Source organism: Nicotiana tabacum, chromosome 19 (genome assembly GCF_000715075.1).
Source record: "Nicotiana tabacum cultivar K326 chromosome 19, ASM71507v2, whole genome shotgun sequence".
NCBI lineage: Eukaryota > Viridiplantae > Streptophyta > Magnoliopsida > Solanales > Solanaceae > Nicotiana > Nicotiana tabacum.
The window spans coordinates 307,276-378,126 of NC_134098.1; the positions used below are offsets into that span (position 1 = coordinate 307,276).

The 70,851-nt window shown below is 38.5% G+C and overlaps 3 protein-coding genes across 3 annotated transcripts; all 3 read left to right on the forward strand.

Annotated features, from left to right (window-relative positions):
• Positions 1 to 22,870: 22,870 nt before the first annotated feature.
• LOC107780855 (indole-3-pyruvate monooxygenase YUCCA6-like) lies at positions 22,871 to 26,125 on the forward strand. The gene is made up of 4 exons (XM_016601458.2): positions 22,871 to 23,869; positions 24,765 to 25,013; positions 25,483 to 25,605; positions 25,700 to 26,125. Exons 1-4 carry the CDS (start codon positions 23,195 to 23,197, stop codon positions 25,916 to 25,918), a joined length of 1,266 nt encoding a protein of 421 aa, XP_016456944.1. The 5' UTR covers positions 22,871 to 23,194; the 3' UTR covers positions 25,919 to 26,125.
• Positions 26,126 to 29,691: 3,566 nt separating this feature from the next.
• Positions 29,692 to 30,216, forward strand: LOC142173299 (uncharacterized). The gene has a single exon (XM_075238604.1). It carries the CDS (start codon positions 29,692 to 29,694, stop codon positions 30,214 to 30,216), a length of 525 nt encoding a protein of 174 aa, XP_075094705.1.
• A 28,683-nt stretch (positions 30,217 to 58,899) lies between these two features.
• LOC107790617 (uncharacterized) lies at positions 58,900 to 59,277 on the forward strand. The gene has a single exon (XM_016612571.1). The coding sequence runs from the start codon at positions 58,900 to 58,902 to the stop codon at positions 59,275 to 59,277; it is 378 nt and encodes a 125-aa protein (XP_016468057.1).
• The last annotated feature ends 11,574 nt before the right edge of the window (positions 59,278 to 70,851 follow it).

Below are 70,851 nucleotides of genomic sequence, written 5' to 3' on the forward strand. Positions count from 1 at the left end.
ATTGACCGAACCACGTTAAATATTTGTGTTTCTTTTAGTATATTTCTTATTTGTAGTCTGATTTATCGTCGTTCAAAGTTAATTTTATTAACTTCCGCATGACACCTGATTGTTCTCCATCCTAACAAGAAGTTAAAGAACATGAGGTATTTAGCTCAGATGAATAGATTAGAGCAGCTTTAATTCTTTGACATGAAACTCAAAGATTATTTACCAAACCTGGAAAATTATTTTGTTTACTCAAAGATCATGTGTCTTCGATTAAACGAGCACAACTTCCCTATGCATACAAATAAAACATAAATATAACATGTCGTTCTTCCATCGCGAATGCTGAGAAACATTTTTCACAACAATAGCGAAAAACATTTTTCAGCATCAAATGTAGGAAGATTTTTAGGAAGAACATCATTTTAGTTTGAAATTGAAATGGATTAATTCAACTATAGTAATGCGATAATGTATTCGGTCGCTACCTTGAAAGTGACAAACTGAAAGATCGAGAGATCACATTTACAAGTAAAAGTAAAGAAGTAGTATCAGAAGTCCTAGCAGGGGCGGGTGTACCGTTATAGGTACGGGTTATATATTGGATAAAATATGGTATGTTACGTGGCCGTTTGAGAAGGGGACACATGGAGTCAAAATCGGGAGGGATGTAAAACTGGGCACAATCACCTCGTGTCTTACCGAAAAGGGGCAAGTCCATAGAGGGATTAAGCATGCTACGCCCGATAACATTTAATGAAGAATATTCCACAACATTAAAGAGTAACGACTCATTAATGAGATCTGAGCATTTATGTTTACCGTTAGGTTTTCATTATCACACTCCAATAATTGTCATTAGTGGTGGGCCCGGCCATTATGCCCACTGTACTATAAATAATATGCTCAACCATCATTGTAAGGGACAACTTTTCTGGAATACATTCGATACATTCTATACAGCAATCTGATATCTTTTTTCTCTCTCGCTTGTTAATCTTATCATCATTGTGCCCGAAAACCTTGTTCTCGGGCTCTTTGAATCTATCATCTTATCTACATATTGAGCTAAGTATCTTACATATCAATCGATTAATTCATTATCTTTGGGATCAAATTGACTCATCTGTCTAGAAACCACGAGCAAATTTAGCTGTACCGATTTACGAAAAAACAGTTTGGTGCCCACCGTGGGGCTTAGACAGTCGTATGGTTAAGCTGATCCTTATCTATTTCACTCAAGAGCTCTGATCATTCTTGTCTTAGCAAAATCTCAAAAATGGCAATCAACACTGTCAATAACGCTCGTAATCTTGAGGTTCAAGGGGAACATCCCCATTTTGAGGACTCAATCAGCGACACTCGCAATGAGGGGGAAGATGTCATGCCGGTATATGACGAACCGTACCCCAGACAAGTACGGGAGGTGACTCCAGATGATGCTGACCAAGGGCACGTAACAGATGCAGTAAGGATCCTGCAAAAACAACATGCAATCATTCTAGGCCACCTCACGCGGCATGATCAGGTTATGACGGAGTTAAAACATGCGCTATCAGGTGCTTCAAATAATACAAACGGGCGAGATCCAGTCCTCTTGCTGTTCCTATAAACCAAACAACGTAGAGAATGGACAACAACACTCCCATAGGCGAAGATGGCTCCAATAGGACTGGGGGGAGTAGATCTGGCCTCAACAATAATGACGATCCGTTCAAGGAGGAACTCTTGCGGTTCATGAAAGAAGTAAACGTCCGCATGGACCAAATCCCGGGCGCTCACCCAGTGTTGAAAAGCCCAAGCTCGAAGAGGTATATCCAATTACCGCACAAGCCAAATGCAGCCCCAGAACTGATACCAAAACGATTTAGAATTCTTGAAGTGCCAAAGTACGATGGGACCTCAGATCCACATGAGCACATCATCACCTACACAACAACAGTAAAATAAAATGATCTGGCTCCTCACGAAATCGAGTCCATACTATTGAAAACATTTGGCGAGACTCTCACGAGGGGAGCCTTGACATGGTACTCATTATTGCCCAAGCATTTCATAGATTCCTTCGAAATGCTCGCAGATTCATTCATCAGGGCCCATGCCGGTGCCAGGAAGGTACAAGCCCGAAAGGCCGACATATTCAGGATCGCGTAGGGAAAATCCGAATTATTACGAAGATTCGTCAGCCGGTTCCAAAAGGAAAGGATGTTGTTACCGGTTGTTCCAGATGAATGAGCGGCTGAAGCGTTCACAAATGGCTTAAATCCGAGAAGCTCAGATGCTTCCCAAAAGTTGAAGGAAAGTCTACTCGAGTTTCAAGCAATACCTTAGGCAGATGTCCATAACCGGTACGAGTCAAAGATAAGGATCGAAGACGATTAGGTCGACTTCCTGTCATCAGAAAAGGGACGAGAGAAGAACAAGAAAAATATGAAAGACGATGTCGACTCAAATAGACGAGGTTCAAGGGGGCGGTTCCTACCTTACGAGCAGGCGGAAGGTCGCGACAGGAGCTTCCGGTTGGTAGACAAGTTTATCAGCGACAGGTTAACTGATCGCGGGAGGAATAATAGTTCCTGCAGGATAGAGATACCCCCAGGCCACGAGGTCCTTCATATAAAAAGTTATCAGAATATAACTTCAATATTAGTGTGGTGGAGTTAGTGTCAACCATGAGAGATATCAAAGAGGCACGGTTCCCAAGACCAATGAGGTCCGATCCCGGCCAGAGGGACCCAAATTTATGGTGTGAATATCACGGCACTAATGGCCACAGCACCGGGGACTGCCGGCACCTCCGAGAAGAAGTGGCAATGCTATTAAAGAACGGTCACCTCAGGGAATTCTTAAGTGACCGGGCCAAAAACAATTATGGTCGGGATAGGGACGACACGCAAACTCCGAGAGCAAGATAGGAACCTCCACTCTAAATGATCAACATGATCTTCAGAGGGAATGAGATTAACGGGATAGCCTTCTCGGTCGAAAAGAAGACACGAGTATCGACAACCCATAGTAAGAGGCTCCGGGAGGACGATAACACGTTCAAGGATGAAGACGCGGACGGATTACTACTGCCACACAATAATGTAATGGTAATCTCTTTAAATGTGTTAAATTTCAAAATTAAGCGTGTTTTAGTGGATCCAGGAAGTTCCGTCAATATCGTACAATGGAGAGTTCTAGATCAAGCTAAACTCACAGGGAGCATTGTCCCGATAACAAAGCTCCTTGCTGGATTCAACCTCGCAAGCATGACGACCCGATGGGAGATTTCGGTGCTTACGGATACAGAGGGCGTAATGAAGACGGCTCTCTTCGAAGTAGTAGATGGGGACATGGGATATACTATCATCCTGGGAAGGCCATGGCTACACGAGATGAAAGTTATGCCTTCAACGTACCACCAATTGCTGAAATTTCCAACACCGGAGGGGATCAAGAAGATAAGAGGTAATCAACCAGAAAGCAAGGGAGATGAATGCAATCTCGGTCTTCCATATCAAGGGAAAAGAACCTGCGGCATAGCAGTGATCGGAACCGGCTTCCGACCCCGAATCAGAAGAAGTTTCCTCAGGAGCAGAACAGTCGGAGAAATATCATGTACCAAGGTATTTTCAGGTACCAGAAGAAACAGACGCAACGAAATCCACGGCATAAGATCTAGAGCAGGTTGCACTGTTAAAAAAATTCCCAGAAAGGAAATTCCATTTGGGAACAGGACTACACTCGGAACTCAGGTAAGATTTTATCGAATTCCTCAAAATTAGCGCCGATTGTTTTGCATGGTCGCACGAGGATATGACAGGAATCCCGAAAGAGATAGCCGTACACAAGTTAAGCTTGGACTCGAGCATACCTCCGGAAAGGCAAAATAAGCGCCCTATTGCATAAGCAAGGAATAAATTCGTCAAAGAAGAGATAACCCGCCTACTTAAGATTGGTTCAATCCGAGAGGTAAGAAATCCGGACTGGCTAGCTAATGTGGTAGTGGTTCCTAAGAAAAACAATAAATTTTGCATGTGCTTAGATTATAAAGATCTTAATAAGGCATGCCCGAAGGACTCGTTCCCATTACCAAATATCGATCAAATGATCGATGCTACGGTCGGGCATAAGTTAATGAGTTTCCTCGATGCTTATTCCTGGTACAGTCAGAATAAGATGAACCCGGAAGACCAGGAAAATACTTCATTTATTATAATTTTTGGTACTTACTGTTACAACGTAATGCCCTTCAGACTAAAAAATGCCGGAGCCACTTATCAACGGCTAGTAAATAAGATGTTCGAAAAATAAATAGGAAAAACTATGGAAGTATATATAGACGATACGCTCGTTAGGTCTATGGATGCAGGTAGCCACCTGAGACACCTACAAGAAACGTTTGACACACTGAGGGAGCATAATATGAACCTTAACCCCGAGAAGTGGGCGTTCGGGGTCGATTAAGGTAAATTATTAGGATTCCTAGTCTCACAAAGAGGAATTGAGATGAATCCCGAAAAAATCTAGGCCATAGAGGATATCCCGGATCAACTATTCAAAGTAAAGGAAGTACAAAGACTCACAGGCAGATTGGCAGCTTTGAGCAGATTCATTTCCCGATCGTCGAAAAAGTGTCACCGCTTCTTCGCATTGTTCAAAAAGAAGAATAACTTCGAGTGGACGCCGGAGTGTCGACAAGCCTTGAAGGAAATGAAGAAATACTTGTCAAGCCCTCCTTTGCTCTCGAAACCTAAAGAAGGAGAAACATTGTTGGTCTACCTAGCGGTCTCGGAAGTTGCGGTAAGCGCAGTTTTAGTCCGGGAGGAAAAAGGTACGCGATCCCCTACATATTACGTTAGCAAAATTTTGTCGGGAGCAGAAACTCGCTACCCACATCTGGAAAAATTGGCCTTAGCCCTCGTGGTAGCTACCGAAAGCTGATGCCCTACTTCCAGTGCCACCCGATAGCGGTGATGACTACTTTTCCTCTGAGGAATATCCTCCATAAACCCGAGCTCTTGGGTAGATTGGCCAAATGGGCCGTCCAAGTGAGCGAGTTTGATATAGAGTATAAGCCACAAACTGCGATTAAGTCGCAGGTCCTCGCTGACTTCATAGCCGATTTCAGCCCAGGGTTGATGCCCTGGCCTCCAAAGAGACAATAATGGTGTCAGAGCAGACATCGGGAGTCTGGACCTTATTTACGGACAGAGCTTCAAATATGAAAGAGTCCGGTCTCGGAATAGTCCTGGTTATACTTTGGGGGAAACCTTAAGGCAAGCCATCAGGACAGTTACCTTAACTAACAATGAAGCGGAATACGAAACTTTGATTGCAGGGCTCGAATTGGCTCGGGGTCTCGATTCCGAAGCAATCAACATCAAATGTGACTCGCAACTAGCGGTAAATCAGGTCTACGGAATTTTTGATACCAAAGATGAGCGAATGCAACAGTACATGGAAGCAATATCATGTACCAAGGTATTTTTAGGTGCCAGAAGAAACGGACGCAACGAAATCCACGGCAGAAGAGCTAGAGTAGGTTGCACTGTTCAAAAAATTCCAAGAAAGGAAATTCCATTGGGGAACAGGACTACACTCGGAACTGAGGTAAGATTTTATCGAATTCCTTAAAATTAACAACGATTGTTTTGCATGGTCTCACGAGGATATGACAGGAATCCCGACAGAGATAGCCTTACACAAGTTAAGCTTGGACTCGAGCATACCTCCGGAAAGGCAAAATAAGCGCCCTATTGCAGAAGCAAGGAATAAATTTGTCAGAGAAGAGGTAACCCGCCTACTTAAGATTAGTTCAATCCGAGAGGTAAGATATCCGGACTGGCTAGCTAATGTGGTAGTGGTTCCTAAAAAAAAAAAAATTTTGCATGTGCGTAGATTATAAAGATCTTAATAAGGCATGCCCTAAGGACTCGTTTCCATTATCAAATATCGATCAAATAATCGACGCTACGGTCGAGCACAGGTTAATTAGTTTCCTTAATGCCTATTCCCGGTACAATTAGATTAACATGAACCCGGAAGACCGGAAAAAGACTTAATTTATTACAAATTTTGGTACTTATTGTTACAACATAATGTCATTCGGACTAAAACATGCCGGAGCCACTTATCAACGACTCGTAAATAAGATGTTCGAAAAACAAATAGGAAAAATTATGGAAGTATATATAGACTATATGCTCATTAAGTCTCTGGATGTAGGTAGCCACCTGAGACACCTGCAAGAAACGTTTGACACACTGAGGGAGCATAATATGAAGCTTAACCCTGAGAAGTATGCGTTCGGGGTCGGTTCAGGTAAATTCTTAGGATTCCTAGTCTCACAAAGAGGAATCGAGGTGAATCCCGAATCCATCAAGGTCATAGAGGATATCCCAGATCAACTATTCAACGTAAAGGAAGTATAGAGACTCACATGCATATTGGCAGCTTTGAGCAGATTCATTTCACGATCATCGGAAAGGTGTCACTGCTTCTTCGCACTGCTCAAAAAGAAGAATAACTTCGAGTGGGCGCCGGAGTATCGATAAGCCTTGAAGGAAATGAAGAAATACTTGTCAAGCCCTTCTTTTCTCTTGAAAACTAAAGAAGGAGAAACATTGTTGGTCTACCTAGTGGCCTCGGAAGATGCGGTAAGCGCAGTTTTAGTCCGGGAGGAAAAAAGTATGCAATCCCATACGTATTACGTTAGCAAAATTTTATCGGGAGCAGAAACTCGCTACCTACATCTGAAAAAATTGGCCTTAGCCCTCGTGGTAGCCGCGCAGAAGGTGAGGCCCTACTTCCAGTGCCACCCGATAGCGGTGGTGACTGCTTTTCCTCTTAGTAATATCCTCCATAAACCCGAGTTCTCGGGTAGATTGGCCAAATGAGTCGTCCAAATGAGCGAGTTTGATAAAGAGTATGAGCCACAGACTGCGATTAAGTCGCAGGTCCTGGCTGACTTCGTAGTCGATTTCAGCCCATAGTTGATGCCCCTGGCCTCCAAAGAGGCAATAATGGTGTCGGAGCTGACATCGGGAGTCTGAAACTTATTTATATATGGAGCTTCAAATGTGAAAGAGTCCGGGCTTAGAATAGTCCTGGTCACGCCTTCGGGGGAAACCTTAAGGCAATCCATCAAGACGGTTACTTTAACTAACAATGAAGCGGAATACGAAGCATTGATGCAAGGCTCGAATTGGCCCGGGGTCTTAATTCCGAAGCAATCAACATCAAATGTGACTAGCAACTGGTGGTAAATCAGGTCTACAGAATTTTTGATACCAAAGATGAGCGAATGCAACAGTACGTGGTAAAGGTTCAGGACTTGTTGTCACGATTCCGGGAGTGGTCAATAACTCACATCCCAAGGGAAGAAAATGCAGAACCAGATGCGTTAGCAAATCTGGGCTCATCAAGAGAAATTTAGGGACCAGAATCGAGGGCAATAGTACAACTGATGAACTCAGCCTTAGACACGAAGGGCTACTATGAGGTAAATTCGACCAACCTGGTCTCGGACTGGAGAAACGAGATAATCGATTATCTCAGACACGGGAAACTACCTAAAGACCTCAAGGCATCGAGAGCACTGCACACTAAAGCCACACGATACAGCTTCGAGAAAGGGTAGTTATACTAAAAATCATTCCAAGGCCTACTGGCCCAATGTTTAGGAGCGTCTGAAGCCAGCTACGTCATGAGAGAAATCCATGAAGGAATATGTGGTAACCACTCGGGCGCAGATTCTTTAGTGCTGAAATTAGTCCGGGCGGGATATTATTGGCCCCGTATGGATTTAGATGCTAAGGACTTTGTACGAAAATGTGACAACTGCCAACGCCATGCACCTATGATACATCTACGAGTAGAACCATTACATTTAATTCTGTCCCTGTGGCCATTCATGAAATAGGGATGGACATCGTCAGACCTCGACCACCGACTCCGGGAAAGGTAAGATTTATTTTTATTTTGACTGACTATTTTTTATACCTGTTAATCAGACCGGGCTGACCTATTTACAATCCGGTTCAGCCCGGTTCAGCCCAGTACAGTAGCGTAGGGGGCGGGCTGGGATGGGTTAGGCGGGAAGCGGGTTTCAAATGAATAATTTTTTGATACCGGTGCACCAGAACTCGCTAAGCTTGTTAACCCGTTAACGGGTTGTTAACGGGCTACAACCCGGTTCAACCCGATTTGAGCAATAGTAGCAAGTATAGAAGAAAATTAGAGAGAGATTGTGATAGATTGATATTGATTTTGTAAGAAAATAAAAGAATAAGGGGGTATTTATAGTTAAAAATAGGGAAAAAGTGTAATAATAAAAAGTTTGGGGTTAAAAATAAGTTGGGAGGGTTAAATGGCTATTTTTTAAACCCCCAACCACTCCTTTTTTCAAAAGCCAAACGGCTAAAAACAATAACCATTGGGCCCATTTGGCCTGCTAAGATCCCGATCCGGTCCTCGGTCTCTTGGCGGGCCACACGGGCCCGGTCCTAACGGTTCCTAGCTAAGAACCAATTCACGAGACCGGCACGAACCCACCTCTAGCGGTCCTAACGGTCCCAGTCCACTTAGCCCGCGCCCCGACCCGGTCCACTTGCCATCCTTACTTTTTGTCACGACCTAAAATCTAACTAGTCATGATGGCACCTAACCCAACCCGTTAGGTAAGCCAATCACCAACTATCCAATTTCAATAATAATTATTAAAGCAATTTAAGTGAATAAATGTCTTTATCTTGTACAATCCCCAAGAACTGGTAGTACAAATCACGAGCTTCTAAGAATAGAGAATACAAAGCAGAAATGAAATAAATACATAGTCTATTTGAATAGTACATAAACAAAGCTTTTATAAATCTAAGGCTACCATGAACAAGGGGTAGCTACAATAGTATTGGGTAAAATATGGTATGTTACGTGGCCGTCTGAGAAGGGGACACATGGAGTCAAAACCGGGAGGGATGTAAAACCGGGCACAATCACCTCGTGTGTCACCGAAAAGAGGCAAGTCCATAAAGGGATTAAGCATGCTGCGCCCGGTAGCATTTAATGAAGAATATTCCACAGCATTAAAGAGTAATGGCTCATTAATGAGATCTGAGCATTTATGTTTACCGTTAGGTTTCCATTATCACACTCCAATAATTGTCATTAGTGGTGGGCCCGACCATTACACCCACTGAGCTATAAATAATAGACTTAACCATCATTGTAAGGGACAACTTTTTCTGGCATACATTCGATACATTCTATACAACAATCTGATATCTTTTTTCTCTCTCGCTTGTTAATCTTATCATCATTGCGCCCGAAAATCTTATCCCCGGCTCTTTGAATCTATCATCTCAGCTACATTTTGAGCTAAGTATCTTACATATCAATCGATTAATTCATTATCTTTGGGATCAAATTGACTCATTTGTTTATAAACCACGAACAAATTTAGCTGTACCGATTTACGAAAAAACAGGTTCAATTAAATCCATAACTTTCGATGCGAAGTATAAATTTATGTATAAAATTTTATTGAAATTGCAAAAAATAGTACCCCGATATGAACCCATAATTTTAAAAAGATAATAGGTTCAATGCTAAAACCTTAAAGTTTGAACTCATAGAGTTAAAATTCTGGATCCGCCTTTGAGTCCTTGTATATCTAAGCATCATTGTTTCAATATAAATTAAAGGATGACCACCTTAGGTAACCAAATATAGGCGGATCTAGGCTTCGGCGGTCGCGGGGGCACCATGATATTCAATATAAATTTATCATTGCTCATAAAGATTGGTACGAGAGCCTCCATTATTATCTGACTATTTCTTGATGACATTTACAACAAATAAAGTTTTGCTGAAATTTTTGGGTGCCAATGACCCTCTTCATATAATGTGTGTCCGCCTTTAACCGACTAGGATAACTACTCATAGTCTTATCTTATAGTGATTGATAATGTATAGATTTTGAAGTTAGGCTTGGCCGTCCCCAACTTCAGATTATTATCTGAATTTTCAAACTTTCCAACTTCAATATTGCGGGTCTGAAGTTGATTTTGAAATAATTAAACTTTAATTTGTTTTTATAAATTAAACTACTTTTTAAATAGTGATCCTAAATACAGCTATTTGCGCACTTGCCTCATGGAATGGCCAACCCCACCAATGCACCAATAACTGTCCAATGAGTTAGGGAAAATTGGTGGGGCTAAAACACATTAGCTGCTTTTAAACCTTCTTTAATTCCCTCTTCCAGTTTGAACCTAAGATGCTAGGCTAGGTTGGGTTCTCTATTTCCTACTTGAGAGGAACAAGCAACAGAAACCATTTACTACTTTTAGTAACTTCCCTTTTTTATTAAATCTAATAAGATTGAGTATGATAGGTATTCTAATTAACACGTATCGGATTGATAATACACATTCGATTTCTTACTAATTATATTTTGTCATGAACACAAGAAAGACACGACTCTACTGATTTTCTCTTCTTTTCTTCTTCTTATTTGATCCATTTTATGTGGTACTCTTTGCCTTTTAGTTTGTTCCAAAAAGAATGACATCTTTCTATATCTAAAAATAATTTAATTTTATAATTTTATTTCACCCTTAATGACATATTTTTATAGTCACAAAAATATTATACAAGTTTAAGACCTAAGTCCAAAAGTCTTCACTTCATTCTTTCTAAAAATCTGTTGACGTTGAGCATGTTTTTAAATGTTCTAATAATAATTTACTCTCATTTTTACTGTTCCCGGAATGTTTGTATTGATAATTATGTCCAACTAACTTAATTTCTCGGTATTTAAATATAGTTATTGTTATTCAATCTGTATTACTATAATGAATAAAGAAACAATAAACTTTTTGAAACAGAAAACAGAAACAGAAAGTTAGCAGCAACAAAATGTCAAAATAATATCTGAAAAAACTTTTCGGAATAAATCGAGCTCACTGAATGCACAGTGTGTCCTTAAGAAAATTATTCCCCTCAAGTACCTGAGGCGCTAGAATATTATCCTCCCATGATAGAACGATTTAACTCACCAGTGTATTGGTACCAAAAACTCTAATGAACTTCGAGCCACTCAATGGGTGTAAAACACACTGAAAAAACGGACCGGATCATGTCGTGTCGCGGGTCCTGGGCTATTCCAGGTTGAATTTTCTTTAATTAATTAAATTAATTAATTAAATAATTGAAAGAAATTTTGTCCAAAAAGATTAATCAATCAATCTTTAACCAAATCCGAATCCGAAGCCGAAGCCGAAGCCGGAGCCAAGCGAGCGACGACGACGGCGACGGCGTGAGGCTTACTTTCTTTCCAACCCATTTAACACCAAGAGAAGTGTTTTCTCAATACAAGCACATTCACTTTTCTTTCTACCACCAATAAGGGATACTTGCTCTTTCCAAAGCAAAAGGGAGCTCACTTTCCTTTTACTTTCTTCCCTCCATTTCTCATTCACCAATCTTTAATTCCAACAATCCCCCACATGAATGGGGAATGGCTATAAGACAAAGTAATGCACGGACGAGTGTGTGATTTACATGCAAGGATTAATTACATCTGGATAAGTAGGTTTTCCTTTGAACTTTTCGTAGTGAACTTATATCGGATATACTCGGTCAATTGGTAGAATTGATATCTTTGAACCGTCGAGCTTTGTCGTATACCTAGATAACATAAGTCACACAATCAACCCTTAACCATCTATGTTTCTCACGGTTGTGTTTGTTTCAGCCATGAACACCACCTGGTTTCATGAGTACTTAGAGAATGGGCATTTACTTTCATTCCCCTTGAAGCGGCTTACACTTCACACTCACATAGGTGATTTCTAAACGTGTAATTCTATAGAACACTGTCTAGTCATTTCCTTCCAAACTTAGAAAATCATTAAAAAGGCTTTAAGCTTTATTGACTCATCAAAAAGCCTTAATGCTTTACCCTGATTTCTGAACATTGTCTTCATCATGAGAATTGGTTGAGTTATTTGACAATATTGAACCGTCATTCATAACTTTATTTGATCTCTTTGAACCTAACTCTTGGGATCTCCAGTCTGCTAAGTAGAGTTACCGTCATGATGACTTGTCCTAGGCCTTAACCTCATTCCCTTCCTCTCTAGATAGGCCTTTTGTAAGTGGATCCGACACGTTATCTCTTGACTTTACGTAGTCAATTATGATAACACCATTAGAGAGTAGTTGTCTAACGGTATTGTGTCTCCGTCGTATATGACGAGATTTTTCGTTATACATAACGCTCTCTGCCCTACCTATTTTCGCTTGACTATCACAATGTATACATATAGGTGCTAAAGGTTTGGGCCAAAATGGAATATCTTCCAAGAAATTCCAGAGCTATTCAGCTTCTTCATCGGCCTTGTTTAAAGCTATGAATTGAGATTCCATTGTAGAATGGGCGATGCACGTTTGTTTGGATGATTTCCAAGACACTGCTCCACTCCCAATTATGAAAACATATTCATTTGTGGATTTCACTTCAGATGATCCGGTGATCCAATTTGCATCACTGTATCCCTCGATCACTGAGGGATATTTGTTATAATGCAAAGCATAATTTTGGATATGTTTGATATACCCTAAAACTCGTTTCATTGCCATCCAATATATTTGATTGGGATTACTTATAAACCAACTCAGGTTGCTAATAACACATGCTATATCTGGTCGCGTACAATTCATGATATACATCAAACTTTTCAATACTCTTGCATAGTCCAGTTGTGAGTCACTTTCACATTCATTCTTTTGAAGCGCATAACTCACGTCAATTGGAGTCTTGATAATCTTGAAATCCAAATACTTGAACTTGTCAAGTACTTTTTCAATGTAGTGAGACTGTGATAATGCTAGACATGGTGGAGTCGTGTGAATTCTGATTCCTAAGATCATATCAGCAACTCCTAAGTCCTTCATGTCGAATTTGCTAGCTAGCATACACTTAGTAGCATTTATATTTGCCATATTTTTGCTCATTATCAACATGTCATCAACATATAAATAAACAATGACTTCATGACCTAGAGTATTTTTAATGTAAACATATTTGTCACACTCGTTGATTTTAAACCCACTTGCCAACATTGCTTGGTCAAATTTGGCATGCCATTATTTTGGTACTTGTTTAAGTCTATAAAGCGACTTAACAAGTTTGCACACTTTCTTTTCTTTACCCGGAACCACAAAACCCTCAGGTTGTTCCATGTAAACTTCTTCCTCCGATTCTCCATTTAAGAAAGCTGCTTTAATATCTATTTAATGGATTTCAAGACCATACACGGCCGCCAGTGCCACTAATACCCTAATAGATGTTATCCTCATTACTGGCGAGTAAGTGTTAAAGTAATCAAGGCCTTCCTTTTATTTATAACCTTTGACAACAACTCTTGCCTTATATTTGTCAATAGTGCCACCAGCTTTCATTTTCCGTTTAAAGATCCATTTCGAACCTAAAGGCTTATTTCCTGGAGGAAGATCAACCAATTCCCATGTATGGTTATCCAAAATTAATTGAATCTCACTATTGACTGTCTCTTTCCAAAATGCGGAATCACAAGATGACATAGCTACTTCGAAAGTTTGAGGCACATTTTCAAGCAAAAATGTCACAAAATCTGGTCCAAAGGATGCAGATGTTCTTTGACATTTGCTACGCCTTGGATCCTTTTTACTTGGAGTATTTTCCTTTGGTTCTTCCCGTGGTCGTTTAGATTTTTCACTTAACGACTCACATTCAGTTTTATACGGATAGATGCTTTCAAAGAATTCAACATTATCTGATTCAATTACTGTATTAACATGAATTTCGGGATTATCAGATTTATGAACCAAAAACCGACATGCTTTATTATTTGTAGTATATCTAATGAAAACGCAATCCATAATTTTTGATCCGATTTTTACCCTTTGGGGTAAAGGTACTTGTACCTTTGCTAAACACCCCCACACTTTGAAATATTTCAAGTTGGGTTTTCTTCCTTTCCATTTTTCATATGGAATAGATTGTGTTTTGCTGTAGGGTACTCTATTGAGTATTCGGTTAGCTGTAAGGATAGCTTCCCCCCACAAACTCTGCGGTAATTCGGAACTTATTAATAAAGAATTCATCATTTGCTTTAATGTCCGATTTTTCCTTTTCACAATTCCATTGGATTGAGGTGTGTAGGAGGCAGTAGTTTGATGGATAATTCCATATTGCGAGCATATTTCTGCAAACGGAGATTCATATTCTCCACCCCTATCACTTCTAACCATTTTGTTCTTTTTATTCAATTGATTCTCCACTTCATTCTTGTATTACTTAAATGCTTCAATTGCTTCATCCTTACTATTAAGCAAATAAACATAACCATATAGAGTACAATTATCAATAAAAGTTATAAAATATGTTTTCCCACCTCGAGATGGTGTCGACTTCATATCACAAAAATCAGTATGAATTAAGTCTAAAGGATTTGAATTCCTTTCAACATACTTATAAGGATGTTTTACAAACTTAGATTCAACACATATTTGACATTTTGATTTATTACACTCAAATTTAGGCAATACTCTAAAATTAATTAACTTCCACAAGGTTTTATAATTGACATGTCCTAAACGAATATGCCATAAATCATTTGACTCCAATAAATAACAAGAAGCTGAAACTTTATTCATACTGTCAACAACCATTATATTGAGTTTGAAAAGGCCTTTTGTGAGGCAGCCCTTTCCAACATCTATTTCGTTCTTGCTTACAACAACTTTAACAGATACAAATATACATTTGAATCCATTCTTAACAAGTAAAGAAGTAGAAACTAAATTCTTCCTAATAGTAGGAATATGAAGAACGTTGTTGAGAGTTAACACCTTGCCGGAAGTTATCTTCAGGAATATCTTCCCCTAACCTTTAATATTAGCTGTTGTAGTATTTGCCATGGAAAGCTCTCCTTCGGGACCAACAATAGAGTAAGTCGCAAATGCATCTTTGACAGCACAGACATGTCAAGTGGTCTCCAGAGTCAATCCACCACTTCTTCAGATTTCCAACTAGGTTGCATTCTGAAAACATTGCACACAGATCATCAATGTCATCATTCTTCTCCACTATGTTGGCCTGTCCCTTTTTCTTATCCTTTTTCGGGAGACGACAATCAAGGGCTTTGTGACTAGCTTTTCCGCAATTGTAGCAGTTGCCCTTGTATTGTTTCTTGTTCTGCTTCTTAGTCTGTCCAGAAGACCTCTTCCTTTTCTTACTTTTCGGAGCAGTCTCCTCAATGATATTAACTCTCATAATTGTTGAATTTCCACGAGACTTCTTCTTGGTTGTTTTGTTGTCATCCTCAATCTTGAGACGAATTACAAGATCTTCCAACTTCATTTCTTTGTGCTTGTGCTTAAGATAGTTTTTGAAATCTCTCCACGAAGAAGGCAATTTTTCAATCATTGCAGCCACTTGAAATGCTTCATTCACTACCATACCTTCAGCAATAAGGCCGTGAAAAATAAGTTGAAACTCTTGAACTTGGGTTCCAACTGTTTTGTTGTCTATCATTTTATAGTCTAGAAACTTAGCAACCACAAACTTCTTCAAGCATGCATCTCTAGTCTTGTACTTCTTCTCAAGTGCGTCCCATAATTTTTTAGTTTTCATAGCACTGTAGACATTGTACAAGTCATCATCCAAAGCACTTAGGATGTAGCCTTTGTAAAGAAAGTCTGTCTGTTTTCACGCCTCAACAATCATAAACTTTTCATTGTCAAGCATGACGGGGCAGGTACTGGAGGGTCTTCACTGGTGAACTTCTGCATACCAAGTATGGTAAGCCAGAAAAATACCCTTTGCTGCCATCCTTTGAAGTTGGCTTTAGAAATTTTCCCAGTTTCTCGGCCGGTGGCACAACAGTTCGGCTTGACGAGGCTATCGTCGTTGCCACAACAGTCACAGAAGGATTTTCATTATCAATTGCCATGTCTCACTGTCAGCAACAAAAAGTTTAATTAATGGCAAATATTAGTACAGTAAACAATACCGTAATTAACGATAAATAATATGTTTAATAAATAAAAACCGAAGTTTTTATATACCGTTTCACAAAAAAACGATGACGTTTTTATATTCTTCAAATCGTTTCAGAATTTTAATATTCTGATGAAGTTTTTATATCTTCAAATCAGAATAGAAAAATTCAGAAGGAGCAGAAAACCACACAAATTTTAATCTCAAAAAACAGAATACATATTACAAATAAAAAATAATTTCCTTAAGATTGTTATTCAATCTGTATTATTATAATGAATAAAGAAAACAGTAAACTTTCTGAAACATAAATCAGAAACAGAAAGTTAGCAGCAACAGAATGTCGAAATAATATCTGAAAAATAATTTCGGAATAAATCGAGCCCACTGAATGCACAGTGTGTCCTTAAGGAAATTATTCCCCTCAAGTAACCGATGTGCTGGAATATTATTCTCTCAGGATAGAACGATTTAACTCATCAGTGTATTGGTATAAAAAACTCTGATGAACTTCGAGCCACTCAATGGTTGTAAAACACACTGAAAATTTTGTGCAGAAGAAGAAGAATATCAGAAAATTTTGTAAGGAAAGATTCTAGGATCAAGGCCTATTTATAGCCATTTTCTGGCACTGTTTCTGAAAAGGTTTACAACCTTTCAGAAACAGCCATGGTTGTTGGATCCGAGAAAGAAACAAACATTAAATTAATTAATTAAATAATTGAAAGAAATTTTGTCCAAAAGGATTAATCAATCAATCGTTGACCGAAGCCGAGCCGAGGGACGATGACGAAGGCGCGAGGCTTACTTTCTTTCCAACCTATTTAACACCAAGAGAAGTGTTTTCTCAATATAAACACATTTACTTTTCTTTCCACCACCAATAAGGGACACTTGCTCTTTCCAAAACAAAATGGAGCTCACTTTCCCTCCACTTTCTTCTCTCTATTTCTCATTCACCGATCTTTAATTCCAACCGTTATTTTGTGAAATAATTATAAGGAATGTAGATAGAACTGGAAAACTTTCGAAGAATTGTAGCCACTAGTGTATATGTTACATGACAGATCTTCAACTAGGAAACTTGAAGTATTTTTGGTCCCAAATCAGTGACATAAAGGACACTGATGATCAACTTAAATTATTGGGGGCCTAAAACTAGAAAAAAAATAGATATATACTTCTTCACTTTAGAAAACTAGAAATCCACAAAGGTATAATTCAGAGACCTAATAAACATGGCTTAAATACACTGAATCAAACAGTCCTCTTTTGTGTGTGGGTGGGTGAGTGGGGGGGTAAGATGTAAAATCAAACGTTACAAAATGTTGAGTTCTATTCCCCAGAAAGAAGAAGTAGTACATAATTTGTTTTTATAACTATACGAAAAGAAGCGCTACCACACTACAATAAAATGTATCTTCAGCTACCAAATCTAAGCTACAAATCTAAATGTTGTAGCTATTACTTAATAATAGTCACAAAAATTAGAATTTATGTGACTATCTATAGATTCTTAAAATTTCTTAGCCACAAAATTAAATTTACAAAGTTAATTCATTATTTTTGCTATAATTACTAATTTTCGTGGCAATAACTACCTAAACAGCTACAAACTTATTGCTATAGTAATTAAAATTTCATAGCTAATCATAAGTTTTTGCCACGGGTTAAAAGTTACTATAGCAATAGTATACTTTTAGCCACAATAGTTTTTTTGAAACAAATTGTTGTAGCTAAATAAATATTTTTGCTTCAAGTTATAAAATATTGTGGCAATAGTTGGCTTAATAGCTACGATTATTTGTCATGACAAAATATTATAGCCACAAATATTTTGATATGATAAACTTTCATAGCTAATCAATAGTTTTTGCCACAGGCTAAAACTTACTGTAGCAAAATATTTTTTTTACTGGCCATATGTCTCAGTTTCGAATCCTGAGAATATGAAAAAATTCTGGCAAGGAGTACTTTTCCTTTAATAGAGTCTGATGAGGTGCGAGTTTGAGTTAGTCGAATCTGTCAAGTTTCGAATATCATATGATTAATTAATCGAAAAAACAAAGATTTATGGGACATCAAAAGGTTGTAAGTTCGAGTCACCCCAAGTGCAAGGTGGGGAGTTCTTGGAGGGAATGATGCCGAGTTTCTATTGGAAACAGCCTCTCTACCTCATGGGAGGGGTAAGGTCTGCATACACACTACCCTCCCCAGATCCCACTAGTGGGATTATACTAGGTTATTGTTGAATAAATAGAGCAGATCATAGCTAGGGTACTTTAGGACATGGCTATGAACCAAACCTACTACTATACCCTAATGAAAAGATAAGCAATACTAACCAAACCACAATTAAGGTGAGTGTAAATCGGGATGGATTGCCTCATACAGACTTCACTTTCAATTGAGCTGTTGCTGATATTTTCCAATCATTAGTGGGGATATCCCCTCTTCTTCTTGTTTCCTTATTTGCGTTTCTTTTCTGGAAACCACACCTTCTTTTATTAAAGCTTAACCAGACTAATGTGCCATATCATATAGTTTGCATAAATCTAAATTTTAAGATCAACTCATATACATCATCTCAAAAGTTCCATAAACTTAGAATATTCACAAAGATGTCAAGACATAAAATAATGTCTTTTTCAAAGCCGAATAAAGTGATCCAGAGATTTTTTTTATGATCAACTCGAAATATAGTTGGATGCTTCTTGATTCTTGATAATCAAATTAAATACTTCGAGAAGATCCACACTGGAGAACAAATACATCTTAAGGAGGTCTGCATTACCCTACACTCGAGAAACATACTGATCTATCACTTGATCAAAGAAAACAATCCAAAAAAGAAGAATCAACAGAGCAAACCGAATTGTACTCACGGTTGCTTTCACAGTCGGACTATTATGTATATATGCTGTCAAAAGTTACTAATAATTGATTTCTAAAGTAACCTAATAGTGTAAAACTCTAAATTTATTAGGAGTATATACGTTCGTAGATTATCTTCATGTTAGATATATGTGTTACCTAACTTTGTTTTTTGGATGAAAGAATTGAAGCTCCTACCCATTGTATAAAAGAAATTTTTAGTTCACTAACATATGCCCTATGAACAAATTGGAAAGTAACGCTAATTAGCTTTACAATGACCTAAAAAAATGGAAAAGTTTCTTATTTAATAGTAAAGCGCCAAAATTGCCCTTAAACTAATAAAAATAGCTCAATTGTACCCTTTGTTAGCTTTTGGTACTAAATATATCCTTGCTGTCTATTTTTTGGACCACAATTGCCTCCAAACTAACGACCGATGACTGTTAGGTATTTGTCCTGATTTTCTTACCATATTTGATTTTTCTATCTCTTGAAAGAAGGGCAACATGTTTACCATAATTAGATTTTTCTTTTCCTAGAAGAAAATTATAAATCTCTCATATTTGACTAGTCATTTTTCTTGGAGGAAAATGATTTGTACTTCTATAAATTGATGATCATTCCTTCTCATTCAGTAGCATCCATAATATAGCCATATGGGGTTTGAGAATCTTGTTTAGAGGGAGAACTTTTGGGGACAAGTGTTAGTGTACCACTTGTGTTTGCCTCTTTGTGAGGTTGTTCTCTCGATATTTTATACTCTTTTTTGTATAGTGGATTGCTCATCTCCATCTATGGATGTAGGTTAATTAACCCAACCATGTTAAATATTTCTATCTCTTTTGGTATATTTCTCTTTTGTTGTCTGATTTATCGTTGTTCAAGGTTTGCTTTAGAGGGAGAACTTTTGGGGACAAGTGTTAGTGTGCCACTTGTGTTTGCCTCTTTGTCTGGTTGTTATCTCGATATTTTGTACTCTCTTTTATATAGTGAATTGTTCATCTCCATCTATGGAAACTTTTGGGGACAAGTGTTAGTGTGCCACTTGTGTTTGCCTCTTTGTGAGGTTGTTCTCTCGATATTTTGTACTCTCTTTTATATAGTGGATTGCTCATCTCCATCTATGTATGTAGGTTAATTGACCCAACCATGTTAAATATTTCTATTTCTTTTGGTATATTTCTCTTTTGTTGTCTGATTTATCGTTGTCTCCTTTAGAGGGAGAACTTTTGGGGACAAGTGTTAGTGTGCCACTTGTGTTTGCCTCTTTGTGAGGTTGTTCTCTCGATATTTTGTACTCTCTTTTATATAGTGGATTGCTCATTTCCATCTATGGATGTAGGTTAATTGATCCAACCATGTTAAATATTTCTAATTCTTTTGGTATATTTTTTCTTTGTTGTCTGATTTATCATTATTTAAGGTTTGCTTCACTAGCTTCTGCATGACACCTGATTATTTCGATCCTAACAAGTGGCATCAGAGCGGGGTTCAAGATAAGTTCATCTTGGCGGCTTTAGTTCTAGTCTCAACCTATTTGACAGTAATCATAATTTTTATTTGAGGAATTTGACCGGAATACTACTCACGTTGAGACAAACTTTATGGTGGAGATTTGGAGATGCGACCTGCTGAAGCCTATATGAAGAAGGTGAATCAAATTTATTTTGTAAGATAATTCAGGTCAAGAGGGAAAGTTGTTAGGTTTTTATCCTAATTTTCTTACCATATTTAGTTTTCCTATCTCTTGAAGGAAAGGGCAACATGTTTACCATAATTATATTTTTCTTTTTGTAGAAGAAAATTATAAATCTCCCATATTTGACTAGTCCTTTTTCTTGAAAGAAAAAGTTTTGTACTTCTATAAATTGAGGATCTTTCCTTCTCATTCAGTAGCATCCACAACGCGGCCATATGGGGTTTGAGAGTCTTGTTTAGGAGGAGAACTTTTCGGGACAAATGTTAGTGTGTCACTTGTGTTTGCCTCTTTGTGAGGTTGTTCTCTCGATATTTTGTACTCTCTTTTATATAGTGGATTGCTCATCTTCATCTATGGATGTAGGTCAATTGACCGAACCACGTTAAATATTTGTGTCTCTTTTGGTATATTTCTCTTTTATTGTCTGATTTATCATTGTTCAAAGTTTGCTTTACTAGCTTCCGCATGACACTGATTATTTCGATCTTATTAGCGACATGGGGCTCTTAGACCTATTTTAATCCTATAAACAAGATGCCATAAAAATCCTATATGGCAAAAAAAAAAAACTTTTGTCAATCTTGTCACCCTTCATTATTAGTCTCATATAAATTTCTTATTATAACAATTATGTGATGCATTTTGATTGAATATGAAATTTAAGGAAGACTTTTAAAATTGGTAATTTAAAACAAGTCATAAATATTTGTAATTATAAATTATTACATTAAGAATTAAATAAAAACTTTAAAGTTAAACTATTTTTAAATATAAAAAATATTTTTTTTGGATAAACTAAAAAAAATACATCACATCAATTAAAACAGAATGTATTACTTTCATATACTAAATCACTAATTTTACCACCAAAGTTGGGTACTACCTTGCACCCTTAAAGAAACACAAAATAGTACCTTATCATGTGACTCAATTTTGTAGCAATTTGTATTTTTTATTCCAAATAATTTGAATAAAATTTCAATGTCATGAGTTTGAACTAATAAAGGTTCAAATGCCATGAGTTTTTCCTACAGTTTGAACATGAATTTTCCCGGTGAACTACACATTTGGAACTCCGGAATTTTTTCGAACGCCAGCACAGTGTGTTGAAATTCTTTCATGTTTTAATTGCGAATATTTTTATCTAAATTTTATTTTTCGCTATAAGAATTGATTATATTTCAATTGTATTTTAAATGATAGTTAAATATTAACAAGCGATCCAAAGACGTGCGCCCTCTCATTTGCCACCACTCTAGCAACCTTCGGGCATCATGATATGAGTAACTAGATTTTGCTTTGTAAATAGTTATGATAGCAATTAAAAGAAGGAAATAAAACATACAAAAAAGAGTAAGTTGGTTTAAATTACCAAACATTTGATAGTGCCTTTAGGTTTAAAGAGAAAAAGGATTATGAGGGTTAAAAGTGGATGATAATTTTATTAATAAGTATACCTATTCTGGTTCCACCCGGCCCAATCTTGCATAGACCGACCCAGTGCCAACCATAACTACCACTTTTAATCAATGAAAACCACACCCAACTATATATTGATTATATTCCACTCTATAAAGTCCTAATAAAAATCAATTTTTTTCTATTAAAGATAACGGATATATTCTTTATCTTATCCCTATTTAAGATAATTATAGGAATTTGTTTAAAGTACCCAACTTGTTTAAGAATTTTATTATTAATCAAACACTATATGTACGTCCCCTCAGCTCTCTGTGTGATTTAATTAATATAGGGAAGTTTATTAAATTGAAACGTGACATCTATTTTTGCTTTTAAAATTTTATATTGCTACTTAAACAGAGAAAGAAAACTATTTTTTTTCTTGTCTGGCTTAATTAATCTATATACACTAAAGTATACTCTCTCTCGTTCACTTTAATTGATTTTTGGCCTTCTTTTATGGTCCATCATATTTGATTTTTTATATATATCAAGAAGAAACTACTTTTTTCTAAGTTACCATTGCAATAAAGAGTCATAGAGTATCTGTTATATTTTCAATGAACAAATTAAGGTTAATATGGTCTATTTTATTGCTAATTAATGTTAAAATGTGAATTTTTTAATGTGAAAATAGCCAAAAAAATTATTAATGTGCGAAAGTATTGATGTACGTACTATACACACAAAAACACTATATATATATCTTTGTGTCCCACTTCCATTAATTGCTATACTACTCAAACCTTCTTCTAGTGTGTGGTATATTAGTAGTTGAATTGTCTTGAATTGAATTCAGTCATTCAATTCAATTCAATTCAATTCTCTCTTCTTCTCGTGCCTCCTAGGGACAAAAAGAAAATATATTTCTACACAATTTCACAACTTAGGTTTTCATTAACTGAGGATTTATTCCAACCAAGTGGATAAGAATATAATCACACTTGATTCACTCCACTTCTTCTGGGATTCTTATATATAAGTCTCCTTCTTCTGGATAATATTTGAATAACTAACTATCCCCTAAACTCTCTCTTTCTCTTTCCACTCTCCATCTACCATTTAAGGATTCAACTAAACTTATTGCTTTCAGCTCGTACCGTTGCAGGTACGACGACGACGATATAGTAATATTCATGGACTACTTGAGAGAAATAGAAGGTAAAAGAGCTCATGATCGTTGTTATAATTTTCACGAGAAAAAAATAGAGAAATGTGTATATGTTCCGGGGCCGGTGATAGTGGGAGGAGGACCATCAGGTCTAGCAGTAGCCGCTTGTTTGAAATCAAAAGGAGTTCCGAGTGTTGTTCTAGAAAGATCCAATTGTATAGCTTCCTTGTGGCAACTCAAGACTTATGATCGTCTCCACCTTCATTTGCCAAAGCAATTTTGTGAACTTCCCCTTATGTCATTTCCTAATGATTTTCCAACGTACCCTACTAAGCAACAATTTATTAACTACTTGGAGAATTATGCCAAGACGTTTGATGTTAACCCCGTTTTTAATCAAACGGTGGTTAGTGCTGAGTATGATCGGAATCTTGGGTTTTGGCGGGTGAAGACGGCGGCAACGGAGTATGTATGCCGGTGGCTGGTGGCGGCGACGGGAGAGAATGCGGAGGCGGTGGTGCCGGGGATTGAAGGAATGGAGGAGTTCAGTGAGAGTATAATGCATACGTGTTTGTATAAAAGTGGTGAAATATTTAGAGGGAAAAAAGTGTTGGTAGTTGGCTGTGGGAATTCAGGAATGGAAGTGTGTTTGGATCTCTGTAATCATAATGCTACTCCTTCTATTGTGGTTAGACATGCTGTAAGTATATTTTTGCTACTCACTTTGCTTTCGGTGAAAAAAGTTAAAAATAAAAACAAGTTTAATTTCGTTTTAACCTTATTGGGACATTAAAGCAAATTATTTATGTAGCATAGTATAAAAATTATATTTATCTTTTTTTCTTTGTGCCTTCAACTTTTGAATGTTGATTTAAAATTAGGGGCAAAGGTTTTCCACTGATCCTAATTTTCTGTCAATTTCATGGGAGGAAAAGCAAAACCTAAATATGAGACTTTTCTCATTTTTTGCAAATATTTCAATGCAGTTATAAAATCTTGGGTACGTAGAAGATTCCAAATTCTGTGGAGAACTATGAAAAACCCTAGTTTAGGATTTCTAAACATTTACTGTACTTTAAATGTTTCAAAAAAAAGTTAATTTTAAAAATGTCCATGAGTTCAAGTGTCTACTCTAAGGGATATTTTGACATTTTTTGTGGTTCATAATATTTGATTTTTTCAAATATCAAAAAAGAATTAACTTCTTTTTTCGAAAGTTGCACTTGAAGTAAAGTGTTTAGGAGTATTTATTATATTTCAAATGAATAAATTACGGTTAATATGGTCAATTTTATTATTAATTAATACTATTTGGTAAATTTTTTAATATGCGTGAAAACAACAAAAAATGGACGATAGGAGGAAGTAAAACTACTGAAGTTGAGGAATTAAACAAAAAAGAATAGCTGAACCCACCTAGGAGTATTTTTCACTTTCTTGGAACTCCCAAGCATGCGCGAGATTGGTGGGATTTTAATTACTTTCATTATAAAATATAACTTTAAGTCCAGTGTAATTTTTACTGTAAAGAAAACCTTTTCCTTATTTAATTAAGTTAATGGTAATAAAATGCATTTTTTCTTGACATCTTTCAGGTGCACATCCTACCACAAGAGATGCTGGGGAAATCAACTTTTGGGATGTCCATGTGGTTACTAAAGTGGTTGCCCATGAGGCTTGTCGATGGATTTCTGCTAATGGTTTCCAGGCTAATGCTCGGGGATACGTCGCGGCTCGGCCTTGACCGGCCGCAAACCGGGCCTCTGGAGCTCAAAAACTTGTCCGGAAAGACACCGGTGCTCGACGTTGGCACACTTGCTAAGATTAAAAGTGGAGACATTAAGGTAACATACTTGTCTATGCAATTTTGCACCTTTCTTGTCATCTGTCTTTCATTTCGTTTCATACCATTTTTAGTGTTTGTCGTGGCTTTTTTCTTGACGCTGCGAATAACGGGAATTTAGAATACCGGGTTGTCTTTTTATTTTTCTTTCATCCTCATCATTGCAAATATTCCATAAACAGTATAACAAAATTTCCTTACTTCTGTCCCTACATTCACTATTCAAGCATTTACCTTTTCAATTTTCAAGAAAATGCATATATAATGCATTTACACCATTTTTCTACCGGAAACGGTCTTTATACCTTTTAAGGTAGGGGCAAGGTTTACTTGCACATTATCCCCAGACATCACTCGTGAGATTTTATTGGATTTTTGTTGTTTGTTGTTCTGACACTATTTTTCTGCACATATATAAATCTCTAAAATAGAAAAAAATATTGAGTAATAATATTTTTCATATTGTGCAGGTATGTCCTGGAATTAGGAGATTAAAGCATCACACGGTGGAATTTGTGAATGGGAAAGCAGAAAAATTTGATGCAATAATCTTAGCCACTGGTTACAAAAGCAATGTACCCTCTTGGCTAAAGGTACTCACTTTCATTGCCCTTCAATTATTAGTTTCTTGATGTTTAAGGAAGTGTTCAACAAAAGGAGATTTACCTGATATTTTTTCCTTTGCAGGAAAGAGAGATGTTTTCAGAGAAAGATGGGCTTCCAAAAAGGCCATTTCCTAATGGTTGGAAAGGGGAGAGTGGACTCTATGCAGTGGGATTCACAAAACGTGGATTGCTAGGAGCATCAATGGATGCCAAGAGAATTGCAGATGACATTCAAAGTTGTTGGCTTTCTGAATCTAAACATGTTACAGCCTTTGCTCGATCTCTATTATCACAATCATAGTTAATTACTAGGTATAGGTGATTTGTTCTTTCTATTCCTTGGGATGAAAGAAAAAATTGATTTGTTTTTTTGGCTGCTAGCTAGCACAAAAGGAAACATAGGTGTAACTTGAGATTTAGTTGGTCAATTTTTTTTTTGGTGGAAACATTGACACACAAAAAAGATGTATATAAGTTCGATAAGAAATTTGCCTAAGTCAAGAATAACAACAAGCATTCTGTTAGGCTGACAAGCTTTCGAAAAAGATTTTCATATATTACTTTAGAAAAATTTCATATTATAAAGGGCGAGGAAAGAGAAGTAATACGCGCTCTTTCGGGCTTTATGTGACATAACCACAAAGAACAAATAAGGAAACAATATTTTGCATGAGCTTCGACTATGACTATATTATGGATATATCTAAACCTCATTCATCCATTTATGTTTTATTAGTTTATTACTACTAGTAGTTTTTCCTTTCTATTTTCCCTTCGTGATTAGAATTGTGAAAGACAATTCTGAGGATGGTATTTCTCAAGTAGGATTTTTGGATTGAATGGAGATGACTTGATGATAGATACATATATATAGTGGGGAGTATATAACTAAATATGATGGCGAAATTTACGTACCAAAAATGCAAATAATCACTTGTGCTATTCAAAATCTTTATGAATTTCCTGCCAATTCTGCTGTGCTGAAATGATTTCATTGCAAGTAGTAGCTAGGACCACTTGACTTTATTAATAGATGGTTGTATCCACTGTTTTAAAAGGCTTTTTGGGACTCGCCTCGGGGCTCGCTCCTGGACGAGGCACTACTAAAACGCCCTGAGGCTCACGTGTGGGGCTTAGTTATGTGAGGCTTACGCCCCAAGCGTCCGACTAAGCACCCGAAATACACCCAATGCTCAGTGCTCGGGGCTCTCCTAACAGTTCCTAATATAAATCATGCGTCGTATTCCCTAATTAGCTTTGTCGACACTCAAAATTCCTTAACAAATAAACGACTAAAGTACTATTCATCAAATCTAAATATGAAGATTGAGAGTAATTCAAAATAAGGAGTCATAGTATTAAATATTTACATATAAGTAGGGTGAATATCAAATGAATATTTCTACTGAAAATAAATAGCCCAAATTTATATCTTCATTTTTGTAGCTCGTCATATCTTAGTTCTGTCTCTGAAAATTATCAAACTTTTATTATTTTACTATTTGTAAGCAATTTTATATTTATTCATAAGAAGTAATGATTTAAATTATAGTACTAATGAAGTTTCCTAATTATTAACTTTTAGGGTGATAAACTGTGTAGTTTGATAATATTTTTTATTGTGATTTTTTAATTGATTGAAAGATAAGATGTTATAGTTTATTTTTAACTCATAATAACTTGAACATTTGCATTTTTTATAATTATAAAAAAATGCTAGATATTTTATTTTTTATGAGTTATTCTAATCTTTTAAATTTTTTTAAACTTTTAATGTACTTTATATTATGCTATTTATTAATTTATAAATCAAAAAATTAAAGATCCATGGGGCTTACGCCCTATACCTCGGGGCTTACGCCTCGCCCCACATTAAGTAAAATGCCCCGCCTTTTAAAATACTGATTGTATCATCATGAGTCGAAACCACATTAATATTATTTTCTTGAATTTCCTAATCATTCTCTCAAGTCACATGAATGTTTTTTAAAAAATAATTATAATTGAGAAAATAACATCGTACAACCGCACTTTAAAAATAGTCGGACAATATATAATTTATATATATATATATATATATATATATATATATATACGTTATATACAAAAAAAAATATATATAACTTTTATAATTTTGAAGAATATATAGGATGTAAATTATCTTTACCTGTTATAATTAGTTACGGACGAATGCAATCCTCAAGTCAGACATCCAGATGGTCTTATTCATAAATGAAAACCTTTTTGAGAAGGAACGAAGAGAAAAAATATACATATCCATTCCTTATAAGTTGTCATCAAAATGTGTTTGTGAGTTCTGCTGATTGGTGAACAACTTTGATTTAGACTCAAACATATCAATTGATCCAGTTACAACCATTTTTCGAACTTACTTTTATTGCATTTTTTCTTTGTCCTTTCTTTTGGAATAGTTTTTTTTTTCTTTTTTCAAATCTCAATGTTACTTTAGATATGATATAATGTAATACTCCATGTAAATTCCACATGGACAAAACATGTGAGAGATATTAGGCATATAAGTAACTAGCCTTAAACCCTGATGATGCGTTTTAAAGTCGTGCGGATCGATTTAGGCCCAAATCAGACAATATCATTAGTGGACGAGGTTATTACATATGGTACCAAAGCTACTCCGCGTGCAACCTTGAATGCTAGTAGAAAAACCTCAACTAATGACGCATTTTAAAGCCTTGCGGACATAAGCCCAGGGAAAACAATATCACTAATGGACTGGACTGTTTCATCTGGACTGTTTCATCTAAGGCTCCTCTAAGTCTCTTGGTTCAACCTATGTTTTTCCTGTTTAGAAACAAAGACTTCACATTTAATAGACTATTTTTCTGGAATTTTCTTGTGTTTTTTTTTCTGTGCGTCATAGGGGTGAAGTGTTGGTAGAGTAATCTTTAGGTGGTAATGTTTTATAGTGGAAAAAATCATTTGTTATGGGCGATCAATTTAAAGGGATGAGAGACAATATTATTTGGAGTATTATTATTTTTAGTCTGTGTCAGAACTTATTTATATTCGGTAGTCGAAAAAGTATATAAAATTTGTATAATTTTTTTATATAACATACAAAATATTTATATATACAAAAGAATATTAAAAAAAAGTATACATGTTCGGCTATTACTTTGAGAGCGTCTATACAATATTATTTTAGAAATGCAAAGACTAGACATGGTTGTAATATTTAGCCAACAATAGAGTAGTAGCGAAATGAAGTGGCCCTCTAGGGATCTAATTGGACCATAATTGCACAAACTTATTAACAATTAATGAAAAGTCGCGATCTTGACATTCTTGTCACTCTATTAATTTTTATTATTACTTACTTAGCCTTTGTTGAGTAAGTAAACTAGCCCAATAAGTATTACTTCAATCAGGATCAGTGCGTTGTACTTTTGACTCTTATATGTCATTGTATGTTGCTGTTTGCGGGGGTTTGGGTGCGGGGGCAAGTGGGTAAGAGGGCTAAGGGAGCCACCAGGTTGAGAGTTGGGTCTTGGAACATAGGAACTTTGACTGGAAAGTCTATTGAGTTAGCGAAGATTATCTGAAAGAGGAAGATTAATATAGCTTGTGTACATGAGACTAGATGGGTAGGAGATAGGGCGCGGGATGCGGACGGGTTTAAACTATGGTTTTTTGGGACCAAGGGGCAGGAACGAGGTTGGTATTTTGGTTGATAAGGACTTCCGAAATTTAGTGATAGAGGTTAGGAGAGTGAGCGACAGACTGGTGAGTATTAAGCTAGTTGTTGGTGGATTTACTTTGAACATAATCAGTGCGTATGCACCCGAGGCAGGATTGGATGAGGAAGTCAAGAGGCATTTATGGGAGGATTTAAATGAGATGGTGTGCGGTATACCGCCCACTGAGAAGCTTTTTATTGGATGAGATTTCAACTGCCACATTGGAGCGACGTCTAAGGGCTATGATGATGTACATGGTGATTTCGGTTTTGGAGATAAAAATGGAGGGGGAGCTTCACTGTTGGATTTTTCTAGAGCGTTTGATTTGGTGATAGCAAACTCGAATTTTTCGAAGAAGATGGAACACTTGGTCATATTCCGGAGCTCGGTGGCCAGGACCCAGATTGACTATCTTCTCTGCAGGAGGTCCGATAAAGGTCTTTATACGGATTGCAAGGTCATCCCGAGTGAGAACTTCATGACCCTTCATAGGCTCCTGGTCATAGACTTTGAGATCACGAGGAAAAAAAGGAAGAGGGTGGTGTATGAACAACCTAGGATCATGTGGGGAGCCTTGACTGAAGACAAAGCGCAGGAGTTGGGGGTTAAGTTGTTGACTGTGAGAGCTTGGAGGAGTAATGGGGATGCGAGCCTGATGTGGACCACGATGGCGCAGTGCATTAAGAAAACTACCAGAGAGGTTCTAGGGGTCTTAAAAGGTTACAATGGTGGTCGCAACGGAGACTGGTGTTGGAATGGAGAGGTCCAAAGAAAGGCAAACACCAAGAAAGTGGTGTATCTGAAACTAGTGGAAAGCATTGACGAGGAGGAGAAGAGTCGAATAGAAAGCGATATAATTTGGCTAGGAAGGAGGCAAAGTTAGCAGTTATGGCGGATAAGACTGCAACATTTAGTCGTTTATATGAAGAACTTGAAGGTAAAGGCGGGGATAAGAGGTTGTTTAGGCTATCCAAGGTGAGAGAGAGAAAGGCCCATGACTTGGACCAAGTGAAGTGCATCAAGGACGAAGAAGGTAGAGTTTTGTTGGATGAGGTGCATATCCGCCGGAGATGGCAGACTTACTTCCATAGTCTCTTGAATGAGGATGGGAACACCAATATTATTTGGGTGATTTGGGATCCTCCGAGAGTCGTTGTGACTTTGGGTATTGCAGACGGATTAGAGTTGAGAAGGTTGTGTGGACTATGCGTAAGATGAGCAGGAGCAGAGTAACCGGGCCAGATAAAATCCCGATGGAGTTTTGGAAGAGTGTGGGCAGGGCGGGCTTGGAGTGGCTTAGGTTATTCAATGTCATTTTCAGGACGAAAAATATGCCCGAAGAGTAGAAATGGAGCACGATGGTTCCTTTGTACAAGAATAAGGGTGATATCCAAAATTATAACAACTATCAGGGTATTAAGCTACTTAGTCATACTATGAAGGTGTGGGAGAGGGTGGTGGAGCTAAGGGTAAGGAGAAGGGTGTTTATTTTCGAGAACTAGTTTGGATTTATGCTGGGGCGTTCGACTACGAAAGCCATTCACCTTATTAGGAGATTGATGGACCAATATAGGGAGAGGAAGAGGGACTTGCATATGATGTTCATCGATTTAGAAAAGGCTTACATTAAAGTCCCGAGGGGGAGGGGGGGATTCTGTGGAGATGTTTGGAGGCTAGAGGGGTATATGTGGCCTACATTAGGGTGATTAAAGACATGTATGAGGGAGCGAAGACATGTGTGATGACAGTGGAAGGGGTCTCTGATCATTTCTCGATCATGATGGGGTTGCATCAGGGGTCGACACTCAGCTCTTTTTTGTTTGCCCTGGCGATGGACGTACTAATTCGCCATATCCAAGGGGAGGTGCCGCGGTGCATGTTATTTGCAGGCGATATTATTTTGATTGACGAGATGCGAGACAGTATTAACGCGAGGTTAGAGGTATGGAGGCAGACCCTGAAGTCTAACGGTTTCAAGCTGAGCAGAACCAAGATAGAATACTTGGAGTGTAAGTTTAGTGGTGCTACTGAGGGAGTGGAATGAGAGGTGAGGCTGTATTCACAAGTCATTCCTAGGTGGGAAGTTTTAAGTACCTTGGGTCTATTATACAGGGGATGGGGAGATTTATGAAGATGTCACACATCGTATTGGGGAGGGATGGATGAAATGGATACTTGCTTCCGGTATTTTGTATGACAAGAAGGTACAACCACAACTTAAAGGTATGTTTTATAGAGCGGTGGTCAGACCAACTATGTTGTATAGGGCTGAGTGTTATCCAGTCAAGAGCTTCCATATTCAGAAGATGAAGATAGAAGAGATGAGGATGTTGAAATGGATGTGCGGGCACACCAAATTAGATAGGATTAGGAATGAAGTTTTTCGGGACAAGGTGGGTGTGGCCCCTATTGAGGACAAGATGCGGGAAGCACGGCTTAAATGGTTTGGACATGTGAGGAGGGTAAGCACACACGCCCCGGTAAGGAGGTGTGAGAGGTTGATATTGGAGGGCCTTAGGAGAGGTAGAGGTACGCCGAGGAAGAGTTGGGGTGAGGTGATTAGGCATGACATAGCACAACTACAACTGGCCGAGGACATGGCCCGTGATAAGAAGGTGTGGAGGTCGAAGATTAGGATAGTAGGTTAGGTAGTCTAGATTATTCATACCGGCAGTGTTAGTACGCATTCTCGCATTTGGTTGGTAGTAGGCTTATTTGAATACCTGTCATTTTATTTTTTGGATTTCGATCATCTTACTATCTTATTATGTATGCTACTTTTATATGATTTTTCGGTGTTATCCCGTCTTATTTTCTTGTTATTATTGGCGTACCTATGCTCGCTTGAGCCGAGGGCCTATTGAAAACAGCTTCTCTACCACCACAAGGTATGGGTAAGGTCTGCGTGCATGCTACCCTCCCCATGCCTCACTATGTGAGATTATAATGTGTTGTTGTTGTTGTTGTTGTTGTTGTTGTTGTTGTTGTTGTTGTTGTTGTTGTTGTTGTTGTTGTTGTTGTTGTCGTCGTCTTATTTTTGCCTTATCAAGCAAGTCACACCTAATTTCCCTTGATGCCATCTTGATAACTGGACTGAATGTCTTATCATAGTCTATACCCTACTGCTGGTTGTAGCCTTTGGCTACCACGCGAGCCTTGTAGCGATCAATAGTCCTATCAGACTTTGTTGTTGTTGTTGTTGTTGTTGTTGTTGTTGTTGTTGTTGTTGTTGTTGTTGTTGTTGTTATTGTTGTCATTGGCTACCACGCGAGCCTTGTAGCGATCAGGTCAGGAACTCCTGCAATAGGCAGCTAGCCTATTGGAAAAAGACTACTCTCATCCCTCTCCCGAGGTAGCTACTTTTTTTTTTCGTGCTTCTTAAGTCGATGTTGACCTGTATATAAGTCAGATGTTGGAAAGGGAAGCCCCCATAATATAAGCACTCTTTCAGTCAAGTAATGCCTTTAGAGCCTATAGTATAGCTGAGTAGCTAAGAGCTTCTGGTAATTTAAAAACGTAGGAATCGACTTCTTTTGCGTTAATGGGGCTTTGAGGGACGTCTTCTCTTTCCCTTATCAAGCAAGTCACACCTAATCGCCCTTGATGCCATCTTGATAACTGGACTGAATGTCTCATCATAGTCTATACCCTATTGCTGGTTGTAGCCTTTGGCTACCACGCGAGCCTTGTAGCGATCAATAGTCCCATCAGACTTTGACTTTCTCTTGTATAACCACTTGCGAGCCGATACACAAATTTATAAATCAAAATTTAGCAGGAAAATGGGATGAAGCCCGCCAGAAAGCTTTTGACAAAATAAAGGACTCCATTCTAGTGCCTACAACCCTCCCAAACCCCACTATGTGAGATTATACTCTGCTGTTGTTGTTGTTGTTGTTGTTGTTGTTGTAGTATTTAGCTTCTCAAGATTCAAAATATATGAAACTTTATCAACATTTTTAAATGTATTTTTTTATCATATTCTGCGTGCACACTACCCTCCCAGACCCCACTATGTGAGATTATACTCTGTTGTTGTTGTGTTGTTGTTGTTGTTGTTGTTGTTGTTGTTGTTGTTGTTATTGTTGTTGTTGTTGTTGTTGTTATTGTTGTCTTCTCTTTCCTTTATCAAGCAAGTCACACCTAATCGCCATCTTGATAACTGGACTGAATGTCTCATCATAGTCTATACCCTATTGCTGGTTGTAGCCTTTGGCTACCACGCGAGCCTTGTAGCGATCAATAGTCCCATTAGACTTTGTTGTTGTTGTTGTTGTTGTTGTATTTAGCTTCTCAAGATTCAAAATATATGAAACTTGACCAACATTTTTAAATGTATTTTTTTATCATATTGTGCGTGCACACTACCCTCCCAGACCCCACTATGTGAGATTATACTCTGTTGTTGTTGTTGTTGTTGTTGTTGTTGTTGTTGTTGTTGTTGTTGTTGTTGTTGTTGTAGTATTTAGCTTCTCAAGATTCAAAATATATGAAACTTTATCAACATTTTTAAATGTATTTTTTTATCATATTCTGCGTGCACACTACCCTCCCAGACCCCACTATGTGAGATTATACTCTGTTGTTGTTGTGTTGTTGTTGTTGTTGTTGTTGTGGCTTTGAGGGACGTCTTCTCTTTCCCTTATCAAGCAAGTCACACCTAATCGCCCTTGATGCCATCTTGATAACTGGACTGAATGTCTCATCATAGTCTATACCCTATTGCTGGTTGTAGCCTTTGGCTACCACGCGAGCCTTGTAGCGATCAATAGTCCCATTAGACTTTGTTGTTGTTGTTGTTGTTGTTGTATTTAGCTTCTCAAGATTCAAAATATATGAAACTTACTAACATTTTGAAATGTATTTTTTTATCATATCGACATGAGATGATTTACAGGTTATGGTACTTTTCATATAATTTTTAAATGTCTAAATTTTAATTCTAAAATAATAAGTTGAACTAATTCAATTTGTCTTCAAAAATTAGTTAAAGTGATGTGTGATATAAACAGAGGAAGTATATAATTTTACGCGTTATCAGTACAATTTCATCAAGAAAACTAAAATTTGCAGTCATCAAAAGGTAGGTCTAAGACAGCTCTAAAGATTTATCTCGTGACTAGCTAGGCGATGACTATATTCTAGCTGATATTTTAATTTTTAATTGTATAGTCTTTGTTTTCTAAACTTGCAAAACTTAGTGTGAACCAAGAAAATTAAAGCATATTTAAGTAACATCACGATAAAAAATAATCATAAAACTATTCCAAAAGAAATAACAAAGATATAAAAAGGGAAAATATTTAAATTTGTCATCGAATAATAAACGATCTAAATTTGCCTTCCGTTAATGGTTGGGGTCAAATCTATCCTTATCAATATAAAAATTGGCTAGATTTACCCTTATTGACTAATGTCGTCAAAAGTTTAGTCTCTAATGATATTGTTTAGTACTCGTGATACCATGTGTCCAACCCACAAGCCATTTTTACAAGGAAAAGACGAGCAAATTTACCATTGAACTATGTGAAATTATCCAAATTTTCCACTGAGTTTTAGAAAGGATCAGTATTTGACCATCATTTTTCTCAACCATTTTATTGTCTCTCATTCCTTTAAATTGATCACCACTATAACAATTGATTTTTTCCACCATAACCATTGTCTCTCATCCCTTTCCACTATATTGCATTTCTTACATATAGTATGAGCTTGCCTTTCGGTTAAAGTGAGAAGAGTACTTTCAACACCACTTAACGTGCCATTCTTTTCTGTATGGAATGTAATATGCCATGTCTCACTCTAATATAATTGCCAAATAAATTAGGTGGGAATTAGATAATACAAAAAGATAATAATTAATGGCAAAAGACTATTACAAGTTCTTTCCGACCATTTGGACCTGGAGAATGGAGATGATAAAATTGATTGTTGCTCCATGACTCAGGATTCCTGACTTATTGTACTTTGCTTGACTTTCAATCGAATACAACTTCAAACATTGGTTGAATTCCTGGACTTTTGTAGTACGAGAATGAACATTAAGTTAACCTAGAAGATATTAAATTTAACAAAGAGATATCAGGTTCCTCGACCTTTCCTTGTTAACTGCTATAACTTATATTTTTTCCGATATCTAAATCACTGACCCGACTAATCTAGATTCACATCGTGTAGGAATCATTAACGGAAAAGCATTCTCTAGTAGGAATTACTCCTTATTCTGAGCTTGAACCTACACGACCTTAGTTGGTTAATGTTGGAGGGATCTCATTCATCCATATCACGTTCCCTAATGGTGTACCTGATATATATATATATATATATATATATATATATATATATATATATATATATATATATATTCCCCTTTCCCTTTCATTGCCTAAGCCCCTTCCCATGAAGACGAGACACACAACAATGACGAGAACCATATGAAGAAAAACATATTCCCCTTCCCTTTCATCGCCTAAGCCAGAAAACCATTCTCCAAACCTTGTATCATATCCTTTGTAAAATATTTTCCCTATGTATGCTTTAGTTGTTTCTATCTCAAGCCTGTAAAATGAATAAAGTTTTACGCTTCAGTGTGTAAGTTTTTAATTTTCAAGTCGAGTAAACTCTTTCGGGTTTACCGAAATGGAAATCTCTCCTATAAACATGTAAGTTGCTGCTTTTATCTAAAAATTATGTTTCTGGATATTACCCAATTTTATTTATAGCTTTATGTTTTATTTTCATGTATCTAATTTCTCAGTTGCTAGTTTATAAATAACTAAAAGATCACTTTAAGTATATGGTTATTTTTCCAACTCCTTAACAACTTAGATGGATTAACCTGTAAATTCCTAGGAGAAACCGGTTAAGTTAGGCCCAAAAAATTATCAGAAAGGTGTTAAAATGGGTACATATGTTTAACTGTGGCCACAGTGAGGTTAAAGAAAAAAGTATTAAGAAAAGATCTAGTTCTTTAAAAGATTGGGAAGAAGAGTATATAAGGGATAATTTAAGTCCACAAATAAAAGAAAAAAGGATTACCGTTAAGCTTTACTGGAAAACTCGCATAATTTGAAACTTATTTAAACAATTCAAAAAGGTCCATTAATTAAGAGGCGTATAAAGTAGATCAAATCAGAAAGTTATCATAGTCGACATAAAAGGAAATAAAATACCAAATTGTTTACCCTTAAAAGTGGATAACAATTGAATTTATACACGATTTTAAGAATATGTGGATTAATATATATATATATATATATATATATATATATATATATATCATTTTTGGTAGAATATAAATATATGTAAAAGAAGAATCGTCTCTAGCTGTGTTGATAGAAACTGAATAAAGGCATTAACGGAATGTTTGGTGGCATTTCCTGAATATGTTGCATACCACATATAATGGTCCTTCAATTCTGTACGGTTTATAAATTATCAGATCCACAAAAATCAAGTGAAACTACTAATTAATACTTCTTCGTCTTTACACAGTGAACAACAAAGAACAAAGTCTAAGGTACGTCCACTTTTTAATTTCATGTGGTCCGATCAAATCCATCATCTTAATTTAGATTCCTTTCATTGCCTTAAATATGCATGGGACCATTTTCCCTCACTATAACTTTTTCTTTCTTTGTTCCTCAATTATGTATTTTGGTTACGGTTCTCAAAGTTTCGTGATATCAAATTCTAGTTAATGAAGGTTTTAGTAAGTACACGTTAAGGTATTTGGCAAGTTATCTTACCTAAACTACATTGAAGTGTGTAATTATCTCATCTAAAAGTTTAATATGTTAGAAAGAGCACACTTTAATTTTATCTACTTAATTATGTCTTCGACAAACTATACCTTCTTTGTTCTCTTATTCACATTAAATCAAATTGAGATTAAACGAATATGGTGATTATTTGGATATTTTTTTTCCTTTACCCCGTAAAAACAAAATAATTTTAGAAAGCCCCAAAGAGAAACAATCTCTTTCCATTCATCATAAGCTCATAACCTACCCTTTCATCCTTCGCCTTTCTCCTCTCCTACTTGCTCTTTTACCGCATGGGGTCATTGACCGATTTGGGATTTAAAATTCTATGGGTTCAATTTTTAAGGTTCTTAGTATTGAACTCGTTATTTTTTTTAAAGCTATAGGTTTATATTTACTATTTGTTGCAATTTTAGTAGATTTTTTTCACATAAATTTATGCTTCGTTTCGAATGTTATGAATTCAATTGAACACATTTCTATAATTGTATATCTGCTCCTGCTTGGGGGTAGAGATAACATAAATTACCAATAGAATTAAATATAGGAATTAGGAAGTTGCTTTATAGAATTTCATTAGTGATAAGTAATGCTATTTTGTGTTTTGATGATGGTCAAACGTTCTCGAGGAACCAGATAGGGATCATATGTGATTAGTTCTCTAGCTGTCGTATACTCAACTCTATAGTTGTAAAAGCTGCTGCACTGTACCTACTATTAGCAGTACAACAACACAGTTATAGCTTGCTAAGATCAAACTAAAAGACCCTATCTTTTCTCGCATGCTCTCTTATAGATATAGAACATGTTACAGGGTTTGACCTAACACTTGCAAATTAAATCCAAAAATCATATTCTCTTAAGTGCTAGCCACCATAGCCTTCAAGGCTCTCTCAAGAATAAGGCTGCTACAACCTCAAGGACCAGATCCCGACACTGAAGATATGTTAAGTCCTTAGATTTGTTAAGTCTTTGTTATTTTGTTCTTCGCTTGTAATCCTACACTACTTTTAAGAAGTGTCTTTGTAGGACAGATTTCAACTATTGTTTTGTTTGGTTTCTTGATTAGAGTTAGTCAAGGTTTGTTGCTTTGTAATAAAGTTATTGCAAAGGGCTTACAAAAGAGTTATTGTAAGGGGTGAGGGATTAAGAGTTTAATTTCTAGATTGCAATAGGTTTTAATCTGAAGTTTGCTTGGTTTAGTGCAGTTGAAATCCTACTAGGGTAGGTCGTGGGTTTTAATTCCTTGAGCAAGGAGTTTTTCACGTAACTTTCGTGTGTCTTTTACTTTCTGCTTATATACTATGGGAACAAATAGAGAACCTCGTTCCCTATACTGTTTGGTTTTACTTTCCTTTAGGAATAGATAGATAACCTAGTTCCCTATACTGTTTGGTGGACTCCTATTTTCTATCAATTATACCTCACATGATATACACTTAATTAACATACCATGCATGCTTAGACTTTTGGTATTATTTGTCTAACTTAATCCTTTAATTATCCAAGGCACTTAATCCTGCACCTAAACTTCCTGCCTTTTAGGTTTTATGGTGAATTTCTAGTTCTGGAATATTTCTTTGTAAAACAAATCTATGCATCCTTTCTGCCTTCTTGAATGTAGGGGTAAGGACTGTGTACACACTCCCCTCCCCATACCCCACTTTGTTGTTATTTTTTTTGTTGTTGTTGTTGTTGTTATTGTTGTTGTTGTTGTTGTTTTTGTATAACAAATCTAAGGAGGGAATATTCTCCAATCCTTAATTCTTTTCCTTTTCTTTTTATAGTCTATTTATCACTTTTAAAAAAAGTAGAAGATAAATCTCATAAACCAATGTCAAACTAGAGCAAATATTTCAATTAGACTAATGAATCTTAATTTTCCTACAAATAATACATCTGCTCAACTTGAAACCTTTAGACTCAAGGGCCTGTCTCCAAGCCTCCAGCCTCTCAGTGACGCTGCCTCGCATCTCATTAATCAGAACAATATCGTCAGCAAATAACATACACCATGACATCTCCCCTTGAATATGGCGTGTCAGTGCATCCATCATCAGGGCAAATAGGAATGGACTGAGCGCAGATCTTTGATGTAACCCCATAACAACTAGAAAATGCTCTGAGACGCCTCACAATGTCCTAAACCGAGTCTTAGCTCCATCATAAATGTCCTTAATCACCCTAATGTAAGCAACCGACACACCTTTTTCCTCTAAGCATCTCCATAGAACCTCTATAGGAACCTTATCATATGCTTTTTATTGATATGGTTCTATTAATCGATAAGCAGCGGTTGCTTACCCACGGACACCTAAGCCCACGGTTGCAAGTCCATTTCAAATTTAAAATCCTTAAGCCCATACTTTACTTTCCTATCAAGAACTAGAACAGCTACCCCGACCTCACACCGAACAACACTCGACTTGATCCTTCTTTCTTTTCTCCTTCCACTCTTGCCTTGCCGCTGTTGTTGGTGAGTGAATAGCTATTAGTGCATTTCTTAGTGGATTTACTGCTTTACCACTTGTCTTGCCTATCAACTGTTAACCCTTTGCACCGGTCTCCGTGCTATTGAATCAGAAGCAAAGAAGAGAAATAAAATGAGCTCTTAAAAAGGTAATTGAATGCGTATCCGGTGCGGCACTTGACTTTCAGGAAGATAAGTGAGATATCGCTAAATGGAGTATACCTCTAGAAATAGAAATTTCGATTGAATGGACAGATGTCTTCTTTAAGAAAGTAAGGCACTAGGCGTAGGAGAAAGGATAACATGCCCCTAATCGGATTGAAGGCCAGGATTTCACATGGTACTTTTATCAATCTAATTTATTTCGTACCTTTCGTTCAATAAGAAAATGGGTCAAATTCTACATGATCAAACCTACGGGACTTAAGGAATGATATAAAAAAAAAGAGAAAAAATATTCGTATTAAATAAATATGAAGTAGAAGAACCCAGATTCCAAAGGAACAAATTCAAACTTGAAAAGGATCTTCCTTATTCTTGACGAATGAGGGGCAAAGGGATTGATCAAGAAAGATCTTTTGTTCTTCTTATATATAAGATCGTGATTGGATCCACATATGTTTGATAAAGAGAATAATCTTATCCTTTGAGAATAATAAAAAAATGGACAGTGTTCAATTGAAACATGAAAACGTGACTAAATTGGTCCTAGCTACTCTTATTATTGATGTTTTTATTTTGATTAACATTTTCATTTGTATTCAAATTTAAAAGAAGTAATTTGCTTGGTATAATCCACAGTTTTATTTTATATACATTATAAAGTGGTATAAATTCTGGGAATAGCCAAAATTCCAGATTCAATATGGGACGATTTAATATTTTTTCATTCATTCCCATCTAATCAAAAAAGTCTTTTTTCAAATTTTTTGATTGTTTTCTGGATTTTGATGAGTCGTAAGATAAAAAAGGCATATTCTGAATTTCTTCATTCGAAGTGAATTCTTAGCTTTTTTCTGAATTCTTTCTAGATTCTTTCTAGATTCAAAGACTAACTACAAAATCACAAAGAAAATAGATTCATTAGTCTGATATCTTGTATAAAACTCATGTGTGTAAGAAATATTCGATCGCATAGAGTATACGAATGGGTTGATTAACAATTCACAAATGAAAAATATGGCAAAAAAGAAAGCATTCACTCCTCTTTTTTATCTTGCATCTATAGTATTTTTGCCCTGGTGCCGCTGATGAAGCCACATCCGTAAAGTTTTAATCGGCAGAGGCACATGCGTATAACTAGTATTAAAACCTTGTAATAGAATATGCTTGTTCGCCCCAAGCTCATCCGAGAGAACATGAAATAACATCTCTGTATGTTTAGTTTGAAGGAACGTACCGGCATCGGGTATCTCTGGAACTTAAACATGAGCTGAACCTTCTCCCCGGTCAATAGAATTTCTTACCCAGTCTCCTATTTTCGCAGACCAATAATAAGTAGAATCAATTTCCTTTTGATTAGGGATTCAATAAGGTGACTTGGAATACCAAAACTCAATTTCAAGTGGCGACTCTGGATAAAGTATTCCCTATCAAAAATTATCACTTTAATTGAAAAAACTCTTTAACCCATAACAATCCATAACACACATATCTTTTGGGGTATAAAAGGGGTGTGACAGCTCTGGCGACTCTACTGGGGACAATAAGAATTCGAGCTTGTACATGTTGACTTTTATTTGGCTTTATTAATTTTTGTATATACTGTGATTTATTTAGGACCTAATGTGCTACCTGCCTGCTTTTTATTGCTTTCATATTGTTGAATTGTGTATATAAATTGTCTTCCCACGCAACCCCTATGAGTCTTCTGGATAAATTAAAATTGAGCATTTGCTTGACATAGCCCACTTTCTTTGAGATAGCCGAGGTGCTTGCTACCCAGTGAAGGATTTTAGTCACACATGTTTTAGGCGGGGAGCACCACCAGCTAAGTCGGAAAGTAATGCTACCGGTATGCTTGACGCTCCTCGGCTCGGGTTGTCCGCTCGAGTAAGCCAGTCTAGACACCTTCTCCATCAGGATTTAAACCTAGAAGAACATACCTCATGCCGGATATCCCTAGTAGATTCGCTTTATTTGCATCACGTGCATTTGACTTAGCGAAACTCGGCACAGGGGCCGGATCCGTATAAGACAGGTATCCTCTTTGAGACCATAACGTTCATATTATGTGCTACATGTTGCATTATTTCGAAAGCTTGCATGTTGACAGGCTTTAGGGTAGATCAGTTGAATGAAATGAGAGAAATAAAGAACATTCTCTCGATTTCTGTACAAATAACTGTTCCTTTTTTTTTTTAAAAAAAAGGGGCCCGAAGTGGTGTGGTGCGTATGGTGATCAAGATTAATTTTCATAATAAGAAAAAAAATAGCCAGTTTCATTTCAAATTTTAAGTTGAACTACACGGGTCTGATTCTCACTACTCGGTGAGATACGTAGGCAACCTCCATCGGGTCCGGCCATCAATTTTCAAAAAATAATTCCTTTATTTCTTCTTTAGAAGTCTCTCTTTCGAAAATTCCAAAGAAAATTTTGAAATCCAAAAATATTTTTGTTCTTATTTAGAAGTCTTTCTTTCCGAAATTAAAATTCAAAATTCAAAATTCAAAATTGAAAAATATTTTCTTTCTTCTATAGAAATCTATATTTCAAAAATTCAAAAACAAATCTTTCTTCTTTTTAAAAAAAATATTTTGTAGCAAATTATACTATCAGGCGGTCTGCCCAGTAGCTATTTTATTAATAAAAAAAAAATCACAAAGGAATAGTACAAGTAAGGGCGGCAAAAGCTACAGTAGTGTTGTATCTATGCCTTGGCTATATAATTATCCCTCTACGCCTCCATCGCCTTGTGATGGAAGCCTCATGCTGAGGATGTGGCTGCCGGCAAAGTTCCACGAGGGCAAATGATCTCATAGCTGTTAGGATATTTCCCAAAGACATAAGACAAATAGAAAACACATACTAAGTTGTACCTTACCTTACAATTCCTATTGAGGCATGAACAACCTCATCTTTTAGCAAACATGTAAAAAATAAGAACTCGAAAGAAGTAAGTACTCTATGATCATCATAGAGTTTATAACACACTCTATGATGATATTACATATGATAATGCCTAGAAAATGATAAAATAAAACAAGGTAGAAATTGGATTCTTACCCCTCATTCATTATACTTGTGAGTTTTTCAAATTGTAGCTCCTTAAAATCCTCTTTAGCTATCTTCAATAAATCTTCAAAATTCCTCATTTCTTCATCAATCCTCTTCAACATGTGTTCAACATACATTATTCCCTTCTGGAATGGTCGGACGTTGTAGATTTGGTTGTGGCTGCTGAATTTTGCTTTGCAACTCGCATTGGGAGTTGCCTAATGACAACTCCTTCATTCATATTAGTGTTGATGGTGGAGGCTTGATATTTAATATTTTATTGATGTTCATACCTGAAGATTGCTGGTCTTGTACATTTATTGGGTGTGCTAATTTGTATGGTGTTATACTGTCCATTGTATCTAAGATTGCCTTATCATTTGCTCTAATCCTAGCCTTACTTGAATGCTTAAAAACACGCGCTCCGTTGCCAAATTATTTGGTAGGAGAAGTTTGAGTATCTTTCTTACCTTGTGCCGCTGGTGAATCCACTGGAAGTGAGCTGCCGCCTTCACTTACCTTGACATCACTATCTTTAAAAAGCACTTCATCATTAGCCTCTTCATCCTCAACTTGATCAGCCTACAATTTACTCTAGAACATCACTCTATGTAAGAGTTCTGTTTGATCTTGTGCATTGTCATGTTGGCCAATTTGCACATTGTTCTCCTCCCTCATGTCCTCTTTTACCACATCATAATCGTTCCCAGTGTACAATAGAAGCTGCTCGGATTCATCAACATGCTCACCAAATGATTCTAGCGACTGAGAAGGGACATCATGAACCGATGTGTTCAAAGTGACCAATGGTTGCTTGATGATAGGATTTGAACTCATCATCATAGCCATCTGAGTATCTTTAATGATTTTTGCAACTTCAGGACTAGAAATATATAGCTTTGGAGTATTGGTCATTGTGGTTGAAGTAGACAATTGGACTGCCCCAGCCTTTGGCGCATCACCAAGAACAATGTCCTTCGAAACAATTAATCGACCACCTGTGTGGTTGGAAAATTTCTGTTGTTTGCTTATGCCTGGAGTGCTGGACGTAGGTACATGATCACCCTTTAACACCTCTGCTAAGCTGATCATCGATGCAACTTGTTGAGCACCCAAATTTTTACTCAAAGCATCACTGTGTTGAGCATGTTCCTCACTGCTAGGACGAGGCAGAATTAGCTGTTGCTGCTGTTTTCCACTGCTTGGTGACTGGTTCTTGCTGGTTTTTGAGGCTGCCTCATGCCCAACCTGCTGTTCCTTCTTCCCAACATCATCCACAATAGATTCATTCATCAGCGCATCAAAAGAATTAGAGATATTAACTTCCTTTGATGCACTTGCCAGCTTTGTCGTAACATCAATCTTTTTGTTTGGAGATGAATTTCATCGATGCACCACTGCTCAATCTCCAGCTTTTGCATTTTGCACAGGCTGATATTCTGATTTTTGTGCAGAAGCTATCTCCTGCTGCCCAACATTTTTAATCATAGGAACAACAGGTACATCAGGAGGTTTAGCGCTCTCAGAATTTGGTTGATCCACAAGGGCTGCTGGTTTTTCAACTAGATCAGCTAATGCAGCAGTATTTGTAACAACTCCAGTAGTAGCTATACAAGTTGCCTTCCTCTCAATTTGATCATCCTTAACCTCATCAGTAATACCAACATATCGAGCTGCTGTGGATCTATATTTGTCTTGAGTTTCATGCACATGCCCAGCTATTTTTTCATTCGAAACACCTGTACATTATTTGCTACTTCACCTCTAGATGAATCTCGATCAATCACATAGTAAGTAGCACGATCCACAGTTGCATTCAATGTCACAGTAGGTATCAAAGCCCCAAGAGCAACCTGCTCAACTCCAGTTGTAACTTGATGATGTTTAGCCTCTATATTTACTACTTTAGAACATGTGGTAGTTGCACACTCCAAAGCCACAACACCTACATGTTCTTGCCCCTTATCAGCCATAACCTTATCATATTCACCTCCCTTGTCTCCAATAGTTTGTAATTTTATCAACTTCTGCTGGTTAGATTCTTTTTCAACACCTTCAATCATATTTTGTCCAGCTCTTTTGGCATTCAAATAATCCCTAGCATGTCCTTGCATCTTTTCAACTCCAGTCGTCTCAACAACAGGCAGCTCTTGCACAGCCCTGTTTTCTGCCCCAACTCCATCTTCTGCCTTATCCTTTTCAGTCACCAAACGACATGTTCTTTCATCATGCCCCTGATGCTTACAAAAAGTGCAATATTTGGGGAGATTATCATACACTACTGTCACTACCTCCTGATAATGTTCAACAAATTTTCCAGTCGACTTATCAACGATGTGCAGCTTCACTCGCTTAGGATGTTTGTCTAACATGTCTAATAGAACCTTAACCCTAGCAGCACTTGGCCTTGTTCGATCTTGTGTTTCCTTATCCACTGCAAGAGGCTTTCTTATTGCTGAAGCAATTGACAGTAACGATTTCTTTGCGAAAATATTCGGCGGCAAATCAGGAAACGTAATCCACACTACAGATTTTGATGTTTCCTCCTTGGGATTAAATCCTATCGTCCATGGAAACGTTCTAAAAAAGAATTTGTCACCTTTAGCTTTTATGTAACTAACTGACCTCGACAAGAACTGGACATAATCTTCAAATAAATCGAACCTCACCAGAATATGTCGAAATTCAAGCTGTCCAATATTACACAAACCTCTAACGTCGTACTGTTTCTGGATGAGTTTTCGCAGCTCATGTAAATCTTATTTCCCATATGAAAACTTCATTATAACTGCTTGGTGTAATCCTTCTTCAATGGTAATTGATTTACCTCCTCCATAGTGAATTCTATTATTGGCTCGCCATGGATAAATTTCACAGGAACCAAATTAATCATTGTCGAACTAGCAGCTGATTTTATGGTTTGAAAACGAGCAACATATGATTGTGGATTATGGTTAGGATTTGGAATATTAGGGTTTTGGATTGGCTCTCCCACAACCAAAGGCTGGGGAGAGATCGTGGCAGCCATGGCTGCATTACTCCATAAAAAGTCGCCCAAAATAGAAGAGAGAAGAGAGAGCATTTATTATGTTTTAACTTGGAATTTTAATCTTTTCTTTTTTTAAAAATTGAAATACGAAAACTTGTTAGGAGCTTTCATGGTTTGATTTTTTTTATAAGAGTAAGAAAAAAAGTTAATTTGTTTAATGTATTTTGGATCTTTCCAAACAACGCAAAGATCTAATTCATGTCCACACATGATACGTAGGCAACCTACATCGAGTTCGATTGAACTATTTTTGAAAGAAAAAAATTGAATAATAATAAAGATTGACTGAGTCCATTCTAACGTGTCATTTGTTTTGAATTATGGATAAAGGTTTGAGATGGTTAGTTTGTGGTTAGCTGACAACACTAGATCAAAGGAAAAATATTAATAAATATTTAAGTTGTTACAAGTGCTCACGAGACTCAAGTTCAGACGGTTCAACAAGAGTCTGTTGCAGTTGGGGAAAATAGGATGCTGAAAGAGTGAATAGCTGAAATGTGTCGAGTATGGGCCGATGACCAAGAACTGCCCTCGTTTATTCTTGGTTTCCGAGAGGTTACACCCATCTTGATGACCGCCACTCAGGTCTCATTGTCTGATCCATCTTGCCCACCTGGAGTCAGCTCTTATCCCAATTACATGAATATGGCTGGGACTTCTGTTGTGCACTCCCAAGGCACACCATCAAGAATGAACCAGGAAACCACTAATGTTATGTATGTCTATACCATCCCGTAGCCAGCAGCGATGCATATAAAGATTCATGAGCCATAGTTCGCTACCCAGCAAGAACAATACCACTCGCCTGAGTACCACTCATACTTATTTTATCTTCCTGTAAAAATTAAGAAGCTTGCCTGGAAGATAGCATGGGAAGAAATAGCCCAAAAAATAAAAAGCTTGGAACAACAAATTAAAAGCATACAAATATTGGATCACAATAGCTCCTCCACTCTTGGCATGTTGAATTTTACCTCTATTGGGGCTCAAATATTGGAGAATATTAATCCATTAAATGTTTTTACTGGAAATTTAGCTCCAACTGGTATTGTAAAGTGTTACACAGCTGCTACTGATAATGATAATGTTTATAAGGTTGGATTGAATACCTCTATTCAAGAGATCCCCACCAATGATGCAATTAGTTTCTCTTAAGACTCAGTTCACCCATCAGATAATCGTGAGGACATTTCCTCATATTATTCTGCCACTACATACCCAACTAGAAAGGAAGAGTGCAATGACGCAACTCTATAGAACATATGTGTACTGGAGGAGGCTGGTAAGCGTAAGACATGGGTTGACCAAGTTGAAGAGGAGGAAGAAGAGTATGATTCTGATAAGAAATATAAGGAAGATGAAGACGAGCACATCTCAAACAGCTGGGCAGAGCATTATGAGGGGGAGGAAGGTAATGAGGTTGTTTCTGTTGACAGTCATGGGGCAACTGTTAATAAAAATTCAACTCATGCCAAAGCACAAATGGACACTACACCAACGTCAAAAGCATCAACATGAAAGAATAAGAAGATACTGCAGTGCAACCTGAGGAAACAGTGAAGGAACACAAGAACCATGCCTTTAATTCTTCTACTGTTTTATCAACCAAGAGAGTGCTAAGTCCAAATGCTCCTATGTTTGTACCTACTGGATAGAAACAAATTGCAGCAACTATTTCGACCTTTCGTCCTGCCGCGGATGACATCTACAAGGTTTCAATTACACCAGAGCAACAACTACTGAGAAATGCAGTAGGCGTGAAGGAAATTGAAATTTCATCGGCTGCTAATGAGATGCACAGTACATTAGTTACTGGAAATACGCTTGAACTGGCTGCAAAACCCAACCTCACACCTACAAATATCCTTCACGCTCTTGTTTCGCATGACATGGATACATTGAGAGGACTTGATAATCCGAGAAAAGATCAAATTGCACTAGCGAATGGCTACAATCATATTGACGGTTTTGGGATGCATATGGGTCAAGATTTCTATGAAGAAGGAGAAGAGGATGCACTACTGGATGCCACCTTCAACATTATAGCTAGGGAGGGAGATCTTTCTCCTAGACACATGAGAAGTGGATCCAACAAAAACAAAAAGAAAGCACACGAAAGGCAACATAGTTGGGATGGCAAAGCAACACAAGAGGTTGTCATTAGAAAACCTCCAATGAGAATTGCAAAGCAAAAGACGACTACCTCAACCACCTCTACAAGGTATAATAGATAAAAAAAGAAGTGATAAAGTTTGAAGAATACTTGAAAACAGTAGAAGAAGAAGAAGCGAATGAGCTACAAATTGAAGAATGCACAAGGTTGAAGAAAGAAGGGCAAGAATCAATTTTTTACATTATTTTATTTTATCACTTTTTAAGTATCATCAATTGTAATATTATCACAGAGTATGTTATAAACTCTGTGATGATCATAGAGTATCTAGTTCTTTCCAGTTCATTTTTTCTTCATGCTTGCCAGCAGATGAGGTTTATTATACCTCAATAGGATTTGTAAGGTAAGGTCTAGCACAATATGTGTCTTCTATATTCCTATGCATTTGGGAAGATCCAAGCGGCTATGAGATTGTATGCCTTCGTGAGACTTTTGCCGGCATCTACACCATGATCCTCTACATGACGCTGCCATTTTAAGGCAATAGAGGCACAGAGAAGTAATTATATAGCCAAGGCATAGAGGCAACACTACTGTAGCTAACCCCCTTACTTATACTTTTCTGTTGTGGTTTTTTTTTATTTTATTATTAATAAAATAGCTACTAGGTATGCCTAGCAGTATAATTTGCCAAAACAAAAGCATACAAGGGTTGGCAGGTTAAAAGAGTATTGCCATCAAGGATCTATGTATATTTCCCGATGTGCATTTGTCACCTGGTTTCAAGACCCCTAAGATTGAAAAGTATGACGAACATGGAGACCCCATAGCTCACTTGAAAAGATATTACAATCAGCTAAGAAGCGCGGGAGGAAAGGAAGAGTTACTAATAATTTATTTTGGGGAAAGCCTTGTGGGAGCAGCCTCCGAATGGTTTACTAATCAAGACACCTCTCATTGGCGTGATTGGGATAACATCGCCAAGGCTTTTATCAGACTTTTCTAGTACAATATAGATATTCCCTTTCAAATATGAAGAAGAAGTCAACCGAAAGTTTCAGGGAATATGCCATTAAATGGAGAGAGCAAGCGGCTAGAGTTAAGTCACCCATGGATGACAACGAGTTAATCACTGTCTTCTTTCAGGCCCAAGAGTCTGACTATTTTCAAAATATGATGTCCGCAATGGGAAAACCTTTATCGGAAGCAATCAAGATTGGTGAAATGGTTGAGAATGGACTCAAGACAGGCAAGATTATAAGTCAAGCAGTTCTCAAATCCACAACTCAGGCTGTACAGATTAGATGTGGTAATTTTGGTGACACGACTGAGAAGGATAAAGATACCATGATGATATCAGGGTCGAGAAAAGGTCCTAGGGGAACATCTCGAAAATATGGGCAGCCTCATCAAATTTTCTATGATTCCACCTGAGCATTGCTATCCACCTCAGAACCCACAATACTCTGTTGATCTACCTCAGCATGTCGTCCATAATCCAGAGTCATATGCCCATGCATCGAGACACCCTAGAAGGCAAGCACCAACACTGCAAAATTCCCATCAGCCTCCATGAAATTTTCAAACATCCTATAACCCACATCCAAGGCAAGAATATAGAGGGGAGTAGAGGTCTAAAGATAAGTTTACACCAATAGGGGAGTTCTATACAAGCTTGTTTGAGAAATTAAAGCATTATGGCATGATTGCACCTATTCTTCCAAATTATGTGGATCCATGTGCAAAAAGCTTTGAACCTTATAAAAGGTGTGAATACCATTCCAATGCCAAGGGGCATAGTGTTGAAATTTATCGGGATTTGAAAAGAGAAATAGAAAGGATGGTCCAAGAAAATATAATTGTGGTTCATGACATTGACACATATATTCGGCTTAAAGTATGTATATTTTTGTGTATATTGCCTTGCATTTTACTCATGTCTCGTAGATTTTGGATGTGTAATGTAATGTTTAATGCTAATTTATGGTATTTCTATGTATAAGAATCACCCGGAAGCAATTTGGGATGAAGGTGTACGAATTGAAGCGAAAAGGGAAAGAAAAGGAAAAAGGACACAGTGTAGCGCCACGAGCGGCATGGGGCGCTACCTGTGGTGCTCAAAATAGAAACTCCTAGAAGGCCAGCGCTAGGGCTAGCCCCCCATGCTACCCTGGGCGTTGGTGACGTGAATTTAACCTAGTTTTCCCGGGACTCAATTATTTCGACCCCAAGACGCCCTCAACTCATATAAAAGCAAACCTAAACCTATTTTGGCAAGGGGGAGGCTACTTTGAATGCAGAACATAAGTACGAAATACTCGGGAGCACGGAATTCATCAATTCTTCCATTCTTCTTCTAGTATTCATAACTTTTATGTTTGAAAACAATATTTTGATGATTGTTATGAACATGAGTGGCTAAGAACCTTATTATTCTAGGATCGTGGGTGATACATGAATGTTAACGTTTGAAGTTTAAATTGACGAGTTGATTTTATCATATTGGGTTATTTATTTAATTCTATTCTTAATTATTTTTCTGCGTAGCTAACAGTGAAATATTACCTACGAATCTAGAGTGGAACTTGAAAGTGGGAATTATAAATTTCATATAGGATTAAATAGAGCAAGTTCTTGAACTCGGGCATCGGGAAGCGGATTCGCAATTAGTAGAAATATACCTAATTGTCTTGCTTGGTTGAAATACAGGAAGTGTAAATGCATTCTTGTTAGTCTTAATTCCACAGATATATAGGCATTAAGTTAGCTTGAATAGGGGAGTAAGAACTCGACAGATTCTTACGAGTAACATCAACCCTGTCAATCAACAACCCAGATAAATCAATTAGTCAATTTTAGCCAAGAACGCAACAATATTGTTAGCTAACCTATGACCCTGGAATATCCTCTCCTACTATTTTGTATCCAAAATTGCCTACGTGTTTCAGTCGATCTCTAGTTTATTTAACTGGTTGATAGTTTCTTTGGTTGTTAATTAATTACCTACACATTTTGAGAAACAACTCTTGAATAGATAAGTTGTTTGAGTTTGAATCGGTCAAAACTTAATCATAAGTCTCTGTGGGAATGATACTCTACTCACTACTTTATTACTTGGGGATCACGTATACTTGCGTGTGTGTTTGGTCGCAACAAGGTTTTGGAGCCGTTGCCGGGGACTAAGAAATTAGCTAGTTGTCCGAGTTAAGCTTCTATTAGTTATTTGTTCAAGTTTTAATTTTCAGTTTCCTTATTTGTGTTAACGCAGACTCTTCTCTTGAATGCGTAGGAGTAGAAATGCAAACAACCTCCTTCCTCTTGATCCTAAAATAGAACGAACACTGCGCAGGGTAATGAGGAGGGAAGTCAAAGCTAGAACTAGAATAGAAAGAGAGTTGGACATTGTAGTTCAACCACAACCACTAGAGATGAAAGGTAATGAAGAGCGTCTGATTATAGAAGTCGCAAGGCCCAATCTTGCAAATATGACTCTGACTATTGTGAGGCCTGATATCACGGGTCACTTTGAACTTAAATAGTACATGGTACAATTGATTCAATCCTCTAAGAAGTATGTGGGTCTATCTCATGAAGATCTGCAACTGCACATTCAGAACTTCCTGGAATTACAGATACTTACAATTATCCGAACGTTTCCAAGGACTACGTCAGGCTGACATTTTACCCCTTTTCACTGCTGGGGGAAGCCAAAGAATGGTTGCAAAAAGAGCCCGTGATCGATCCACACTTGGTATTATCTAGCACAAAATTTCTTAATCAAGTCTTTTCCCGCTAAGAAGACAAAGCCGCCGAGGAACCAGATTCTTGGGTTCCAACAACGGGATAGCGAAACTCTTCGTCAAGCTTGGAAAAGATACAAGAAGCTACTCAGAGACTGCCCACATCACTGTCAGACTGATAAGGTATTGGGTCACACTTTCGTTGATGGGTTGGACGAGACATCAAAGATGAATCTTGACTCAACTTGTGGGAGTAGTTGCATGGCAAGGCCGTATAGTGAAATCCAACTCATGCTAAACAATTTCACTTCTAATGATAATACTTGGCAAGGAGATGGGGAATCACAAAGAGCACTTAAATAGAAGGCAGCCAGTGTAATTGAGCTTGATGATTTCTCACCCATGAGTGCAAATATAGTGAAATTAGCAAATCATATGAATAGAATGACAATGCACCAAATGCAACATATGCAACATGTGTAACAGATGTCTACTTTCTATGAATTATGTGGTGAAGGTCACATGTGTGACGTATGTCCCACGAATATTGAATCCATCTATTATGTGGGGTAATACAGCAGAGGTCCGATAAATCAACATGCACAATATGGGAACACTTACAACCCAAATTGGAAGAATCATCCTAACTTCTCTTGGGGTGGAAATCAGATGACTCAGAATCAGCATAGGCCCCAAAGGAATTACAGTCAACCTCAGAAGCCACCCCAGCAAGTAGAGAAGAGTACTAATGACATGTTGAACAAGTTGTTGCTTGACAATCAAAAACTCAGGACTAATTTCAGAAGTATTGAGACAAGTTGGACAGTTAGCGTCAAATCAAAATACTAGGCATGTGGGTACCCTTCCCAGTGATAAACAGAAGAACCCTCAAGTTAATGCAGTCACACTCAGAAATGGGAGGGAATTAGAAGAAGCGCCAAAGAAAAAAAGAGATAAGCCTATAGCCGAGGGGGAGTTGATTCCTAAGCAACACATGAGTCAAAGAAAGATGATGCAAGTTCAAAGCAAGTGAGTGCTACAAGGCCACCACCGCCTTTCCCTCAATGGTTACAGAAGAAGAATGATGATCACATGTTTAACAAATTTCTCTCTATGTTGAGCCAGGTTTAATTATATATTCCATCAGTGGATGTACTTCGTGAAATTCCAAAATATGCTAAGTACATCAAAAATATAGAGGCTCACAAGAGGAGATTGACTGAATCTGAGACAGCCGCACTTACTGAGGAGTGCAATTCGAGGGTCCAAAACAAGCTTCCTTAAAAGCTTAAGGACACTGGTAGCTTCACCATCCCTGTTCGGATTGGTAATATTGATGTGGGCCATGCTCTTTGTGATTTCGGGGCAAGCATAAATCCGATGCCCTTGTCCTTGATAAAGCAATTGGGTCTGGGAGCTCTAAGATCAACCAATGTGATGTTGTATCTAGCTGATAGATCCATAGCTTACCCTAAATGAGTGATTGAAGATACGTTAGTGCAAATTGGGAAATTCATCTTCCGAGCAGACTTCATTATCCTAGATTATGAGGCTGATGAACAAGTTCCAATCATATTGGGACGACCTCTCTTGGCTACAGGTGATGCAATTATTAAAGTGAGTGAGGGAAAACTGATTATGAGGGTGGACAATGAGGAAGCAGTTTTCAATGTCTACAAAGCGATTCAACTTCCCCACCATTATAAGAAGCTCTCTATGATATCTGTTATGGAGGTGGATGAGCAACTTAAAGACCCGAGTGTATACCTAGATGATTCTCTAGGGAAATCACTCATGTTGTTCGATAGCTTGGATATTGATGACATGGTTTAGGAGATGATGCATATACTAGATGCATTGTGTGTCTACATGTAGGGATTAAACCCCTCTGAGCTCCTTAATAGGCCAAGTGGGCCTCCACCAAAGCCGTCAATTGAAGAGGCTCCAAAATTGGAACTTAAACCCTTGCCCCCTCACCTTCAATATACTTATTAGGGTGGTTCTGACACTCTACCTATTATTGTTTCAATTGAAGAAAAGTTGTTAAGAGTGTTGCATGAGCACAAACGAGCAATTGGGTGGACGATGTCTGCCATTAGAGGCATTAGTCCGGCCTTCTGCATGTGTAAAATTCTCATAGAGGAAGGACACAATCCAAGTATAGAGCACCAACATCGCCTAAATCAATTCATGAAAGAGGTGGTAAGAAAAGAAGTGATTAAGTGGCTTGATGAAAGTATTGTATTTTTAATCTCTGATAGCAAATGGGTAAGCCCCGTCCATTGTGTGCCTAAGAAGGGGGGATGACTGTAGTGGTTAATGAAAATAATGACTTAATTCCCACAAGAGCTGTGACTGGTGGAGAATTTACATAGATTATAGAAAATTATACAATGCCACTCACAAGGACCACTTCCACTTCCCATTTATTGACCAAATGCTTTATAGACTAACTGGAAATGAATACTATTGTTTCCTAGATAGCTATTCGGGGTATAATCAGAATGATATAGCCCCAGAGGACCAAGAGAAGACATATTTACGTGTCCCTATGGCACGTATGTGTTCAAGAGAAAGCCATTTGGTCTATGTAATGCACCTGCGACTTCTCAAAGGTGTATTATGGCTATTTTCACTGACATTGTTGAAAGATTTGTAGAAGTGTTCATGGATGGTTTTTCTGTGTTTGGGTATTCTTTTGATAATTGTTTAATGAATCTTGATAAAGTGCTTTCTAGGTGTGAAGAGACAAACTTGGTGCTAAACTGAGAGAAGTGCCATTTCATGGTACGAGAAGATATAGTCTTGGGGCATAATGTGTCTAAAAATGGCCTGGATATGGACAAGGCAAAGGTGGAGGCGATTGAAAAATTGCCCCCACCAACATCCGTTAAGGGCATTCTTAGCTTCTTGGGCCATGCAAGTTTCTATCGTTATTTCATTAAAGATTTTTTAAAAATCTCTTCTCCTCTGTGCAAGCTTCTTGAGAAAGATACCCCCTTCAAATTTGATGATGCTTGTCTGAAAGCATTTGAAGATATGAAGAAAAGATGGGTGACTGCGCCAATTATCATTGCCCCGGACTGGGCACAGCCATTTGAGTTGATGTGTGATGCGAGCGACGTCACAATCTGAGCTGTTTTGGGGCAAAAGAGGGATAAAATTTTTCACTACATTTATTACGCGAGCGAAACTCTGAATCCAGCCCAGATGAACTACATTGTTAGTGAAAAAGAGTTGCTTGCAGTGGTGTGGGCGTTTGACAAGTTCAGATCCAATCTAGTGAGAACCAAAGTCATCGTCTACACAGATCACTCAGCTATAAGGTGTTTTTTGAAAAGAAAGACGCCAAGTCGAGGCTGCTTTGATGGGTTCTACTCTTGTAAGAATTTGACTTGGATATTTGAGATCGAAAAAGAACAGAGAATTAAGTGGTTGATTGCCTGTCCAGATTAAAAAAATCGGAACCATGTAGCTGAGAGAGATTTGATTAAGGAAACCTTTCCAGATGAGCCGTTATTGGTAGTTACCTCGAGTGCAGCCCCGTGGTATGCAGACTACGTGAATTTTATTGCAAGTGGGGTGATGTCACCAGAATTTGCACCTGATAACAGAAAAAGATTTCTACATGATGTAAGACTCTACTTGTGGGATGAGCCATTCCTATATAAGCAGTGTGTATACCAGGTTGTACGAAAGTGTGTTCTTGAGGAGGAGATAAATGCGATATTGCATGACTGTCACGTTTCTCCATATGGAGGTCATCACAATGGGGATTAAACCTCCCAAAAGTGTTACAATCGGGTTTCTATTGGCCATAATTGTTTAAGGATGAAAACGCCTTTGCTAAAAAGTGTGACATGTTCCAAATAATCGGAAAAATCACAAGGAAGCACGAGATGTCGTTGCAAAATATTCTGGCAGTAGAGATCTTTGATTTTTGGGGAATTGATTTCATGGGATCGTTCTGTGATGACCCGGATGATCGTTTTGAGAGTATTAGCCTCGATCCAATATTCATTTCTCCCTCTACTTCATTTTTTGGTTATGTGACTTGCCGGGGTGCTTGGTGTCAGGTTTGGGTGAGTTTCGGAGTGAAATGGGACACATAGTCCCTAAAAATGGAAGTTTAAATTGTAGGAGTTGACCGTGGTTTGACTTGTGTGAATACAACTCTGGAATGACGTTTTGATGGTTCCAATACCTCAGTATAGTAATTTTGGTCTTAAGAGTGTGTCCGGATGTTGAGTTGACGGTCCGTCGGTTATTTCAGCGTTAATTGGCGAAAGTTGAAAATTGGTGGATTTTTGGGAAATTTGACCGGGTGGGGGGGGGACTTTTTGGATATCAGAGTCAGATTCTAATTTCGGTAGTTAGAATAGGTCTGTAATGTCAATTATGACTTGTGTGAAAATTTGGGATCAATTGGACGTGATTTGGTAGGTTTCGACATCGAAAGTGAAAATTAGAAGTTCAAAGTTCATTAGGCTTGAATCGATGCACGATTCATGTTTTTAGCGTTGTTTGATATGGTTTTTGGCCTCGAGTAGGTCCGTTATGTGTTTTGGAACTAGTTGGTATACTCGGACGGGGCCCCGGGTATGATTCAGATCGATATCGGATCAATTGTTGGACTTGTGCAAAAGCTGAAGCTCCCAGCTTCTAGTATAATCGCACATGCGGAGGTTATGACTGTAGGTGCGAAAACGCACGTGTGCTTGAGGGAACGTAGAAGCGGACAAGGCAGCCCAGGCAAGGGCTCGCAGATGCGGACAATGTTCTGCAGAAGCGGCTTCGCTTCTGCGGTGAGGAGATGCACATGAGCTGCTAAGGTCGCAGGTGCGAAACATTTGTCGTAGGCGTGCAAGCGCAGGTGCGGCCCTATGCTCGCAGAAGTGGACCCTGTGGATTAAGTGAAATCCGCACATGTGATGACTTTTTCGTAGGTGCGAAGCCGCAGATGTGGCAGTAAGGTCGCATATGCAACATAACTGTGCAGAAAAAAGAAAAAACAATCGAGGGTTTATTCTCATTTTGATTTTGGGACTTTGAGAGCTCAGATTGAGGCGTTAATTTGAGGGATTTTCATAGGGATTGTTGGGGAAAGAGTTCCTAACTCGTTTTTGATTAATTTCCACTAATCTATCTTAGATTTCTTCATTTAATTAGGGATTTGGGTTGAATAATTTGGGGGAAAAGGTGTAAAGTTCTTAGACCAAATTCTTGAGTTTTGAAAGGCCAAATGAGTTCAAATTTGGATAATTCTTATATGGTTGGAATCGATATCGAATGGATATTTTTGATTTTATTATTTTGGTCGGGTTCCGAGACATGGGCCTGGGTTGACTTTTTGTGGTGATTTTTCCAATTCTTGCTAAAATCATAATTTCATTATTTATATTAGTTTCCTAAAGTTATATTTATAGTATGTAATTGTTTTTGTCTAGATTTTAGCCGTTTGGAGTTGGAAAATCGATGGAAAGGCCTTCTTATTGGTTGATTGAACGAGGTTTGAGGTAAGTGACTTGTCTAACCTTGTGTGGGGGAAATTTCCCTTAGGATTTGGTATTGTTATGGTAATTTTCAATATGTGAAGTCTGTGTACGTGAGGTGACGAGTGCGTACTCGGGATAAATGTTGAAAATCCAGTTTTTGCTAAGTAATTTCCTTTTATTTCCTTAATTGAGTTACTCTAGCATGTATAGTCATCATGTTTAGCCTAATTTCACATGTCTACGTGTCTTATCTCTTATTTGTAAATTGTACAACATGCTTAGTTGAATTACCTGCTTCCTTGATTCAGTATTCATTATTTAACTGTGGGATTCTTTGCTTGAAATATCATTGTTTCAATTGTTATGTTTTGGTTTTCGTGATTATATTTGAGGTGATTGTTTGGTTGTGGCACGAGGTTTCTGCCGTGCAGGTTGTTATTGTGGTACGAGGTTTCTGCCGTGCGGATTGTTATTGTGGCATAAGGTTTCTGCTTTGCGGTTGTTATTATAAGGAAAGATTGTGAGATATTACTTTTGGGACTACGAGGCGGTACCTCGGGAGTGCCCCTGATGATTTCCTCTATTTGTTGTATTGTTGTTGTTGTTATTCCTTAACTTGTAAGATTCTTGCTTCCTTGCGTGTTGTATTTGTCTTCTTGATTACGTGTTGTTACCTTCCGTAAATTACTATTATTACACTTCCCTACCACTTTATTATATCATTATATCTTCTGCCTTGTTTTTTATCATTCCCAGTAGGACCCTGACCTGACCTCATCACTACTCTACCGAGGTTAGGCTTGACACTTACTAGGTACCATTGTGGTGTACTCATACTATGCTTCTGCACATGTGTTTTTGCAGATCCAGGTGCATCTTATCAGCCTCGATATTAGAGTGTTGTGCTACTTCTTGGAGACTTCAAGGTACACTTGCTCATGTCCGCGGATCTCGGAGTCCCCTTCTATTCCATCTTTTCCTTGTTTCTTTATGTTTTGATAGAGAGTGATGTTTAGGATATTTGCAACATTGTATCTAGAGCTTCTGACTTATATCTGCTAGGTTTTGGGAGTTGTATATACTTTGAGTTGTAGTTTTTACTTTATACAGTTGCTGACGTTTTGAGCTTTTAGATTATTAATCCAATTATCTCGCATGTTTGTTAGGCTTACCTAATCTTACAGACTAGGTGCCGTCACGACATCCTACGCAGAGAAATTGGGGTCGTGACACATTCCCATACTCAAATAGTCACAGATACATCTTGTTGGCAGTCGATTATGTGTCTAAGTGGGTGGAGGCCATTTCTCTTCCTACTAATGACGCAAAGGTAGTGATAAACTTTGTAAAAAAGCACATTTTCACATGCTTTGGGACTCTTTGGGTTCTGATAAGTGACGGAGGAACTCACTTCTATAACAAGTTATTGAACAAAGTTCTAGCAAAGTATGGAGTTAAGTACAAGGTTGCCACCGCCTATCATCCCCAAACCATTGGTCAAGTGGAAGTGTCAAACAAAGAGGTGAAGCAAGTGTGGAGAAAATAATAAGTAGAAATAGGAAGGACTGGGCCGTAAAGCATGACGACGCATTATGGGCGTATCGCACTGCATACAAGACCCCCATTGGAACATCTCCATATAAGATGGTTTATGGGAAGTCGTGCCACTTGCCCGTCGAGATTGAACACAAATCTTATTGGGCGATTAAAAAGCTAAATATGGATATGGACTTAGTCGGCGAGAAGAGGTTGTTACAGCTCAACGAGCTTGATGAGTTTCGATTGCACGTGTACGAAATTGCCAAAGTGTATAAAGAAAAGACCAATATGTGGCATGATAAGCACATCAAACATCGCGAGTTTGAGCCACGTCAAGAAGTTCTCTTGTTTAATTCGAGGTTGAAGCTTTTCCCCGAAAATTTTAAGTCTCGATGGGCGGGTCCTTTCAAAGTGGTTAGTGTGAAGCCTCATGGAGCGGTGGAATTGCGTGATACAAGTTCAAGTGGTACATTCTTGGTAAATGGGCAGAGAGTAAAACAGAATTGGGGTGGTAACATTGCACGTCACAAGACCTCTATGGACTTGGCCGATGCTTGAGAAATGTGTTGCGTCGTGCCGCGATGATAAATCAGGCACTTGTTGCGAGGCAACCTAATTTTTTAATGCTTTTGTATCTTAGCTTTTTGTTTTTTAGTGAGAGTAGACTAGTTTTTTTGTTTTCTTTATAGTTATAAAAATCATAGGTAGGAATGTTGTGGAGTGTGTATAATGGATGTATTAATTTCTCGGGTGGGGGGATGTTTCTTCAAAAAAAAAGCGGAAAAACAAAATCGGCAAACTAGCGCCCAGGCCAGCACCCCACGCTACCTAGGGCGTATTTTATAGAATATTTACAGCCCCCAGCGCCAGGCCTAGTGCGGCGCACTTGGCTGGGGTCATTAGGTGAGCTTATTTTTATTTTTATTTTTATTTTTTTCTTTCTTTATCGTTTTATTTCTACCCAATACCCATTAACCCGGCCCAATTACCCACTTGCACTCACATAATAACCCAACCCATTCCCCTATTTAATTAAAATAACTCTATGACGAGCGCAAAACACACACTTAAATTCTTCTCGCTAATCAAATATAATAAAGTATAATATTGTATTCACAGGGATTGGATTTAAACAGTATTCGCATAGTTTCTAGCTTGGTTGCTAGCCAAGATGATCAACATTTGAGATTTATAAGATGTCTAACTAAAATTAACTAATAATCTAAATCTATTGACTAATGACAACCGAAACAAGGAATAAGCAAAGAAGGTTATCAATGGTAGAAGATAGGGTTTTGATAGGATAGGTGCAGGATAATTATTCAGGATCTAACTCTAGATAATTCACTTCTAATGCTCAAGTGAGTCTCTCGAATTCACTCAATTATTAGTTCAAACGTTCAACAAAAACTCCTCTCTTGATTAAATGTTAACCTCACAAGATGAACCAATTTAAGCACGTGAAGATATGCAAGAATGCGTAGTAGATTTGTCTTTAAGAAAACCTCTTTTGATTATTCTCCTAACTAGGTTTAACCAATGATTCAACTAGCCTCTTTCGATTACTAAGAAGAATTAATGAATTCAACCAACAATATAATGCAAAGATATCACAAGTTATGCCTCTCTCGATTATATGAACTAGTGAATATAGATGCAACAATTAAATCATCCAAAACGATTCAATACATAAAACTAGAGTTATAATCCCAAAAACAATCATCAATACACCAAATCAATCAAACCCTAAATGGAACTACTCCATAGATATGGAGCAACTCAACACAGATAAAAGTAAAGTATAGGAAAACATAAATTCAATCCAAACTCGGGTCTTGAGTGAGGAAAGAATGATGAAAACCTTGTGCTTATGTTTATTCCAACTCCTCCTTAACCTCCTTCGGTCCAAATTATGTCAAAAATCCCGAAAATAAGGTTTTCCATGTATTTATATCAAGTAGGGTCGGGCCTAGACGAAACTACCTTTTCCCGGCCGAAATAAGATAATTGCTCTGGAAATATTGCACAGGCGCGCTGCATGGAGTGATACGCAATGCGGGGCATTAGTGGGGAAATCCAAAGGGCTCAATTTCTATCAGGCAACCAAAAATACACTGTTGTGGCGCACCACGTGCCACAGCAGTGCAAATTTCTCAGAGTGTTGCTTTTTGCTTGATTTTTGACGTCCAAACTTGGTCCTCGACCCCCGAACATGATCCTGGCTTAATTCCTTGGGATTTTACTCAGACTTCAAAGCTCCAAATTACTCGAATTATCTCCACAACATCTACATAGCTCGGAATAACTCCTACAAGGCATAAAACACATAATAAGTGCAAAACACTACCAATTAAAGCTCAACATAAGTAAAATGCAGTGAATTAGAGTGCAATAAGTGACTAAAATGCGTAATTATAGCCTACCATCACTCTAACCCCCCAAACCCCATTCTCTCTCTGCCTCTCCCCCTCTCACCGCTTCTCTCTCTTCCTTTCCCTCTCAAATTCTTCAACTTTTCTTGCTCACTTTCATCTCAAGACTCAAAGGTATGTTCTTCTTGTTCTCTCTTTTCTTGTATTTTGAAATTTCTTAGTGTAATTTTAGTCTTCTATCTCAAACAACCCCCAAAATCCCAAATTCAACCCTAAGTTTCTTTTAGACTTTATGTGCTACTGTGGGTGGCCTCTATATGCAACTTGGTTGATGAAATTTGTTGTGGAGTTGTCTATGAAGAAGTAAACTACAATTCCCTCTACTTCGTTTAAATTTGGGAGGGCCTCCTTGCTTCACCATTGTTGAAGAGAGAGAAACAAAATTAATGCCCACCATGTGTTAGATATAATGCTTGAAAGAGTAAATTATGCACCGGTGAAGTCTGAGTAGCCGAGTGTCGTCGTATGTGATGCTGGGCTAAGTGTGGGGTGTGTGGGGGTGGTTTTACACAATCCAAAGCTCGTGTTCCATGTTCACCATACCATAATCACACTACCCACACGTTGTATCATATGTAATGTATCTTATAGCTTCTTATTAGAAGTAGTTAGTGTATTATACTAGTTGTAGTAATTTGGACTCGAGTATTGCTTGCTTGCACTACGGCTAAGTCATAGCCATGTTCGACCACTTGAATTGTATGGCATGAGGAAGTCTTGAGTACCCATCGTATTATGGTGCAATATTTGTACACTTTGAACTACTATTGTGAGTAGATTATACATAGCCTTCGGTTTTAAGTGTGGGGTCATCTTTGACTCTCACGATGGCCTTGGGCGAATAAGATTTCTTGATTCATTCTCACATTCGTGTTTATCGTGTGTAGGTTGCTATGGATCATGACTGTAATGACCCGCCCGGTCGTTTTTAGAGAATTAACCCCGAACCCCTATTTACTATTCCCTCTATTTCATTTTTGGGTTTTGTGACTTGCCGGGAGGATTTGATTTTGGTTTCGGAGTGAAATGGGACACATAGTCCCTGAAATGGAAGTTTAAGTTGTAGGATTTGACCGTAGTTCTAACTATGTGAAGATGACTCCGAAATGGAGTTTCGATGGTTCCAATAGCTCCGTAGGGTGAGTTTGGTCTTAGGAGCGTGTTTGGATGTTGAATTGGAGGTCCGTAGGTCATTTTAGCGCTAATTGGCGAAAGTTGGAAAAAAGATGATTTTTGAGAAGTTTGACCGGGGAGTGGACTTTTTGAGATCGAGATCGGATTCTGATTCCGAAAGTTAGAGTAGGTCAGTAATGTCAATTATGACTTGTGTGCAAAATTTGAGGTCAATCGGACCTGATTTGATAGGTTTCGACGTCAGATGTAGAAGTTTGAAACTTTGAAGTTCATTAGGCTTGAATCGATGTAATTCATATTTTTAGCGTTGTTTGATGTGATTTAAAAGCTTGAATAAGTTCGTGTGATATTTTAGGACTAGTTGGTATATTTGGTTGAGGTTCCGGGGGTCTCGGGTGAGTTTCGGATGGTTAACGGATCATTCTTTTTGGACTTAGAAGATTTTCTGGGCTGGTTCTGGTGTAATCGCACCTGCGCAAGATTGACCGCAGATGCGAGCGCGCAGAAGTGAGAAATTGGGCGCATATGTGGGGCTGGGGGACTTGGCCAGTGGTCGCAGATGGGACGTGAGAACTGCATGAGCGGGTGCGCAGAAGCGCTCCTTGGCCGCAGAAGCGAAAGCGCAGATGCGTATTTGGGTCCGCAGAAGCGGACGTGCTTAGATTAAGTTAGAACCGCACCTACAATGGAAATTCTGCAGGTGCAGAGCCGCAAATGCGGCTGTGGACTCGCAGAAGCAAGAAAGCTGGGCAGAACACTTAAATGCAAGGGTTCGCGATTGTTTGCTCATTTTAGACATTTTGAGCTCGGTTTTGGCGATTCTTGAGAGCATATTTCGAGGGATTTCTTGAGGTAAGTCTCTTATGCTTATTTTTGATGAATAATCTTGTTTCCCCATTGTTTTTCCCACCTAGATTGTGTATGTTTAAGGTGAAGTATGGGAGTTAAGGCTAAGGATTTGAAAAGTGTAATTTGGGGATTTGAGGGGCGACTTGGTGTTGGATTTTGCTATTTTTGGTATGGGTGAACTTGATATTGAATAGGTGTTCATATTTTGTGACTTTTACCCTATTCTGAGACGTGGGCCTGGGTCAACCTTTTGGGCCGAATTTTCGATTCTTTGCTAAAGTCCTAGTTTCATTATTTAAATTAGTTTCTTGTAGTTGTGTTCATGTTATGTAATTTCTTTTGGCTAGATTTGGGCCATTTTGAGTCGGAAAATCGAGGGAAAGGCATTCTTACCGATTGATTGAGCAACATTTGAGGTAAGTGACTTGTCTAACCTTGTGGGTGGAATCCCCTTTTGTTTTGAAACTGTTGTAACCATTTGTGATATGTGAGCACTGTGTACGCGAGGTGACGAGTGCGTACACGGGCTGATTATGGAAAATTTGGTTCTTGCTAATTTGTCATCTTTTAAAATATATTAACGAAGTTGTTTTCTCTTAAAATACATTAACTGAGTTGCCTTAACATATGTAGTCATCATGTTTAGTCTAGCATCGCATGTCTATGTGCCTTAACTCTTACTTGCAATTTGTGCAACATGCTTAGTTGAATTACCTGCTTCCCTTGTTTTGAATTAAATCTTTAACTATAAGATTCTTGCTGAAAAATTATGTTTTCCTTCGATTACCTGCTGCATATTTACTTTGGGACTACTAGGCGGTTCCTCGGGAGATCCCCATGTACTGTATATTTACTTTGGAACTACGAGGCAGTTCCTCGGGAGATCCCCCATGTACTGCATATTTACTACTACATCTTTACATTTGGGACTACGAGGCAGTACCTCGGGAATACCCCTGCTGTGTACCTCTATTTATTGTGCTTATATTTTCTGAAACTTCTTATTATTTAAATTCTCAGTCATTTCAAAATATTATTATATTCTCTGCCTTAGTTTTCCTTTAAACCAGTAGGGCCATGACCTGACCTCGTCACTACTCTATCGAGGTTAAGCTTGGCACTTACTGGGTACCGTTGTGGCGTACTCACACTACCCTATGCACATCTGTTTTGTGCAGATCCAGGTTCTTCCCACCAGACCAGATACCAGTGAGTCAGACCGTACGTGAAAACTTCTAGGTATATCTACCAGCGTCCGCAGACCTCGGAGTCCCACTCTATCCTTACTATGTTGTACTCCTTATCTTCTTTAGACTTTGATGTATAGAGAAACTTAGTATTTGCTCTTAAAATCTTGTGATTTATTTCCACCGGATTTTGGGAGGTATAATTATTGAATGGCATTTTTATATTTATATATCATGTGTTGAGATGGGAGTTCAGTTTATTACTCATTGATTCCACAATTGTTAGGCTTACCTAGTCTTAGAGACTAGGTGCCATCACGACACCTTACGGAGGGTGAAAATATGGTCGTGACAAGTTGGTATTAGAGCTCTAGGTTCATAGGTTTTATGAGTCACAAGCAGGTTTAGTAGAGTCTCGCGTATCGGTACGAAGACGTCTGTACTTATCTTCGGGAGGCTATGGAACTGTTAGGAAAAGTTTCACTTTCTTTGATTCCTTATCGTGCGAGATTTTGACTTCGGACTCTAAACTTCTGTCTTTCTATTCTCTCACAGATGGTGAGGACACGTACAGCTGGATCGGATGAGCAGACACCCACTCCCCCTGCTAGATCTGTGAGAGGCCTGGGCCAAGGTACGGGCTGAGGACGTCCACGTGGTGCATCCAGAGAACCCGTACGAGCTGCTACAGAGGAGCCACTAGTAGCTCTAGTTAGAGGGCAGGCACCTGAGATGCCTGTTAATACACCAGCTCTCCAAGAGACTCTAGCCCAGTTCCTGATCATGTTCAGTAGCTTGGCTCAAGCAGGATTGATACAGACGCCCATCGTCGGTACCCTAGAGCAGCGAGTTCAGGTAGCCAAGGATCCATCGATCATACCGATACAGTCGGTAGCTCCAGTTCAGCCCGAGGTTAGGACATCAGCTTCTGAGGTAGAGCAGCTCAGGCTCGAGAGGTACAAGAAGTACCATCGACCTACTTTCAGTGGCTTGGTGTCAGAGGATGCCCAAGGTTTTCTTGAGGAGTGCCACCATATTCTCCGTACTATGGGTTTTGTGGAGACTAGTGGAGTTTCTTTCACTACATTCTAGCTTAGAGAAGCGGCCTATCAGTGGTGGCGTGCATACGAGTTGGATAGTCCGGGTAATGCAACTTCACTCACATGGACTTCATTTTCCGATAGGTTCTTGAGGAAGTATGTTCCTCAGAGTCTTAGAGATGCTTGGCGCGCGGAGTATGCGGTCCGATTCAGTGATTTGGCCAGGCATGCACCAGCCCTGGTCACTACTGTTCGAGAGCGGGTTCATCGGTTTATTAAGGGCCTCAACCCCAGTATCAGATTGAGTATGGTGCGTGAGTTGGAGATGAATATTACGTACCAGCAGGTCGTATGGATTGCTAGAAGGTTGGAGGGTATGCTAACTCGGGAGAGAGAGGAGAGGAAGACCAAGAGGTCTCGAGAGTCTGGCACTTATAGTGGTACTCATGCCCCAACTACAGCTCGTCAGTGCAGAGGTTATATGGGTCACCCTTTCATTCAGCATTTCCATCCGCCAGCGGTGCCCCGGCCACTACTAGGCCCTAGGATCCTTATTATGCACCGCCAGTGTCTAGTGTGCCTCCTGTATGAGGTGCTTCCAGTGGTCAGTCTAGTCGATCAGGCCCGAGCCAGCTACAGCAGCCACGTCCTCCGAGAGCTTATTTTGAGTGTGGCAACACTCGTCATTTGGTGAGGGATTGCCCCTGATTCAAGAGGGGTGCACCTCCACAGATTTCTCAGGCACCGCATGCTCCACCGAGTCCTCAGGCTATGATTACAGCACCAGCTACCTCCCCACCTGCACAACTAGCTAGAGGTAGAGGTCGGACAGGTATAGCTTGCCCTAGAGGGGGAGGCCAGGCCAGATATTACGCCCTTCCTACTAGGACAGAGGCAGTTGCATCAGATTCTGTCATCACAGGTATTGTTCCGGTCTGTCATAGAGATGAATCAGTCTTATTTGATAAAAGCTCTAATTATTCCTAGGTGTCATCTTATTTTGCTTCGTATTTGGGTGTATCCCGTGGTTATCTAAGTTCACATGTTTATGTATCTACACCTGTGGATGATTCTATTGTTGTTAAACGTGTGTATCAGTCGTGTTTAATTATTCTTAGTGATTTTGAGACCAGAGCCGATTTATTATTGCGTAGTATGGTGGATTTCGATGATATTTTGGGCATGGACTGGTTGTCGCCCTATCACGGTATCCTTGATTGTCATTCCAAGATGATGACATTGGCCATGCCAGGTCTACCGTGACTAGAGTGGAGAGGTACATTGGATCATGTTACTAGCAGGGTTGTTTCATTTCTTAAAGCTCAACGAATGGTTGAGAAGGGGTGTGATGTGTATATGGCCTACGTGAGAGATGTTAGTGTTGATACTCCTACCGTTGAGTCAGTTCCGGTAGTGAGGGATTTTGCAGACGTATTTCCAGCAGATCTTCCGGGCATGCCGCCCTATAGAGATATTGACTTTGGCATTGATTTGTTACCGGGCACTCAGCCCATTTCTATTCCACCTTATCGTATGGACCTAGCAGAGTTGAAGTAGTTAAAGGAACAGTTGCAAGAGTTGCTCGATAAGGGCTTCATTCGGCCCGGTGAGTCGCCATGGGGTGCTTCTGTCTTGTTTGTGAAGAAGAAGGATGGTTCTATGCGAATGTGTATTAATTATCGCCAGTTGAACAAGGTTACAGTGAAGAACAGGTATCCCTTGCCATTGATGACCTATTTGATCAGCTTTAGGGTGGCAGAATGTTCTCTAAGATTGACTTGCATTCAGGCTATCATCAGTTGAAGATTCGGGATCCAAATATCATGAAGACTGCTTTCAGGACTCAGTATGGTCATTACGAGTTCCTTGTGATGTATTTTGGGCTGCCAAACGCCCCAGCAACAATCATGCACTTGATGAACAGTGTATTTCAGCCCTATCTTGACTCCTTCATCATTGTGTTTATTGATGACATTCTGGTGTACTCCCGGAGTCGGGAGGATCATGAGCAGCACCTGAGGACTGTGCTTCAGACCTTGAGGGAGAAGAAGTTGTAAGCAACATTTTCGAAGCATGAGTTCTGGCTAGATTCAATGGCATTTTTGGGCCATGTAGTATCGAGTAAGGGGATCAAGGTAGACCCGAAGAAGATTGAAGCAGTCCAGAGTTGGCCCAGACCATCCTCAGCTACGGAGATCCAGAGTTTTCTTGGCTTGGTGGGGTATTACCCTCGATTTGTAGAGGGTTTCTCGTCTATTGCATCACCTATGACCAGATTGACCCAGAAGGGTGCCCCATTCACGTGGATCGAGGAGTGTGAGGAGAGCTTTCAAAGCTCAAGACAGCTTTGACTACAACCCCAGTATTGGTGTTGCCTACAAGTTTAGGGTCTTATACTGTGTATTGTGATGCATCGTGTATTGGTCTCGGTGCAGTATTAATGCAAGACGGTAGGGTAATTGCCTATGTGTCCAGACAATGAAAGGTGCATGAGAAGAGTTATCATGTCCACGACCTTGAGTTAGCAGTTATTGTTCATGCCTTAAAGATTTAGCGGCATTATTTGTACGGTGTCCATTATGAGATTTATACCGATCACCGGAGTCTACAACATCTGTTTAAACAGAAGGATCTTAATTTGCGGTAGCAGAGATGGTTGGAGTTGCTTAAGGATTATGATATCACCATTCTCTATCATCCCGAAAAGGCCAATGTGGTGGACGATGCCTTAAGTCGTAAGAAGGAGATTTTGGGCAGCTAAGTTTTGGCTCATTATGTTATGTAATTGCTTTTGGCTATGCCCTGACCAATTCATGTTATGTAATTGCTTTAGGCTAGATTTGAGCCATTCGGAGTCGGAAAATCGAGGGAAATGCATTCTTACCAATTGATTGAGCGACATTTGAGGTAAGTGACTTGTCTAACCTTGTGTGGGAGAAATTCTCTTAGGTTTTGGAACTATTGTAACCATTTGTGATATGTAAGCATCGTGTACGTGAGGTGACGAGTGCGTACACAGGTTGATTATGGAAAATGCGGTTCTTGCTGATTTGTCATCTTTTAAAATACATTAACGGAGTTATTTTCTTTTAAAATACATTAACTGAGTTACCTCAACATATATAGTGATCATGTTTAGTCTAGCATCGCATGTCTACGTGTCTTAACTCTTGCTTGTAATTTGTGCAACATGCTTAGTTGAATTACCTGCTTCCCTTTGTTTGAATTAAATCTTTAACTATTAGATTCTTGCTGAAAATTGTGTTTTCCTTCGATTACTTGCTGCATATTTACTTTGGGACTTTGAGGCGGTTCCTCAGGAGATCCCCCTGTACTGCATATTTACTTTGGGACTACGAGGCGGTTCCTCGGGGGATCCCCCATGTACTTCATATTTACTTTAATATTACGAGGCGGTTCCTCAGGAGATCCCCCATGTACTGCATCTTTACATTTGGGACTACGAGGCTGTACCTCGGGAGTGCCCCTGCTGTGTACCTCTATTTATTGTGCTGATATTTTTTGAAACTTCTTATTGTTTAAATTCTCAGTCATTTCAAAATATTATTATATCCTCTGCCTTACTTTTCTTTTAAACCAGTAGGGCCCTAACCCGACCTCGTCACTAATCTACCTAGGTTAGGCTTGGCACTTACTGGGTACCGTTGTGGCATACTCATACTATACTTTGCACATTGTTTTGTGCAGATTCAGGTTCTTCCCACCAGACTAGATACCAGTGAGCCGGACCGTATGTGGAGACTTCTAGGTATATCTGCCAGCGCCCGTAGACCTCGGAGTCCCCCTCTATCCTTACTATGTTGTATTCCTTATCTTCTTTAGACTTTGATGTATAGAGACACTTAATATTTTCTCTCAGAAGCTTGTGACTTATTTCCACCAGGTTTTGGGAGTTGTAATTAATTAATGGCTTTTTATATTTATATATCATGTGTTGAGATGGGAGTTCAATTTATTACTCATTGATTTCGCAAATTGTTAGGCTTACCTAGTCTTAAAGATTAGGTTCCATCACAACACCCTACGGATGGGGGAAATGGGGTCATGACAGTGACAGTGCTTCCAAGGGAAAAGGAGTCGGGAAGTCCTCCACTACTACTTCCCCTCCCAAAAAATGCAAACAGGGTGAAGGTTCTTCCCGACAAGCTAAGGGGAACCAGGTTGCTAGCGGGTCGAAGAAGGCACCATCGTGACCAAGGCCTCATGTGGATCTAGTTCGGGAGGATTCCATCCAATGGCATAATAACTTTTTGCCCTATGGGCGATACGTCTCTGAAATGGGGATTAATGTGAAAGCTCTAGAAAAGAACTTCCCGGATGTGCTCGCCCAGTTAGTAGAGATGAAGATGGATAAGTTCCTAGAGTGCCCGGGCCATGCAAATTTGAGCATGGTTTAAGAACTATATGCAAATTGGAATGGGGACTTATTCAAGTCATGGGTTTGCGAAGGATATACCACTAGATAGGTGTTCCCTATTCACATTTTTGGGAGTTGATAGCCCAAACCCACGGATGCTACAAAAATTTGTCAAATACCCAATCTACCAGGTGATATGTCACACTCTTTGTAGCGTTGATTCTAATGCAAAGTGGACACGGAATAAGGTGGATACCCATCTTGAGATGATCCGCTTCAACTTCAATAAGACTGCCAAGGTATGGTAGAACTTCGTGCAGGATAGATTGATGCCGGTTGAGCAAAACAGTGAATGTACTCAAGGCCGAGTATAAGTTATATTTTCTTTGATGACTGGACGACCCATCAATGTGGGTGATATCATGTTAGGGGAGATGGCCCGCAACCGCTTTGGACGAAAAATAAAAAGATTCTTCTTTGACAACCTCTTGATACAACACATGCTTTCCCGCGAGGTACCGGAGTACCCCGTCTATGATGAGGTGGTGGAGGCACCAAAGGGATTGCTGGACATTATGTCCTTGTTGGAGTCTACGTCAAAGCTAAGCCAGGCTACGAGGAATCAGAAGGACGAAAACTTCAACATGTATCTCTATAGCTTCCAAAATTTGATAATGAGCAGGCCAGGTGTGACGGATGAGGAGCGTATGCATCTAAGTAGTGATCTCTCCAGTTCTCCAAAGGAGATATTGGGTATTGCGCCTGGCAGTCCCATTCACCCTTCTGAGGATGAGAACACTCACAAAGGCTCCGATGATGAGGAAGAGATTGGTGATGAAGTTACAGGGCCCATGGCTTTGGTGCCCCTAGGAGCAGATGATGATGATGAGCCTGGAGCTGCGGCTGGTGAGCATTCTGAGAAGGAGGAATCGAACTAGAAGGGAGTTCTTTCTTTTCACCTTACTTTGTTTTGAATTTGTTTATGCATCGGGGACTATGCATTAGCTAAGTGTGGGGTGGGGGATCCATCAATGTGAGTGAGATCATGCTAAGGGAGATGGCTCGCACCCGCTTTCGGCGAAAAATCAAAAGACTCTTTTTTGGCAACCTCT

Coding starts and splice junctions, on each gene's coding strand:
- LOC107780855 (XM_016601458.2), top strand. CDS start 23,195: ATGGACTACTTGAGAGAAATAGAAGGTAAAAGAGCTCATGATCGTTGT. Junction 23,870..24,764: donor CTATTGTGGTTAGACATGCT/GTAAGTATATTT, acceptor GACATCTTTCAG/GTGCACATCCTACCACAAGA. Junction 25,014..25,482: donor TTAAAAGTGGAGACATTAAG/GTAACATACTTG, acceptor CATATTGTGCAG/GTATGTCCTGGAATTAGGAG.
- LOC142173299 (XM_075238604.1), top strand. CDS start 29,692: ATGGAACACTTGGTCATATTCCGGAGCTCGGTGGCCAGGACCCAGATT.
- LOC107790617 (XM_016612571.1), top strand. CDS start 58,900: ATGGATATGGACTTAGTCGGCGAGAAGAGGTTGTTACAGCTCAACGAG.